General features: G+C 45.5%; 1 protein-coding gene and 1 pseudogene across 2 annotated transcripts; one reads left to right on the top strand and one right to left on the bottom strand.

Moving 5' to 3' along the window:
• The first annotated feature begins 10,796 nt into the window (after positions 1-10,796).
• LOC311167841 (transmembrane 9 superfamily member 3-like) lies at positions 10,797-12,873 on the top strand (annotated as a pseudogene). The gene is made up of 2 exons: positions 10,797-10,915; positions 11,239-12,873. The product of its transcript is annotated as a transmembrane 9 superfamily member 3-like (transcript).
• A 45,854-nt stretch (positions 12,874-58,727) lies between these two features.
• LOC311167619 (class I histocompatibility antigen, Gogo-OKO alpha chain-like) lies at positions 58,728-60,645 on the bottom strand (the record flags this gene model as incomplete). Its single annotated transcript, XM_084228697.1, has 4 exons — positions 58,728-58,841; positions 59,047-59,300; positions 59,937-60,123; positions 60,481-60,645. 4 exons carry the CDS (start codon positions 60,643-60,645, stop codon positions 58,728-58,730), a joined length of 720 nt encoding a protein of 239 aa, XP_084084823.1.
• Positions 60,646-72,089: the final 11,444 nt, after the last annotated feature.

Raw genomic sequence — 72,089 nt, 5'->3', positions numbered from 1 at the left:
AAAATACCGGATGGTCTCACTCATAGCAGGAATCTAGAAAACTTAAATAAGGGACCAGGAAAATGAATAACTATAAGAAAGTGAAAATCAAAATCAACAAAAAACTATGAACCAGAGACACTTTATGGGGGGTGGGGGGCAGGGAGGGGAAGGATTGGGGTCAAAATAAGGGGATTGTAATTGTATGGGGAATATAAAAATAAAATTTATTAAAAAATAAATAAATAAATAAATAAAAATAATATGCCAAATGTGTATAACAAAAAAAAAAAAACTTTATTTCCCTATTTTCTCCCTGAGTTGTACATTTCCTCATTTTCCTTTCCCTTGTAAATAAACTTTTTATTAACCTTTAAAAAAAAAAAAACACGTGTTTTGTTGGGATTTGCCCTGCTTATGCACACAGAGATTGCAGACATTTCAAGGGCTATGATGTGAAGAAGTGTCCTTATTCTGTTTAAGCAGAGGTCAGAAATTGATCATTCTGTAGAAGTTTTGGGGCCCAGCCTCTGTCATCACCTCTCCTGTCTCCCCACACATCTCCCTCCATCACAAGAGCAACAGAAAGAGGAAGTTTTTTTAAATGGCTTCACAATTAAAGGGCTGCCTGGGCAGGTAGTGGGCGCCTGTCACTAAGAGAACCCAACCCTCACTCTGGATGTTTCTAGTGGATTGTGATGATGAGAAAATGAGAAAGAAACAATAATTTACCCCCTCTAACATTATAAATTCCTCCAGGAGCTGAGGCAGACCCTGCTCCATCTCTTCCTCCCTTCCTGGACTGTAGACAAAAGCTCAGCTCAGGAACTGGGGTGACCTGTGCTAATTCTGCCCCTGGGCCAGGCCAGCAGAGCACACACCTCTCCCTCCCACTGTGTGACTCCCTCCAGCTCTGGTCTAGAAAGTAGCTGCAACCCATAGCTGGGAAACAGAGGGGCTGCCAGGCTGGAGCTCCCTGATTCTGAGGACTGTAGGTTTTCTATAGTGACCCCAAAGGAGATTTGCTTGAAGTGAATGTTGGGACATGGGGGAAGGGAGCTGTCAGGGATGGGGGTGCCACCACATTCTAGCAGGGGGCCTGAAAGGGGGTCCTCCCCAGCTCCTTCCAGCTCAGCCCAACCAAGACATATTTCTAAACTTCCTCCTCTTCTTCATATCCATTGCTTTCTCAAGACCTGCTCAAAATAGCTTCTTGATGGAACTTTCGCCATCAAGGTGTTATCCAGACATTCTTTGCTCTTTGTGGGATTTGAATTCATTTGTGCTGGGCTGTAATTGTGTAATTGTCCTCCCACTGTCTATGCTGTGTGCCTTGTCTCTCCTGTCACACACACACACACACACACACACACACACACACACACACTCCCCTCTCCTTGGGAACCAGACCCTCACTCAGCACTGGGGTTACTCTGACCCTCTGTCTCTGGTACCTCCAGAGCTGCCCTCTCTGCAGTGTCTCTACTCAGCGGGGTCTGAGCAGCCCCAGGAGTCCCTGCACCTCCTGCCTCTGACCTTGTGGGAAACCAGCCCCTCAGCCTGCTTGACAATGAGGAGGCGAAGGCGAAGTCCTGAGGTCAGTGATGGATGGAGGAGACAATTTACTTTTTTTTTGCATTTTCTTTTTTCCCTCATTACTGTATTATTTCTATTGAGGCAACATCAGTTACACACTGCATGTGTCCAGAGGCACAGGTCACCCTCCTCAGATGTTTGTTACCACATCACACCCACCTAAGGGCACCACAGTCCTCCACCATAGTCCATAAGGCCCTCTTCCCTCTTTGTGTCCTGCTCTCACCCACCTTGTTTTCTTGTTTTGGAGTCATTTGTAGATCTTGGATATTAACCCCTTATTGGATATAGGATGCACAAATATTGTCTCCCACTCATTACTGCCTTTTGATTTTATTGATAGTTTCACTCACTATGTAGAAGCTTTTTAGTCTGATGTGATACAGTAGGTGATTTTTTTTTTTCTTTTGATTCCTTGGAGCACAGAAGACATTATGGGCAGTGAAAATACTCTGCATGATATTCTCATGATGGACACCAGTCATTATATGTTGGTCCAACACCCTGAGAACGGACACCACCGGAGTGAACCCAAAGGGAAACCATGGACTCTGAGAGGGGATGACGTGCAGGTCCCTCACTTGTAACACACAGGCCACTCTGGTGTTAACACATGGTTTGGACGTGATCTGTGAAGTGTTGTATAAGTTGAGGACTTTAGTGTCATTTACTTTTGAAAACATTATTTCTAGCGCATGCAAGAACATTTAAATAACACTCAAGGATTCACTCCCCAGCACCCCAATCAGCCAGTATCTGCTCAAAACTAGTTCACAATTTATCATTTTTCTTCTCAAAAAAATATATCCATGCTTCTGTCTAGACAATAGTGTTTGTTTTCCTTTCACTACCGGAGTTCCTGAACTCCCTCTGAACTACAAAAAATGGGAGAAAACATTGCAAATCATGAATTTGATAAAGGACTATATCTAGAATTTACAAAATAGCCCTTAAAATTCAATATCAGAAAGAAATAACCAAATTTTAAAAAGGGAAAAAACAGTGTAGTCAATCAGTAGTACTTCAGTAAAAATGTGGACAAAAGACCTTAACAGACATTTCACCCAGAAGAGACACAGACGACAAGGAAGAACATGAACAGATACCCAGCATCACAGGGCACTAGGGAAAGACAAATCAAAATCAACACACAACTATAAACAAGAGACATGCAGCAGGTGAGGAGGGAGGGGTGAAAGGAAAGATTAGGGTCAAAATAAGGGGGATGGGAATTGTATGGGGACTATAACCAAGATGAAAATTCATACATTGTGCAAAAATGAAAAATGATGTAAAAATATATAGAAAATTAAAAGTAAAAAATAAAAATAAAAAAACAAAAGCGAAAAAGAAAAAAGAACAACAGTGACACCGTCACGCTTAGTAGAGGTTGAAAAATGCAAATACTGCACAGGTGCTGCCCAGGATGTGGACAAGAGGAGCCTCATTGCTGCCCACAGGATGCAAAGTGGCCCATCACAATGGTAGATACTTGAAAGTTAATTTGAAAACCAAAAAACTCTGATTATATAGCCCAGTGATCACTGCCCCACTAGTTACCCAACTAATTTTAAACAATATTTGCAAAAAAAAACCTGTATTTATGTAAATGTTTATAGCAGAACACCCATAAGTGTGAGCTGCCCACAGTGACTAATTTCAAAAGACAACAGTAATTGAAGAAATGAAACAAGAAGAAGCTTTTCAGGAAGAAAGATACAAAACTCTACCTTAGCCTGGTGCTGAAGGTTAACACCCTCAGTGATCAGTCAGGGGGCGTGACTGAGTGGTGACTGACATGACTGATGTGTTGAGTGGACAATAGCCTGCACTTCTGTGGTCTCCTTTCCCGAGCCTCAGTCCCAGTCCCAGTCAAAGGAAAAAAAAAAAAAAAACAATAAATTGAGGGACCAATATTCCTGAGCAGTGCTCCTTGATAGAGGCTAAGAGTAGAAAATTGAGGACGGAGGGGTCACATGACCAGAAAGTGGAGGTGGGGGTAGAAGTGATTAACATAGTTATTAAACCCACTATGGAAATGAACAATGCTTAGGGCAGCTGCTCTAGGGAGCACCAACTGGAAAGGACCCCGAGGCACAGAGCAGAGGTGGGATGTGGGGACGGAGCCATTGCAGAGGATCACCAGTCCTTCCAAATGAACCTAGTCACTCCCTGGAAGTAATTAATTTAATGACAGATGACAATTCCACAGATGAATGAAACCCTCCCAACTAGAACACCACCTCAGTGCCCTTTCTGCCCTGGGAAGATGCAGCTCTGCTCCCAAGGCTCTGCCTGGGGCTTGCAGGCTTCTCCTAACACACCCACCCTCTCCAAGAGCACCTCTTCCTGCCAATTGTGTCTGCACAAGAAGCTCCTTCTTTCCCTTTAAAAAAAAAAAAAACATATTTAAAAAAAAAAAAAAACATATTTTAAAAAAAAAAAAAACATATTCTTTGAAGAAAGAATATGGACCTTCCCAGACAAACAGAAACTCCGGAATTTCATTGCAACTAAACCCCCACTCCAAAAAATACTACAAGGAGTCCTAAAGCCAGAACCTCAGAGCGACGAATAACAATGAAAGAAGGCCAAAAAAAAAAAAAAAGTTATTAAAAGAATAAATAAATAAAATCAAAGGAAAGACAAACACAATGGCAAATACAGATGTTAACATATCAATATTAACTCTAAATGTAAATGGACTAAACTCTTCAATAAAAAGACACAGAGTTGCAGCCTGGATTAAGAAACAAAACCCAACCTTTTGCTGTCTCCAGGAAACACATTTAGCTACAAAAGATAAAAATAGGCTCAAAGTTAAAGGATGGAAAACAATCCTACAAGCAAATGGACCAAAAAAGAAAGCAGGAACAGCTATACTTATATCAGATAAAACAGATTTCAAACTCAAAAAGATAAAAAGAGACCCCAATGGTCACTACATTATGATCAAGGGGACAATACTTCAAGAAGAAATAACACTCATTAACATATACTCACCAAACGAAGGAGCACCAAAATATATCAGACAACTGTTGTCCTCTCTGAAAACAGACATCAGAGAAAACACATACGTAGTGGGAGACTTCAACACACCACTATCAACAATGGATAGATCAACAAGACAAAAAATAAGTAAAGAAACCAAAGCTCTAAATAAAGACCTAGAGCAATTGGGCTTAACAGACATCTATAGAACACTAAACCCCAAAAAAATGGAGTACACATTTTTCTCAAGCGCACACGGATCATTCTCCAGGATCGATCACATACTGGGGCACAAGACAAACATCAACAGATACACCAAGATTGAAATCATATCAACCATCTTTTCTGACCATGAAGGCATCAAACTAGTAATAAACCATAAAAAGAAGGCAAGGAACTTTCCTACCTCATGGAGATTAAAAACCACACTACTGGAAGACCATTGGACTAATGAGGAGATCAAAGAAGAAATTAAAAAATTTTTTGAATTGAACGACAAGGAGGACACCAATATCCTAAATGTATGGGATGCAGCAAAAGCAGTAATAAGAGGAAAATATATAGCAATAGAAGCTCACATCAAGAAACAAGAAAGAACGCAAAGAAACAACCTAATCTCGAAGCTCAAAGATCTAGAAAAAGAACAACAAAAAAACCCCAAAACCAGTAGAAGAAAAGAAATAATAAAAACCAAAGCAGAAATAAATGAAATTGAAACTAAAAAAACAATCCAAAAGATCAATGAAACCAAGAGCTGGTTCTTTGAAAAAATCAATAAAATAGACAAACCCCTAGCCAGGCTCACAAAGGAAAAAAGGGAGAAAGCACAAATAAACAGGATCATCAATGAAAGAGGAGAAATCACAACGGACACAGCAGAAATCAAAAGAATAATCAGTAACTACTATGAACAGTTATATGGAAACAAGTTTAACAATCTAGAGGAGATGGACAAATTCCTACAACTCTACAATCACCCAAAGCTAGATAAAGAAGAAATAGAACACCTAAACAGACCAATTACAATTAGCGAAATTGAAATGGTAATCAAAAACCTCCCCAAAAACAAAAGCCCAGGACCTGATGGATTTACAAATGAATTCTACCAAACATTCAGAGACGAATTAGTGCCTATCTTTCACAAACTCTTCCAAAAAATTGAGAAGGAAGGGACAATACCAAACACGTTCTATGAAGCCAACATTACACTAATACCAAAACCGAACAAGGACAACACAAAAAAGGAAAACTACAGGCCAATCTCCCTAATGAACACTGATGCAAAAATCCTCAATAAAATTTTAGCTATCAGAATCCAACAATGTATCCATAAGATAATTCACCACGACCAAGTTGGATTCATTCCAGGGGCACAAGGATGGTTTAACATCCGAAAATCAATCAACGTTATCCAACACATCAACAAAAAGAAATATAAAAACCATATGATAATATCAATAGATGCTGAGAAAGCTTTCGACAAAGTGCAACACCCATTCATGATAAAAGCCCTTGAAATTCTTGGGATACAAGGAACATACCTCAACATCATAAAGGCCATCTATGACAAGCCAACAGCCAGTATCATTCTCAATGGTGAAAAGCTGAAAGCAATTCCATTAAGATCTGGAACAAGACAAGGATGTCCACTCTCACCATTGCTTTTCAATATAATACTGGAAGTCCTAGCCAGGGCAATAAGACAAGAGAAAGACATCCAAGGAATCCAAATAGGAAAAGAAGAAGTCAAACTATCACTATTTGCAGACGATATGATATTATACATAGAGAACCCCAAAAACTCCACAGAAAAGCTAATTCAACTCATCAATCAGTTCAGTAAAGTGGCAGGATACAAAATCAACACGCAAAAGTCAGTAGCCTTCCTATACACAAACAATAAATCTGAAGAAGAAGAAATCAAAAAGACCATCCCTTTTGTTATTGAAACAAAAAAAATCAAATATTTGGGAATAAATCTAACAAAAGAGGTAAAGGACCTATACAAAGAAAACTATAAAACACTGTTAAAAGAAATAGAAGAAGACACAAAGAAATGGAGAGACATCCCCTGCTCATGGATTGGAAGAATAAACATTATTAAAATGGCCATCCTTCCAAAAGCAATATACAGATTCAATGCTATTCCAATCAAAATTTCAATGTCATTCTTCAAAGAAATAGAACAATTATTGATGAAATTCATATGGAATCACAAAAAACCCCGAATAGCCAAAGCTCTCCTGAAAAAAAAAGAAGGGAATGGAGGCATCACACTCCCAGACTTCAAACTATACTACAAAGCCATAATCATCAAAACCGCATGGTATTGGAACAAGAACAGACATACAGACCAATGGAATCGAATAGAAAATCCAGAAATAAACCCACAGGTTTATGGTCAACTAATCTTTGACAAAGGAGCAAAGACTATGCATTGGAGCAAAGAAAGTTTGTTCAATAAATGGTGCTGGGAAAACTGGGTCGCTACATGCAAAAGAATGAAGATTGACCACCACCTCACACCATACACAAAAATCAACTCAAAATGGATTAAAGAACTAGACATAAGACCTGAAACCATAAAATATATAGAAGGAAATATAGGCGAAACACTACGTGATTTGCACATCAAAGACATCTTTACAGACACATCACCCAAAGCTGTGATAGTGAAGGCAAAGATAAACAGCTGGGACTATATCAAATTAAAGAGCTTTTGCACAGCAAAAGAGACAATAACAAAAACAAAGAGAAACCCCACCAACTGGGAGAACATTTTTGCACCCAACACTAATGATAAAGGACTGATCACAAAAATCTGCAAAGAGCTGATGAGTCTCAACAACAACAAAGAAAATAATCCAGTCAAAAAATGGGCAGAAGAGCTTAAAAGAAACTTCTCTGAAGAGGAAATGCAAATGGCCAACAGGCATATGAAAAAATGTTCAACATCACTTGTCATCAGGGAAATGCAAATCAAAACTACCATGAGATACCATCTTACACCAGTGAGAATGGCACATATTAAAAAAACTAGCAACAACAAATGTTGGCGAGGGTGTGGAGAAAAAGGAACTCTTCTGCACTGTTGGTGGGAGTGCAAACTGGTCCAACCACTGTGGAAAGCTGTGTGGAGATTTCTGGACCTACTAAACATAGAGCTTCCATATGACCCAGCAATTCCACTCCTAGGTATTTACCCAAAGGACACAGAAACATCAATTCCAAAGAACACCTGCACCCCTATGTTTATAGCAGCACTGTTTACAATAGCTAAGCTTTGGAAACAACCCAAATGCCCAAAAATAGATGACTGGATCAAGAAGATGTGGTACATATATACCATGGAATATTACTCAGCATTCAAAAAAGATAAACACATGCAATTTGCTGCAACATGGATGGCGCTGGAAGGGATCATGCTCAGCGAAATAAGCCAAAAAGAAAAAGAAAAATACCGGATGGTCTCACTCATAGCAGGAATCTAGAAAACTTAAATAAGGGACCAGGAAAATGAATAACTATAAGAAAGTGAAAATCAAAATCAACAAAAAACTATGAACCAGAGACACTTTTAGGGGGGCGGGGGCGGGAGGGGAGGGATTGGGGTCAGAATGGGGGGCTGCAATTGTATGGGGAATATAACAATAAAATTTATAAAAAAAAAAAAAAAAAAAAAAAATAAAAAAAAAAAACATATGTGTGTGTGTATATATATATATATATATATATATATATATATGTATACCTTCTCTTTGGCAGAGACTAAAAGTGTCTTGTGTGGAAACTCACTGTTCATGTGAAAGGAGGACTTTGGTGAAGCTTTTCTCAGAAGTGACCCAAGAACCTCCATCTGTGACCCCAACGACTCTCCAGAACATCACTCCTCACCAATGTCAATGTTATAAAAACAAGGAAAGTCAGAGAAACTTTCAGCCAGAGGCATATCAAGGAGACCGGGTTGGAATTGAATGAGGCAAACTAGATGCGATTATGGTATAAAATAAAATGGACATTAGGAAAACTAATGAAATTAATTATGGGCTTGGTTATTGTGTCAACATTACTTTATTAGCTGTAAAAAAAAATGACAACTTTAGTCATATAAGATGTTAACAAAGTGGAAATGGTGTGGGATAAACAAGAACTGTACTACCTTTGCAACTTTTCTATACATTTAACAGTATTCCTTAATTTTTTTTTTAAATGTCCTCAATACTAAATAGTTTGTAAAAGGAAAAAATGATCAACTTTCATGTTTTCCCAGGTTTTGTTACCCAGGGCCCGGAGTGGGAGGTCCAGGGGGGGGGAAGCTGGAAACCTCACACACAGGGCAGGCTCCGGAGTCTCCTCTCCTCTGAGCCCTGCTTCTCTGACTCCTCACAGAGCATCTCACCCCCAAGACGCCGCCCTCCAGGACCCCCAACTCTACCCACCTCAGCCCCCGCCCCGTCCTGGCGGCGCCACCAGAATCCGGAGCAGCGCGGCAGCGCCCACGTGTGGCCACAGGGCTGAGCACAGGAGCCCAGAGCTGCCCTTTCTCCTGCTCAGCCAGGCCCTCCCCAGGCTCCCTGGGCCCCCAGCGGCAGGACAGGGATCTGCTCACAAGGGGGCGCCCAAGCCCTGTGTCAGTTTAGGTGTCCTCATTTTTAGTCCCTGGTGGTCTCCAGGACATAACTGGTTCCTAGGTTCTGCCAAATCCCCAAATATATAGCTTGCCTCAGTGTGTTGGGATAAAAACTGGATTCCAGGGTCCCTGTAATTTGTTTCTGCTTCTGCTTCCAAGGATGAAAGCACCCCCTCCTGGGAATCAACTTTAAATTTTCCATCTTGGTGCGCAAGGGGTTAAGACACAACCTATGAAGCTATCCTCAGCGACTGCAGCGCAAGTTCGAACCTCCAGGTGGCCAGGGAGCTACCCATATGGTGCAGCAGACCTCTCCTGTCTCACCTGCTGATCCCCTTAGCAGTGTATTTCGTCAGTCTGCCTGTTCTGTTCCCCACTCTGTCTCTGGTTAATCCTCTCACCACCACCCCCCACACCTCTGGCCTGTACCCCAGTTCATGTATGCATAAATAAATGAATCTTTTTTTAAAAAAATAAAATCACGTTTATTTTGAAGGACACTTTCAGGGGACATGGAATTCTTGTCTGACAATTCATTGCTATAAGGACCTTGACTGTCATGTGAGTTACCTTGGTGCACCTGTTTCTTGTGAGAAAACAGCCATTGATCACTTTTATCACCTTAATTATCGAATGTTTTGTACTAAATCACTTCATACTTTGCACCTAAAACAAAGATCTGGCGTTTCTCACATTCTCTGAGGAGGAAGCATCAAGAGGGTCCTCACTAAGAGGCTCCAGCTCTGGATCCCACGAGGCTGCGATGGGGATGAGATGTTGGAGAATCTGAACGGCCGTGATCAGCGTGGAAGGACCCGCCTCAGAGCTCATGGATGTGGCTCCTGGAGAAAACCCTCAGGCCCTTGTCCTGTGGGCGTCCCCTTAGCTGAGTGTCACCATGTGCAGGGAATCACCCCAGAGAGTGACCAGGAGGGGAGCCCGGGCGGGAAGTCTCAGCCCCTGTGAGCCTGACTCTGTGACGTGGCGCGTCCCTTCTGCTTCATTCTCCTCACGAGGAAGAGCCAGGAGTCAGACACACTCGGGGGCAGGCGGGGGGACTGTCTCCCCTCCTGTGTATCACAGAATTGGTGGAAAATTGAAAACCAACACAGTAGACCTTCTGGACACTTATTATTTCCATTTGGCCCACAGATAAAATAAACTCTTTATTGAGGGGGCTCTGGTTACATCACTGTTGACACTGTAGAAGGGCAGGGTCCCTCCTCAGGTGCTGTCATTGTACCACACACACCCCTGAGCCCATGGGCCTCCAGCAGAGTCCACTGTGCCTCCTCCCCACTCTGGGGTCACCCTCCCCCTGTCCCTCTGCCAGCCCCTGCTCTACATGCAGACTCCAAGTGTCAGTGTGTGTGAGCGTGTGTTGTTAATAGTCATAACCGAGGCGCGGGGGGGGGGGGGGGGGCGGGGGAGGCTCGGGAGCGGGCGGTGACGGAGGCGGCGGCGCGGAGGAGCCAGCGGCTGGGCCCGGGCCCGGTGCGTCTGTCCGCGCTCCGTGGATGCGAATCGGCCGCGGCGGACGCGGCGGCGGCGGCGGAGGAGGAGCTGGTGGGCCGGCGCCGGGCCGGTGGGCGCGCGCAGGATGAGGCCGCTGCCGGGCGCTCCCGGCGTGGCGGCGGCCGCCCCGCTGTTGCTGCTGCTGCTGCTGCCCCAGCCCGGGCGGACGAGCACGAGCACACGTATCAAGATAAAGAAGAAGTTGTGGCCTCCCCGGTGGCGCAGCGGTTGAGCGCTGGGTTGCAAAGCTGCCCGCGGCCTCTGCGGCGCTGGTTCGATCCCCAGCTGCTCCCCGGCCACCGGAGGAGGGTCCCACATGGCGCGCAGACCTCTCCTGCCGCCCGCTGCTCCCCTCAGCAGTGTACTTCGGTCCTTCTGCCTGCTCTGCTCCCCGCTCTGGCTCTGGTGAATTCTCTCACCCTCCCGCGCTTCTGACTGTACCCAGTGCTTGTATAAACAAACAAACAAATAAATAAATAAAACATGCCTCTAAAAAAAAAAGTCTTAAAAAAAAAAAAGAAGAAGTTGTCTTATGGATGAATACTGTTGGGCCCTATCATAATCGCCAAGAGACATATAAATACTTTTCACTTCCATTCTGTGTGGGGTCAAAAAAAAGTATCAGTCATTACCATGAAACTCTGGGAGAAGCACTTCAAGGAGTTGAATTGGAGTTTAGTGGCCTAGATATTAAATTCAAAGATGCCAGCTACTTACTGTGAAGTTGACTTAGATAAAGAAAAGAGATGCATTTGTATATGCTATAAAAAATCATTACTGGTACCAGATTACATAGATGACTTACCAATATGGGGTATTGTTGGTGAAGCAGATGAAAATGGAGAAGATTACTATCTGTGGACCTACAAAAACTTGAAATAGGTTTTAATGGAAATCGAATTGTTGATGTTAATCTAACTAGTGAAGGGAAGGTGAAACTGGTTCCCAATACTAAAATCCAAATGTCATATTCAGTAAAATGGAAAAGGTCAGATGTAAAATTTGAAGATCGATTTGACAAATATCTTGATCCATCCTTTTTTCAACACAGGATTCATTGGTTTTCAATCTTCAACTCCTTCATGATGGTGATATTCTTGGTGGGCTTAGTTTCAATTATTTTAATGAGAACTTTAAGGAAGGATTATGCACGTTACAGTAAAGAAGAAGAAATGGATGACATGGATAGAGACCCAGGAGATGAGTATGGATGGAAGCAGGTGCATGGAGATGTATTCAGACCGTCAAGTCACCCACTGATATTTTCCTCTCTCATTGGTTCTGGATGTCAGATATTTGCTGTGTCTCTCATTGTTATTATTGTTGCAATGATAGAAGACTTATATACAGAGAGGGGATCAATGCTCAGTACAGCCATATTTGTCTATGCTGCTACATCTCCAGTGAATGGTTATTTTGGAGGAAGTCTGTATGCTAGACAAGGAGGAAGGAGATGGATAAAACAGATGTTTATTGGGGCATTTCTTATCCCAGCTATGGTGTGTGGTACAGCATTCTTCATCAACTTTATAGCCATCTATTACCATGCTTCTAGAGCCATTTCTTTTGGAACAATGGTGGCCGTTTGTTGCATCTGTTTTTTTGTTATTCTTCCTCTAAATCTTGTTGGTACAATACTTGGCCGAAATTTGTCAGGTCAGCCCAACTTTCCTTGTCGTGTCAATGCAGTGCCTCGTCCCATACCAGAGAAAAAATGGTTCATGGAGCCTGCAGTTATTGTTTGCCTGGGAGGAATTTTACCCTTCGGCTCAATCTTTATTGAAATGTATTTCATCTTCACGTCTTTCTGGGCATATAAGATCTACTATGTCTATGGCTTCATGATGCTGGTGCTGGTCATCCTGTGCATAGTGACCGTCTGTGTGACCATTGTGTGCACATACTTTCTACTAAATGCAGAGGATTATAGATGGCAATGGACAGGTTTTCTCTCTGCTGCATCAACTGCAATCTATGTTTACATGTATTCCTTTTACTGCTATTTTTTCAAAACAAAGATGTATGGCTTATTTCAAACATCATTTTACTTCGGATACATGGCAGTATTTAGCACAGCCTTGGGGATAATGTGTGGAGCAATTGGTTACATGGGAACAAGTGCCTTTGTCCGAAAAATCTATACTAATGTGAAAATTGACTAGAGACCCAAGAAAATCTGGAACTTCGGATCAAAATAGGGGTGGAACTTGCACAGCATAAAAAGAGCAAGAAGAGATTTGGGCTTTAACACTGGGTATTCTGTGGGTCTCTCTTTCGTGGATGACTTAAAGTAACATCTATTTCCATTGATCCTAGGTTCTTAGTGACTGCTTTCTCCAACTGTTCACAGCAAATGCTTGGATTTTATGCAGTAGGCATTACTACAGTACATGGCTAATCTTCCCAAAAACTAGCTCATTAAAAATGAAATAGACCAGCTCTCTTCAGTGAAAAAAAAAAATAGTCATAACCAACTTTTATTGGTTTCACATGAATAGCTAATATTTTGCAAACCATGTTTTTCCAATATATTTATGTTAACACATATGAACATATTTATTAGATTTTTTGGCAGAGGAGGTGGGAAAAATGAGGGGAAGATGACAATGTCAAAGCTAATCTTCAGTGACGGGCAAACACTTGGCCATCGTCTCCCTTCACAGACAGTTACAGATTTATAACCTTGAAATATATCAAAACTGCAGTGCCTCAGTTTACTTTAAAAAGCAATAGCGAAATACATTATTTAGGCATCACATTTCCCTTTCTACATGTATTTTTATGTACACATAATTTTATACTTGTTACATCATGGTTTTTAAAAATAAACATCAAAATGTTATACTAAATAATCCCACATCTGATAAATCATGCTAGTATCAATTTTTTAAATTCCAGTTTCTTTATTCATCAGTAAAATGTATCATTTGACAATGTCCCAAAGAATAGGAGGACATATGAAATATGAAAAGGTCATTTGCATAGTCACTACAGATTCTGTCAGACCTGCTGTCACATTGGGGCTTTCCCTTGAACAAAGTACTACCAGTGGTCATCCTGGGCCAGCAGGGAAGACGGAGCTCACTCCTGACACCAGGCACCACCTGTCACTGTATTCCTGTTCCTTGTCATGGCGCTGGGCCTTGGTGCCATTAGCACAATGAGTTTTTCTTAATGAATGTGGTGGATTAAGGCAAAAGGACATAACCTGGTCCCCTCAATCATTTACTTTCTCTCCACCTTTTCTTTTTTTTAAGACAATTGTTTTTTTGAAGATGTATTTATTTATTTATACAAGTACTGGGTACAGTCAGAAGCTCGGGAGGGTGAGAGAATTCACCAGAGCCAGAGTGGGGAGCAGAACAGGCAGAAGGACCTGCTGAGGGGAGCAGCGGGTGGCAGGAGAGGTCTGCGCGCCTGTGGGACCCTCGCCCAGTGGCTGGGGATCGAACTGGCGCTGCAGTGGCTGCAGGCAGCTTTGCAGCCCAGCGCTCAACCGCTGCGCCACCAGGGGAGGCCCTCTCTCCACCTTTTTAAAAATTATTGTTGACACAATATAAGTTACAGATTCACTGGCTGGAAAGACAGTCACCTCTTAGATTACCCCTGGTATTTAAGCATGAGGTTGGTTTCTCTTGGTCTCTCAGCAGGACCATCCCTCAGCAGGGCCCTCAATGCAGAGTGTCAAATGCTACCATTGCTATGTCTCCTGGCTGGATGTAGATTATTTTCCCTCATTAAAAACATTTAATAATTGGGCAATAATCTTTGTAACCTCTCCACTGAATAATTTCTTATTTTTTACAACTTCCTCCTGGCTGATGTGCTTTTTTCTGTCACCTTCTTCCCTTCAAAGGAGGGTTTTGAATGAGCCTCCAATTCTACCCCGCAATGTAAAAATATTGTCCACAGTTGTAATTAGAGAACAGGTGATGGTCTGTATGATGAGCTGAATCATCTCCTCCTGAGATTTGAGGAGACAGGACCTCCCCTGTGGTGCAGCAGGTTGAGTGCAGCACTTTGAAGCTGTCCACAGCCTCTGCAGCGGGGGTTCAATTTCCGGCCAGCCAGGGAGATACCCACATGGCATGACAGATCTCCCCTGTCTTGCCCACTGCTCCCCTCAGCAGTGTTTTCGGTCATTCTCCCTGTTCTGCAAACTGCTCTGTCTCTGGTGAATCCTCTCACCCTCCTGCGCCTCTGGCCTGTACCCCAGCTCTTGTATAAATAAAATAAATCATAAAACAAATATTAAAAAAAAAGACTTGAGGAGACAGAAATCATTGTCACGAATGGAAATTGGTCAGATATTGACCGAGATGTACAACCTAAATAAACCAGGTGGTGTAACGGAAAGTGAAAGGGTAGAGATGATAAGGTAGACTCTGAAGAAAGCCATCCACAGGGGGAAAACCATGACTAGCAGGTGAAGAAGGATCTTCCAGAGATGAGCTTCATGGATTTGCTTATCTATAAGTCTATGGTGAAGGCCTCTGTGAATCCAGTAGATCAGCATGTTGGTGAGAAAGAGGAAGGACCATACAGGAACAATGAGTTGAATCCAGCTGTTTGGAAACTCTCCTATGTTGTCATGTAATTTGCTGCATCCTCTAATCTCTACAGAAGCAGTGAAATGGTGGGAATACTTACTCCATGGCAATGATGTAACAGTAAACATGATTCTCAGTAGACTTGATTCTATAAATATTGTGGGTTGTTCATTCGGGAATGACTATAGATAAAACAACAGCTCATTGTCCCAAAGAGGAAATAAAGGATAAAAGCACCAAGATTTATAACCAGGAGAAAGACATTCTCTGGCCCTGTGGTTGGATATGGAAATGGTGTGAAACATAGTTATCTGCAACATCGAGTACAAGATCCATCTGAGCTCTAGCAAATAGGGGAGGCTAGAGGATCCAGGGGTGTTGTACATGCAACAAGACACAATGGAGGACTCAGTCAGCAGGAGTCAGGCTTTGTCATCAAATGAGTCTTATTCCAAACAAGAGATGGTCAGTCCACCACCCAGCGCTGCTGGACCAGGAAGCCTGGGCTGGTCTGCAGTCCTGGTCAGCAATAGGTGCAGCCTGGGGGATTCAAGGGTTAGTTTTTAAGTTTTCCTTAATATAGCCCTTTGTTAGACTTTCTATATCCATATATGGGAGACATATTTATCTTTCTCCTTTGGACTTATTTCCGTTAGCTCTGTCCGTGTTGCCCCAGATGGCATGAGTTTATGTTTTTCTGATAAGTAGTATTCTATTATCTATATACCACTTCTTGAATTCTCATCTGTTTTCAGGCATTTTGCTTGTTTCCATAGCTGGGATATTATAAATAGTGCTGCAGTGAACACAGATGTGCAAGGTGCCCTTCATAGCAGTGTATTTGTGTTCTGTGGGTACATTCATAGGAGTGGGGACGGCTGAGTCCTATGGCAGATTCAGTTTTAATTTACTAAGAAATCTCAATACTGTTATATGTATTTATGTGTATATATATATGTGTATGTATGTATGTGTGTGTGTATATCTATATACACACACATCCCCCTCCTTACCCCATCTCAGGACTTGGGGCTCTAAAAGTCCCTCATGCTGCAAGTGGCACGAGTATCTCTGCTCCTCTCCAGAAGGCACTACCATAGCCGCCCATTTATGGAAGGTTATGTCCCCCCCAACCTGGTCTCCACCAGCTCTGTGTCCTGGGTCAGGTCCTCCCCATCTTGCTGCCAGGTCAGGGTGATGTCTGCAGGGTAGAAGCCCAGGCCCCAGAACTTCAGGGTGACCTCATGGTCAGAGGTGAGGTAGAGGGTCATATGTGTTTTGGAGGGTCAAAAATTCACACTTTTTTTTTCCTTCCTGGACACTGAGGCAGCCTCACTGACCATCCTTAGAATGGACATGACAATTGGTTTGGAGGGAGGAAGCACAAAACCCAGAAACCAGACTAGTCTGGGGATTCTGGGATAATTGGGTGAGATCCCAGGGAAGGAGGATGCAGGTCTCTAAGGAGAACACAGACTTTTGCTCCTGACCTGGCTGGAGGGTGAATGACACAGAAAGGCAGGAGTCAGATCCAGAAATGTTCTCAGACCAAAAACAAGACCTTGAAAGAGAAACTCATGGTTCCCAGGATGGCTGCCGGGTCACAAGGATCCAGGGAGAGTTATTTCAGGATGGCCTCCCTCCCTCAGGAGAGACTGGATTCCTTAACCGTCCAGAAAAGTGGTGTCTTCTGGGCGAGTCTCTCTCTAGCACAGAACATGAAACCCAGGGGACTCTCCCTCTCTGCCCAGAAAGCAGCTGCTGTTCTGCCCATTATTCCATTTTCCCTGTGGGGGCCAGGAGAGGGGAGGTCCGAGGCCTCGTGGCCCCTCTTACCTGTGCGCTGCAGCACCTCCTTCCCCAACTCCAGGAGTCTGCGGAGCCGCGGGAAGCACCTGCTCTGCACACTGTGCCTGACGCGCTCAGCCCTCCCCGCCGCCTCCCACGTGCTCTGGGTGATCTGAGCCCCCGAGTTCGCGGGGGTCCAGGAGCGCAGGTCCTCGCTCAGGGAGATGGAATCTGCTCCGTCGTAGGCGAACTTTTCATACCCGCTGAGGAGACTCAGGTCTGGCCCCACTTCACAGCCACACATGCTCTGGAGCATATGAGACCCTGACACCCACACCTGGGTCACCCCGAGGTCACCCCGCGGTCACCCCCCCCTTCAACCTGAATAAACCTAAACTGAAAATGAAAGGGCCGGCAGGACAGTCCCTTCCCAGGGGAGGGGCCTGGCAGATCCACCAGCCTCGAGGGGCAAGAACACAATGGGTCTGAAGGGGATCAAGAGGTTGTGGGGCAGATGAGCCTTTCCTGGGGTCCTGCACCCGCAGGGGGCTCCTTGCTCCTCCCTCCTGGAGCAACAGTGTCCAGCTGGACACGCACTCACCCGCCCGGGTCTCCATCAGGGCCAGGGGCCCCCAGAGCAGCAGCAGGAGGGGGAGGGGCATCACACCCCATCCAGGGGCCTGGGGAGAAGGAGTCCAGGAGGGTCCTTGGAGACTTTGTCACTGGAGCAGGATGATGCTGATTGTCTTCCCTGGAAACCCCCAGGAAATGGGGAGAGAGAATGGGGGTGAGTGTGGGGTCCTCAAGGCTGCACCACCCCACAGAGCCTGTGAGAGGGAGACATGATGCTGTGACAGGGTGACATCCACAGAAAGGGGAGGCTCCAAATTCCCTTCCCCACCATCGGGAGGAGGGGATTTGGGCTGGGAGAAGCAGCAGCCTGGAGGAGTGAAGAAACTAATAGTGTTTTCAGATAATTGTGAATATTGATACTAAATTAAATCTGCACAGGAAGCAGTTTCTGGAAGGTTATTTGCTAAATGAAACCTGAAACAATATCATGGAATATTTCCTATTCTGTTACATTTCCACAGGAACTCTCTTGCGTATTGGTTGGAACTTGTGCTAATGTATGATTTTTTAAGGTGATACAGTGTTTCACTAAATAATATAGATCTTCAGTGTTAATTACTCTGGAATCAAATTATAAAAAATGTTTTATTCTTTAATCACAAATCCCAAAAGAAAAATTTGTACTGTAAATTGTCAAGTAGTGATGCACTCAACTTTTCATAAGTCTGATTTTTTTCTGAGAGCTTATATTTTATCAGGCAAAATTACTGTCATTTGCCAATTCTTGATTTTCTTCAAGAAACAGACATTCATTTTGAGGAAAGTATCTGCTAATTAACCAAATTTAATTCACCTTAGTTTTTGTCATTCATCCTTCAGGTAAGATTGGTGTTGCCCACAAATAAAAAGATTCTAATTCATCTCATCCAAATATTTTCCTCGGGACCCAGGGCTTGGGGATGTCACATAAATGCTCTGTGTGTCCTTCCAGGTCAGCACACCAGATATTTTATGTCACATAAATGCTCTGTGTGTCCTTCCAGGTCAGCACACCAGATATTTTAAAATGTGGATTTGAAGGTGACGCAATAATGAAGATAACTTTTAATGCTTTTTTCAGGACATTTTCAAATGAAACTGGCTTTGATTTTTGTTCCTGCAGGTAAGTGCTGGTGAAGAATCACCACTTCTGCAGTGGCGCTATAATCTCCACTCTTACTCATTTTTACCTCAGCAAATACCAAAATAGTGAAACGACAATGGTGTCTAAGTGATGTTTTGAAAATAGTTTTACCTCATGGACCCCATGAAAGGTTCTGGGTGACTTCAAGGGCTCCATAGACCACACTTTGAAAAATGCTTTTCTCAGGAAACCAGGGAGCATCTCCCAAGTGTTCTCTGCCTTTGCCTCCTCTTCACTTCCCAGAATCCCTCTCCCTGGCTGGCTCCTGCCTCCCCAAGCTGCCTCCCCTGCAGATACAATGGGGAGCAGAGAGAGGACCCTGGAGACGTGGAGCTTGCATTGTCAGGAGAGATGGACACTGAGTAAAGGTGACAAAGACACGTGTAAACCCCATCAGAACCCGGTGCTGGGAGGAAGAAGAGTGTTTATTGTGAAAGTGCAACAGGGTGGTCCCCAGGAAAGGGGGAGGTTCCCTGCCCCACCCAAGGGAGGGTGGAGCTGAGCAGGAAGAGGAGAAGCTGAAGAAGAGACTGAGGAAGGAAGCCGGATGGAGCCAGAAGGAGACCTGGAGGAGGCGCATGGAGCCTAGAGACACGTGAAGAAACTGAGCTTGTCTTTTGGTCATGGACGGGGTGACACAGATGTGGGTGAGACCCATGGGGAGGTGACAATGGCAGCTTTTATCTTGATGTTGATTTTGCTCTTTTCCTTCTGGGCTTGTCTGGTTATTTCTGACCCTTTGCTGTGGGTCCCCACTGGAAGATGCTTTAGACTTGTGGCAGGCTTTGGGGCTTTGCTCTGGGCCAATCCCATATGGATGGACTTTTACCCACGAGGGGACGGGTAACTTTGGGTGCTTCATTTAGAAACTAGACTCTTTGCCTTACCTGTATTGTTTCCTAGTTTTATTAAAGTTCCTTCCCATTAAAGTCTCCTATGTTTTGTGTTGATGCGGCGGATGGCAGAACCCATTTAGAATAGGCAGGTTTGCGGGGCTTGGGCTGACCCTCTCCCTGTCCTATAACAAAAGCAGAGAAGCAGGACCCCTAACAGGTCCTGACCACTACTATCAATAGTATCACTCTTTGATACTATCGATAGTATCAAAAAAATGTGAATATATATATATATTAAAAACAAATTAAGCATAAGGAAAACCTCTTCCCATAACTGTCACTTCTGCCGCTGACATCCGTGCTCTGGCCCCATAGAACCAGCCTGCGCCCTCTTCCTCAGCCCCCCTCCACGTCCTGCCCCAGGACCCAACCATACTGAGGAGGCCTGTAGCCTAATCTACCTCCTGGTCCCAGCCCCATCCTCACCCTCATCTGCTTCCCTCATTTATTATGTGCTGAAGGACAGGCCTCCCCAAGATGTTCAGAAAGGTGTCCCCAAGACAGACCACTTTGGCATGTGAATTATTTCCATCTGAGGGTCATCAGGGGTTCATCTTAAGAAACGTCTACCACTTCTATAACTACCTGGTATGAAAATTGGTGGTCTTACCCAAAATTAGGGTTATTACCAGAAACGAGTTTTGTACTCGAGAAACCTACCTATATGTCAGGGCAAACATAATTATAGAACATCTGATCTTTGTCATGAGTCACCATGCCCTTGCCCCTCCTCTCTCCTGGGGTGCCAGGCCCCGATCTCACTCCTTAGCTCAGGAGTACACCCCTGTTTCCCGCATGGATTTCAGACACTCATTTAGATGTAGATTCCCTATGCATATATAGGGAAAGTTGGTTACTTTCTAGTACTAAAAAAAAAAAAAAGGAAAAAGAAAAAAAAATACGTTATAAAATATCAGGTGCTCAGAATAAGAGTTCTTGAAAATTAGAGATTTTCATAGAAATGAATAAATGAGTAGATGAACTAGAATATTAAAGTCTCACTCCCACTAAATAATGTAAATGGGAAGAAATGACAAGTAGAGAGAAGACGTACAAGAAACTGAGTCTATCAACCAGGAGATTCCAACTAGTTAATAATACAAGTGTCAGAGTGGAAATGATGAACAAATTCAAGAAAATTCCTGAGCACTCACAGATAAAATGTGTATACTGAGTGTCCTACCAGGTTCCTCCTACACAGGTTGAGCAGCCCCACACCATGACCCGCTGCCAGGAACTTTCAGAAAGAGGCTGGAGAAGGACAGACCTTCGGGACCTCAAGAGACAACTCAGGCCTGGAGGCCAGAAGACCCTGGAGCCAGGCCTGCCCAGCTCTCAGGGGACTCCAGCCCAAGTACACGTCAGGCCCAGGTGAGGGAAGACGCTGGGGGCACAGACATTCACTTCAGCTGTGGGTGGTATCAGGGGTTACTGTCCACGTCCCTCCTCTAGTGGGCAAAGGATATTAGTGGACAAAAAAGGAAACAAAGATGATGAACAGAGAGAACAGGACACAGGAAAATCAACCACAGGGGAGCGGGGACAGGAGAGAGGCCAAGGATGAGGTGAGGGATCGTGGCCTTCAGCTTTGCCCAGGTAAGCAGGACCCAGGCCTGGGAGGCAGGACTGAGGCTGTGGGTCAGGGGTCTGCCCAGGATGAAGCAGGCAGAATAGCTGGTGTGTGTGATATGTCCATTGCCGGGGACCAGCCTCCGGCAAAATGTCGTGTCAGGGGTTCCTGAAAGGATGAGACGGCGTCGGTGAAAACGAAAGGACTGAGGGGAAGGGGATGAGGTAGAATGAGGATACACTGACACTTGGTGAGGTGCTAGTATCTTCTGCCGAGAGGCTCAGCAGGTTCTTTATTTATACATTTTTAGTAAGCAGAAAAAAATATATTGTCATGTGTAAAGCAGAAACAATTAGTGTATTTTATTCCCATGGACTACTGGCTCCTATGGGTCCCAGATAGACAGTAGCCTTCAAGGTTAATAGATAAAAAACCAAACCTAACACGAAAACTTATTTCAGCTAGACAATTACCTAAGACAGTGGATAGCCGCCAGTGCATCCCTATCAGCTAAAGTCTAAGCATCAAAAGGCTCTTCTATTCACATGGCCTTCAGCCGGAGACCAGCTGCTGCTCAGCTATCAGAACTTTTTCTACCTATAAACTTCTTAACACAGTTAACTTCATTTAAAAACTTTCCTAAGAAACTTCTAAATAAAAAGGAAACTTCTAAAAAACAAAAGAAGGACTTACTATAATCGTTATGCTGGATTGCTTGTCAGATATATACAATAAATTGTCTCCCATTGTTAACTGGGCCGAATTGTGTAGTAAATAATTTCTAAACAGGTAATTTTCCATGCCAATTGCTTGCAGTCTGCTGATACATATAATTTATAGCCTAATGTACTTTTTGGGAAATTTTGTCTCTCTTTATGACCAAGAACAAAAAATAAAGAGATGTTAGATCTTCAGCCCCACGGTGTGAGGCACAAGGAATCTTCAGCCCCACGGTGTGAGGCTCTTTATCTTCGGCCCCACAGTGTGAGGCTGTAGGGTAAAGAAAATGTCAGGCTTTTCTGCCCTTCCGCCATCAGGATAGATGATGGATCCTTGTCCTGAATGCATGCCTGATGGCGGGCACCTGGAATAGGGTGTGGGCATAGGTAGATGGGATTCAGCTGAGCTAAGACTGTGCTTTTAAGGGCGGCGTCACGGGGACGCCAGCAGCAGCAGTAGAGGCCAAGAAGCCAAGAAAGAAGCCGAAGCAGAAGCCGAAAGAGAAGCCGAGAAGCAGCAGAACGAACGCCAGAGAGCCCAGATAGAGTGAAGACTTGCTGGGGGCTGGGAGGTCTGCCAGCCTCCCAGCCCCCCAGCCAGCACCCCTGCCTGCCATATGCCTGGTGAACCCCAAATAAAAAACCTGCAAAACTACTGAGGACTCTGACTCCTCCTTTACCCGGTCTGCATGGGATCAGAAAACCTGCACTGTGCCCAGTCCTGCCCCCTACAGAGGCCCTTTACCTTAGGCCCCATGGTGTGATGCCCTTTAGCTTAGCTGCTTGCCAGGGTCATATCTGGCTGGAGCATCAAGGCCCCCTGCAGAATCTCCCCCTTTTTTGTTTATGGCCATCATTTGCATAATTTGCAACTCAACACGTGTCTGATTGATAGCATGGAAAAGCAATTTGGTAAACAATGGGAAGAGGATCAAAATAATCATGGTGACAAGCAAAATAATACCTAAGGTAATAAATGATGGGAACCACACAGCCTTAGTGGTATAACATTGCAAGGAAGCCAGGAAGGAAGCAGCAACTTCTGTAGGGGTGGAGGAGGGGACATGAGCTAAACTAATTGCCTTAATATTTTTCTGTAGAGCAGTAAGGTCCAGGGAAACATTTGTGTTATCCCAAACACCCAGTAAATGATTTTTGACATCATTCCAAGAAACAGGAGTTATAAACATGTGGAGTGACACAAATCCATTTGTAATTAGAATGACATTTGGTAGTCAAGTGAGTTTTGATGTGTTGAATTTGATTACCAATATGTAAAAGTGATTCCTCCAGAACATTTAAGTGAGCTTCAAACTTGTTATCAATACGGTCTTGGATAATCAAAGCATGTGTGATGTTACGAGACAAATCATTAACATGGGAGGCAGTGTGAACTTGTTGCACGAGAGCAGTACTAGAAAGAGCAACAGAACTAATAATAGCAATAAGTGCCGTAATACCCAGTATAAGCACCGCTACAAATCTTTTGGAGCGACGCAGACCCTGTTCCACAATCTGAAGAGCATACAGTCCAATGTCATCATACCACGGCTGTTGTAAGTTTATAGGGAGCATGAAATAAGGAGGTTGATGTAAGATAACAAAAGTCACTTTAGACAATGAGCTAACAGAGGTAATACAGTTGGTGAGGACGCAGCCAGTACAATTAACATGAAAAGTATGGTGATGATAAGTAATGGTTAAATGTCCGGGGCCCTCAATGAGGAGGGCATGAGGGGGGCCCACACAAGCCCGTATGGTAGAAGCATTAACAGAATGTCCAGGTTGGCGAAAAATCACAGGTGAAGTGGCGGCAAGGAGGAGAAACAAGTCTGGGTGTGCACGGGAACCATTTGAAGTGTTGATGATGTAGGCGGGAGTAATCCATCCAGCTGAATACCACCGGGTGACAGGTTACAGAGGTGGAATGTGGCCATTCGACTGGTTGTAGATGAGAGCATCCTGAAGGAGAAACCTATAATCCTTGGAGATATTAATGGCGGATGTACCTGCTCCAAGCACTGAAAAATCATAAACAGAAAGATTAGTTTAGTAAGGCTGGTAGCAAAGTCCTGCAGAGGGAAACGTACAAGTATGCCAAGTGGGAAATCCATGATCTCTGTCAATAGTATTCCGGGAGTCATCTGAGTTGTAAATCGAACAGGCTGGGAGAGTGGAGGACACTGAAACTCGAACTATGTTTTCACTAGTGCTGCGAGGACCAAGGAAAGATAAAAGCAGTACCCATAAATCACGGTTAGGTCCAGAGGAGGAAGGCTTTGGAGATCCTGTCAAGAAATATTTGTCGTTAATAGGTAGGCAGCCAGGCAGTTGAGACTTCATACAGTGAGGATTAGATGTAAAACACATAGGAGGTGAATCCACACGTCCCTGAAAAGAAAAGTGATTAGTGCTTTTAAACAAAACGAAAGAGTCTGAATCGCCACCTAGTAAATCAGAATAATTAGTGAACACACGGGGTGAGGGAAATCCCCAAGGAGTGGGGTGGAGAAAAGGCGGATCTCGGATGTAAGCCCAATAGGAAACAGAAGGCATGAGAGAAGCAGGAGAAGCAGGTAATACTCAGCAAGATAAGATTGCTAGCATGGCAAGGAACATAGTCTCCAGAGTGATGCGTGCATTTTGCTGTACAAATAGCTGTCGAACATTGGAGGCCAGGTTTCTGAGCAGATTTCAATTGTCATGATGAGACGTCTCACGAACGCGAAGGTGGTGCAGGGAAGATGATGATCTTCCAGCAGGGGATCTGGAGTGATGGCATCTTGGAGGAGGTGGGTGGTGTCCCAGAGGGCTGCACCTATGCATCTTGGGGCGTCAGTTGGTTGACGGGGGGCGTGTTGGTGAAGGTTTTTGAGACATGATGTAGGATCAGTCTATCAGGAATCCAAATCGGGCCGTCTGAATTCTGTGGAAAGATACAAGCATAGCCTCTCCCATTTGCTAATAACACATCAGGGCCTTTCCATGTTCCGGAGAGGAGATCTTTCCACATAACTTGAGGTTTAGGGTCCCGTTGGTCAGGATCCCAATGTCTATTAATTGGTGACATTCCTTGAGAATCACAATTTAAATAATTGATGACAAACATAGCATGAGTTAAAATATGATGAGCCGAACTTTGTTTAAAATCAGATTGTTGTAGTTTATTTATCTGAGACTTTAAAGTCTGGTGGGCTCTTTCAACAATAGCTTGCCCTTGTGGATTATAAGGAATTCTTGTAGAATGAGCAATTTGAAATGAGGCACAAATTTTTTAAAGGCAGAGGATGTATATGCAGGAGCATTGTCAGTTTTAATAGCACGAGGTTTGCCAGCATAAGCAAAACAAAACATTAAGTGTTGAGAAGTGTCTTTAAAAGCCTCTCCAGTTTGGGCAGTAGCCATAATAACATGAGAAAATGTGTCTATGGAGACATGGACAAAACTGAGCTTCCCAAAGCTAGTAACATGAGTGACATCCATTTGCCAGAGGTCAGTTGGTCTAAGGCCTCGTGGGTTCACCCCCATCGGAAGCGAAGGGCGAGCGGTGGGGCAAACCGAGTGAACAATTTGCGAACAATTTCTCAGGCTGTTTCTTGAGTCAGATGGAATTGCTTCCACAGTGAAGCGGCATTTTGGTGATGAAGGGCATGATCATTAATTGCCTCCTGTACTGTGAATGCCGCTGCTGGAGTCAACAAATCAGCCAGCTCATTCCCATGAGCTAGAGGACCTGGTAATTTAGAATGACCACAAATATGGCCAACATATACCCTGTATATCCTAGATCTTATCAAAGTCTGCAGCTCCAATAGCTGTGGAGCAATGGTAGTTTTAGCATCAGTAATTACAGCAGTCTCAATATCAGGAAATAATCTGGTTACATATTGGGAATCAGTAAAAAGTTTAAATGGCTGATTTTGCAAAATTTTAAATACTGTGAGAACTGCAAATAATTCAGTTTTTTGGGCTGAGGTTTCAGTTGTTTGGATGGACTCTGGTTTGTCATTAATAATGAAAGCAGCTCTACCATTAGAGGAGCCATCCGTAAACACAAGTGCAGCAGGTTCTGGCAAAGGCACAGCACTAACAATGGTTGGAAAAATAAAGGCCTGTTTCTTAATGAAATGAAGCACAGGGTCAGGAGGCAAATGAAACTTTATTTTATCCGAAAAAGATTGTAGGGCTATTGCCAATCATCACTTAAACTAAGCAAGTCATTAAGTTGTTCTTTTTTGTAAGGTAAAACAAGAACAGAAAATTCTTGGCCAAAGAGCTCAACGCTCCTATGCCTTCCTTTAACAATTAATACAGCCACTTGGCAAGCATAGGGACAAACAACCTTCTTTGCAGTAACTGGTAAATGTAACCATTCCAGTGGCCCCTTTTGCCACAAAACACCAGTTGGCGTGTGGGGGGTGGCCAAAATTATGAACTCCCAAGGCTTAGTATAATCTAGCCCCAACAGTTGTTGATTGTTGAGTGCATCATTGACCTTTTGTAAGGCTAGTGTAGCCTCAGGTGTTAATTGCCTAGGGGAGTTAGGATTAGAATCACCTTTTAACACATCAAACAGTGGGCGTAAATCAGCAGTGGTTAGCTGCAGATGAGCTCTTATCCAATTTATGTCTCCAAGTAGTTTTTGAAAATCATGTAATGTCTGTAAAGAGTCTGTTCGTAGTTGCAGTTTTTGTGGTGACACAGTTAAAGAACAAACAATTCTTCCCAATAATTAATTGGAGGAGAAGTTTGAATTTTTTCTAGTGCCACCACAAGTCCATAACTTTGTAGCAAAGCTAGACGGGCCAAGGCCTGATTCAACAAGTCCACTTGAGCATTACTTATTAAAATGTCATCCATATAATGAACATAGTAAATGGAAGGGTACTCATCCCTAAAGGATGACAAAACCATATCTACAAATTTTTGACATAAAGTCGGACAGTTTTTCATGCCCTGAGGGAGAACTTTCCATTCATACCATTGAAATGGCCTTTTCAAATTTACCGATGGGACATTAAATGCAAATCTTTTGCAGTCTTGGGGATTGTAGGGACAGGAATGGCCACTGAGCAGGTTTTCTGATCCCATGCACACCGGGTAAAGGAGGAGTCAGAGTCCTCAGTGGTTTTTTGCAGGTCTTGTTATAGAGCAGCCCCGATATTAAACGGGTTCCTGGCTGTGGGTCCTCACCCGCGCGCTTTAAAGGGACTTATGAATACTCTACTACAGACACACACAAAAGGGTTAATAAAAGGTTTATTTACAAGAGGAAAGGAAATAAGGAAAATGTACAACTCAGGGAGAAAATAGGGAAATAAAGTCTTTAATGCGTCCTACCCGATCCGACGACCTGGAAACCCCAAAGTCACTCTCAGAGCTGACCGGACGCTGCTGCTGGCCAAGAGCCCAAAATGGAGAGAGCCCCCCAAAGCCCACGTGTCTGCCTTTTGTATCCACCTGGCTGCTTAACCCCACCCTCAGGTCCCAGCCACCTTCCCTTTGGTGGTGATGGGATTTGTAGTTCCCAGTGTCTTTGGCTTTGACCTGGGGTGGGGGTGGAGTCCACAAAGCCTATATGGAATTTGCTTTGGGACATCCTTTTCCCCCTAACAGTCTTTTATTGGGGTTCACCAGGTATATGGCAGGCAGGGGTGCTGGGGGGCCGGGAGGCTGGCAGGCCTCCCAGCCCCCAGCAAATCCTCACTCTATCTGGGCTCTCTGGCGTTCTCTGCTTCTGCTGCTTCTTCTGCTGCTGCTTCTCGGCTTCTCTCTCGGCTTCTCTTTCGGCTTCTGCTGCTGCTGGCGTCCCTGTTACGCCGCCCTTAAAAAGCACAGTCTTAGCCCAGGTGTACCCACTCCAGGTGCCCACCATCAGGCATGCATTCAGGATCACAGGGCTCCCTCATCTATCCTGATGGTGGGAGGGCAGAAAAGCTTGATATCCTTCCTTACCCTACAGGGATGTAAAGGGATGGTAAAAAAGCAATCTTGTAAATCAGTAACAATAACATGTTCATCTTTAGGGATGGCCACAGGTGATGGCAAACCTGGTTGCAAGCATCCCATATCTTGCATAGTAACATTTATTGCCCTTAAATTCTATAACAGTCTTCATTTTTTAGATTTTTTCGTAACAACAAAAATTGGGGTATTTCATGATCCTGAAATTAATTGATTTGTATTAATTGATACTGTATTGAGTCAGAAGGAATTGATCCTGTATTAGGTTTGTTACAGCCTGTATTTTTTTCTTCTGTAAGAGGCCACTGCTCAACCCACACTGGTTTATTATCTTTCCAGGTGATTGGGTCGGCTGCAACTCGAGCAATGGCCCCTAGGTTAAATTTTGACCGTACCCCAAGCCAGCCTTAGAGCTTCTGGGAACTGGCTCAATTGGAGCTGTTCTCCCATGAAGATTTTTTTCTAACCCTTGGTCAGGGTGAAAGCCCATTTGCAACATTTGTGATGTAACTATATCATTAGGGCTGAAAATTAATGTTTCTATTTGCGATAACACAGCTCTTCCCCATAATGTCATAGAAAGGGAAGGAATAACATAAGGTTGCGAAGTCCTGGACACATGTCCATTATTTTAATTTAAAATTTGAAAACTTTTTGCCACATTTTGTGCTGATCCTGTAACAGGGTGGTCCCCGGGAAAGGAGGAGGTCCCCTACCCCACCCAAGAGAGGGAGGAGCTGAGCAGGAAGAGGAGAAGCTGAAGAAGAGACTGAGGAAGGAAGCAGGATGGAGCCAGGAGACCTGGAGGAGGCGCATGGAGCCTAGAGACACATGAAGAAATTGCGCTTGTCTTTTGGTCGTGGACTGGGTGACACAGATGTGGGTGAGACCCGTGGGGAGGTGACCATGGCAGCTTTTATCTTGATGTTGATTTTGCTCTTTTCCTTCCGGGCTTGTCCGGTTGTTTGTGACCCTTTTCTGTGGGTCCCCACTGGAAGATGCTTTAGATTTGTGGCAGGCTTTGGGGCCTTGTTCTGTGCCATTCCCATTTGGATGGAGTTTTACCCACGAGGGGATGGGTAACTTTGGGTGCTTCATTTAGAAACTAGACTCTTTGCCTTACTTGTATTGTTTCCTAGTTTTATTAAAGTTCCTTCCCATTAAAGTCTCATATGTTTTGTGTTAATGCGGCGGATGGCAGAACCCATTTAGAATAGGCAGGTTTGCGGGGTTTGGGCTGCCCCTCTCCCTGTCCTATAACAATCCCAGTCTGACCAAAGTAAAGGGCATGGCTTTTGTGGGGCAGGTGTTAGGCTAATTATGCCCTGCTATGCAAGTAACATCAGCACCTGTCTCTAACAATCTCTCAATTGCTTTTTTTTCCTATAGACATCACTAAAACTTTTAACAAATCATGATAGTGGTTTCTTTTCAGTAATCCAGAACACAAGGAATGGCTTTGTGTGTTCGCCACCCCAAAATGCTACTTTAAACATTGCAGTTTTTTTTAAATTGACTTAAAAACAGGATAGCTTAGTTTCACTTGGTAAAGTTAATATGACAAAAAATTTGCATATGTAAGTATATATATACACACACACACACTTTTTTAGTCAAGAAAAAACACTTCAAAGATACATTTAAACAGTAAATTATTAATATTTAACATAACTTTAATGCATATATGCTTTGAATTATATTATAAAATTTGAACTAGTTTTTGTATATCAAAAATTTTGGATCATGATCTCAAAATTTGTTTTTATGAGAACTTATATAGGCAGCTTTTATGATTAGTCCTCCGGAGGTAAAAAACAAAACAAAACAAAAACACAAAATCAGACACAAACAGACACAGAGATCTCTTGATATACATATAAAATTTTGGCCATGTATGTACATTTTAAGAGAGAGTTATTTTACCAATATGTGTGAATATACTGAGGTTTTGAATTCAGCTCAAAAATGTCTGCATTAGCACTTTATATTTTACCAGGTTAATTAGTTTTAACAAGAAACTTAACCTTTTACAGGTCCAATAAGTAAATTCAAAAGCTTTTATTTAAGCAATAAGTATTCTGTATAGCTTGTTAGCAAGTCAAAAGTAACTCAACAGTTTTTGCTTAAGAAAATTTAGACTTTAAAATCAGAGAAACAGGAGGCAGAGCAACATGGCGGCGAGGAGACACTGCGAGTAAGATCTCCCATTAAAAAAAAAGTTAATAGGGAGGAAAAGCGGCAGGTCCCAGTAAGAACTGGGACACGGAAGATAAACGGACAACTCCAGCAAACTACCCGAAGAAGAAAGTTGCCATAAAAGAGGACTAGAAGGGAGGAAAGCGCAGAACCCTGCTACCCTCCCCCACCGACAGAGTCGGCACTCTCCGACCAACAGAGAGGAGGAAAACAACAAACTAAAACGACCAACAAGAACAAACTACGCATCAAGCCACCACACCCCATGAACGGGAGCTGTGGAGAACTCTGCAGGATTCGCAGCAGCGGTGAGTGAACATCTCCGGGCGCCATTAGAGAACAACAGAGACCCCCGGAGGAGACCTGCACACAGCCCCGGGCCTGCCAGTAAGCTTGCGTGGAAAAGCGGCGCGCTTGAAAAGCAAACGCGGATCTGGATCGCGGCTGCCCAGGTCCCGGCGCCTGTGACCTAGGCTTGCGGGGAGACACGCGGGGACCCTCACTGAGGTGAAAGCCCCTCACTGAGTAATCAGGAACCAGGCACCCAGGCACGGGAGCTGGGTGCAAAAGACTCCATTTTTGCGGACACTGAACTGGGCTACAGCCCGCGTCCTGGACCTGAGGGCTTTGGAACTGAGACCCGGGGCACGAAATTTGGGGTGTGGGTTCTCCACGACGGTGGGGCACAAGGCAGACGCAGCACCCCAAAGCCGTTGAGGTTTACCCTTCCATTCCTGCTCTGTTCCCTGTCCCACGGGGTGGAAAAATCAGCTCCCCAAGGGCTCTAGAAGAAATCTCTGGCGCCACCTAGCGACTTGAAACCAGCAGAAGGCTTCTGGAGGAGCCAGTGGCCAGCTGGGAAGTTAGCCCACGCCAGACCCTTCCGACCAGTAGTCTGAGCCCACAGGGGGAGCGGGCACCCACGGCCAGAACAGACCGGGCATGCAGAAGAGTGTGCCTGAGACCGGACGCACAGGGAATACGCCCCGCATTGCCATTTTAGAACAGGGACATTTCTTCAGTAAAGACTGCCTACAGAAGGCTCCCTCAGGAGCCAGAGGTGAGCAAGGAAGCTCGCCCACACCAGGCCCCTTCTGGCCTGCAGTCCAAACCCAGAGGGGGAGCGGGAACCCACCGCCGGGGCAGAAGAAGCGCACAGGGGAGTGTGTCCCCACATCGGCATTTTAGAACAGGGACCTTTCTTCAGTAAAGACTGCTTGAAACAGACAAATGGCCCCTGGAGGAGCAGAGGGGAGCAGAGAAGCTCATCCAAGATGCCAGCCAGTCCCAGCAACACAGTGTCCCAATGCATATGACAAATTAGAAAACAGACAGTAGGGAGTAGAAGAACCACACGCAACCTAACAACTCCTCAGGAAAAAAGCACACCACAAAAAGAAAACCATCCCCAAGATTGCAACGACAGTAACTTGGAAGAACTTCTGAGCCTTCCAGAAAGAGAATTTAAAATTGCCATGATTAAAAAAATGACAGAACTCATAAAGGAAAACAATGATCAGAAGAAGGAAATTGAGTCCCTAAAGAGGGAAAACAATGGTCAGAAGAATGAAATTGAGTGCCTAAAGAGGGAAGCAAAAGAAACACAGGAGGTCAAAAAATTAATGGAGGAACTAAAGAACTCTGGGAAAATCAATGAAAGCAGAATAGATGAAATGGAAGAATGAATAAATACTCTTGAAGACACAGAAATAAAAAGAACCAAAACGGAAAAGGAAAGAGAAGTACGAAGGAAAAAGAACGAAGAAAGACTTCGGGAATTATCTGACTATATGAGGAAAGGAAATATAAGAGTTATAGGAATACCAGAAGGAGAGGAGAGAGACCTATGAGCAGAGAAAACATTCAAAGAGATAATTGAAGAGAACTTCCCAAATGTGAAGAAGGAGCTGAAAATTGATATACAAGAAGCAAGAAGAACACCAAACCCCACGACGAAAGGAAAAATACAGCAAGACACATAATAGTAAAGCTCCCAAGAATCCAGGACAAGGAAAAAATAATGAAGCTGACAAGAGGGAAGAAACAGATAACATTCAAAGGAAAAGTAATCAGACTGACATCAGACTTCTCTGAAGAAACACTACGGGCAAGGAGAGAGTGGAGGGACATAGTCAACAGACTCCAAGAAAACAGATGCCAACCAAGAATACTCTATCCCACAAAGCACTCCTTCCTCTATGAAGAAAGAATAAGGACCTTCCCAGACAAACAGAAACTCTGGAATTTCATTACGACTAAACCCCCACTCCAAAAAATACTACAAGGAATCCTAAAGCCAGAACCTCAGAGGGAAGAATAACAACGAAAGAAGGGCAAAAAAAAAAAAAGTTATTAAAAGAATAAATAAAATCAAAGGAAAGACAAACACAATGGCAAATACAGATGCTAACATTATCAATATTAACTCTAAATGTAAATGGACTAAACTCTTCAATAAAAAGACACAGAGTTGCAGCCTGGATTAAGAAACAAAACCCAACCTTTTGCTGTCTCCAGGAAACACATTTAGCTACAAAAGATAAAAATAGACTCAAAGTTAAAGGTTGGAAAACAATCCTACAAGCAAATGGACCAAAAAAGAAAGCAGGAACAGCTATATTTATATCAGATAAAACAGATTTCAAACTCAAAAAAATAAAAAGAGACCCCAACGGTCACTACATTATGATCAAGGGGACAATAATTCAAGAAGGAATAATACTCATTAACATATACTCACCAAACGAAGGAGCACCAAAATATATCAGACAACTGTTGTCATCTCTGAAAACAGACATCAGAGAAAACACATACGTAGTGGGAGACTTCAACACACCACTATCAACAATGGATAGATCAACAAGACTAAAAATAAGCAAAGAAACTAAAGCTCTAAATAAGGACCTAGAGCATTTGGGCTTAACAGACATCTATAGAACACTAAACCCCCAAAAAAAGGAGTACACATTTTTCTCAAGCGCACACAGATCATTCTCCAGGATCGATCACATACTGCGGCACAAGACAAACATCAACAGATACACCAAGATTGAAATCATACCAACCATCTTTTCTGACCATGAAGGCATCAAACTAGAAATAAACCATAAAAAGAAGACAAGGAACTTTCGTAGCTCATGGAGATTAAAAACCACACTACTGGAAGACCACTGGACTAATGAGGAGATGAAAGAAGAAATTAAAAAATTCCTTGAATTGAATGACAAGGAGGACACCAATATCCTAAATGTATGGGATGCAGCAAAAGCAGTAATAAGAGGAAAATATATAGCAATAGAAGCTCACATCAAGAAACAAGAAAGAACTCAAAGAAACAACTTAATCTCAAAGCTCAAAGATCTAGAAAAAGAACAACAAAAAAACCCCAAAACCAGTAGAAGAAAAGAAATAATAAAAACCAAAGCAGAAATAAATGAAATCGAAACTAAAAAAAAATCCAAAAGATCAATGAAACCAAGAGCTGGTTCTTCGAAAAAATAAATAAAATAAACAAACTCTTAGCCAAGCTCATGAAGGAAAAAAGGGAGAAAGCACACCAACAAACAAGATCATACATGAAAGAGGAGAAATGACAACGGACACAGCAGAAATCAAAAGAATAATCAGAAACTACTATAAACAGTTATATGGAAACAAGTACAACAATCCAGAGGAGATAGACAAATTCCTACAACTCTACAATCACCCAAAGCTAGATAAAGAAGAAATAGAACACCTAAACAGACCAATTACAAGCAGCAAAATTGAAATGGTAATCAAAAACCTCCCCAAAAACAAAAGCCCAGGACCTGATGGATTTACAAATGAATTCTACCAAACATTCAGAGATGAATTAGTGCCTATCCTTCACAAACTCTTCCAAAAAATTGAGAAGGAAGGGACAATACCAAACACGTTCTATGAAGCCAACATTACACTAATACCAAAACCGAACAAGGACAACACAAAAAAGGAAAACTACAGGCCAATCTCCCTAATGAACGCTGATGCAAAAATCCTCAATAAAATTTTAGCTATCAGAATCCAACAATGTATCCATAAGATAATTCACCACGACCAAGTAGGATTCATTCCAGGGACACAAGGATGGTTTAACAACCGAAAATCAATCAACGTTATCCAGCACATCAACAAAAAGAAATATAAAAACCATATGATAATATCAATAGATGCTGAGAAAGCTTTCAACAAAGTGCAACACCCATTCATGATAAAAGCCCTTGAAATTCTTGGGATACAAGGAACATACCTCAACATCATAAAGGCCATGTATGACAAGCCAACAGCCAGTATCATTCTCAATGGTGAAAAGCTGAAAGCAATTTCATTAAGAACTGGAAAAAGACAAATATGTCCACTCTCACCATTGCTTTTCAATATAATACTGGAAGTCCTAGCCAGAGCAATAAGACAAGAGAAAGACATACAAGGAATCCAAATAGGAAAAGAAGAAGTCAAACTATCACTATTTGCAGATGATATGATAATATACATAGAGAACCCCAAAAACTCCACAGAAAAACTAATTCAACTCATCAATCAGTTCGGCAAAGTGTCAGGATACAAAATCAACACGCAAAAGTCAGTAGCCTTCCTATACACAAACAATAAATCTGAAGAAGAAGAAATAAAAAAAAACATCCATTTTATTATCGAAACAACAAAAATCAAATATTTGGGAATAAATCTAACAAAAGAGGTAAAGGACCTATACAAAGAAAACTATAAAACACTGTTAAAAGAAATGGAAGAAGACACAAAGAAATGGAAAGACATCCCCTGCTCATGGATTGGAAGAATAAACATTATTAAAATGGCCATCCTTCCAAAAGCAATATACAGATTCAATGCTATTCCAATCAAAATTTCAATGTCATTCTTCAAAGAAATAGAACAATTATTGATGAAATTCATATGGAATCACAAAAAAACTCGAATAGCCAAAGCTCTCCTGAAAAAAAAAGAAGGGAATGGAGGCATCACACTCCCAGACTTCAAACTGTACTACAAAGCCATAATCATCAAAACTGCATGGTATTGGAACAAGAACAGACACACAGACCAATGGAATCGAATAGAAAATCCAGAAATAAACCCACAGATTTATGGTCAACTAATCCTTGACAAAGGAGCAAAGACTATGCATTGGAGCAAAGAAAGTTTGTTCAATAAATGGTGCTGGGAAAACTGGGTCGCTACATGCAAAAGAATGAAGCTTGACCACTACCTCACACCATACACAAAAATCAACTCAAAATGGATTAAAGAACTAGACATAAGACCTGAAACCATAAAATACATAGAAGGAAATATAGGCGAAACACTATGTGATATTCACATCAAAGACATCTTTACAGACACATCACCCAAAGCAGTGATAGTGAAGGCAAAGATAAACAGCTGGGACTACATCAAATTAAAGAGCTTCTGCACAGCAAAAGAGACAATAACAAAAACAAAGAGAAACCCCACCAACTGGGAGAACATTTTTGCACACAACACTAATGATAAAGGACTGATCACAAAAATCTGCAAAGAGCTGATGAGACTCAACAACAACAAAGAAAATAATCCAGTCAAAAAATGGGCAGAAGAGCTAAAAAGAAACTTCTCTGAAGAGGAAATGCAAATGGCCAACAGGCATATGAAAAAATGTTCAACATCACTTGTAGTCAGGGAAATGCAAATCAAAACTACCATGAGATACCATCTCACACCAGTGAGAATGGCACATATTAAAAAAACTAGCAACAACAAATGTTGGCGAGGGTGTGGAGAAAAAGGAACTCTTCTGCAGTGCTGGTGGGAGTGCAAACTGGTCCAACCACTATGGAGAGCTGTGTGGAGATTTCTGGACCTACTAAACATAGAGCTTCCATATGATCCAGCAATTCCACTCCTAGGTATTTACCCAAAGGACACAGAAACATCAATTCCAAAGAGCACCTGCACCCCTATGTTTATAGCAGCACTGTTTACAATAGCTAAGCTTTGGAAACAACCCAAATGCCCAAAAATAGATGACTGGATCAAGAAGATGTGGTACATATACACCATGGAATGTTACTCAGCATTCAAAAAAGATAAACTCATGCAATTTGCAGCAACATGGATGGCGCTGGAAGGGATCATGCTCAGTGAAATAAGCCAGAAAGAAAAAGAAAAATACCAGATGGTCTCACTCATAGCAGGAATCTAGAAAACTTAAATAAGGGACCGGGAAAATGAATAACTATAAGAAAGTGAAAATCAAAATCAACAAAAAACTATGAACCAGAGACACTTTTTTGGGGGTTGGGGGCGGGAGGGGAGTGATTGGGGTCAAAATGGGGGGTTGCAATTGTATGGGGAATATAAAAATAAAATTTATTATTTAAAAAAAATAAAAAATAAAAAAATAAAATAATGACCCCCCCAAAAAAAATAAAATAAAATAAAATCAGAGAAACACAGGGAAATAGAACTTTTTTTGTAGAATGAACCAAAATAGTTTTTTTTTAAGGTGGACAATAGAAAAATTCAGTCCCCCACAGCAGGATGGCAGTAAAGACCTGCCAGTGATCCCAACACTGGAGAAAAAGTCCAGGCAGCTGCTTGTTGAGACCAAGGGCAGTCCCCACCCGCCCACTGCAGTGGGTTTATACTATTTTAATAAAAACCTTATAGTCATATTATAGTCATATGGTCTTATATAGTCATATTTAACCATTTTCTATTACTTTACCAATTGTGAATGAACTTTGAATACTGTTATTTAGAAATGCCTTATTTATTTTAAAAGAAACAAATGGCAAAACTCCACCAGGGGGAACCTAGCCTCCTCCCCAAATAATTAACAGGAAAAAATTGGAGCATTTTTTCTTTCATTTAGGATCATGACACATTATCTCTTACTTGTTTTTGAGTTTTTATTTTTATCTCTTAACAATTTTAGTCCAGTCTGGGCTGGATATTTGGGCTGGATTTTGTGATGGTCTCATAATTGGGAGCCGATGCCTCTGCAAAGAGGTCAGTATTGGCTCTAGAATCAACTTTTGGCTTGAAAAACAATTTCATTATCCCAAGAATCCTGATCACTTTCTCTAATACTGCAGGCTAGTTTTTCTTTTGCCTTTTGTTTTGCATCTTTTATTTTGCCTCCAGCCAGGCAAAAAACGACCTGTCTGTTCAGGCAATTGTTTTATTAATACGGGCCTGTCAGCTGAGTCCTCTTTGAAGTTCTTTAGGGAGACAGACAGCCATAATTTTTTGAGTTTTTTATTTATTTTCTCTAATTCAGACCCTTGATCTAGCATATCCTGTAGAAGACCCCACACTGAAAAGGCATCTATGGGGACCTTTTCGGGTCCATGGAGAATATAATAGGTTGTCATTTCCTCTCCTACTCTGGCCCAAGTTTTTACATCCAGAGTACTGTCCCTTGGAAACCAAGGACAACATATTTCAACAAAATTTAGGAAGCTAGCTAATTGTGCATGAGAGGTCTTAAGGCCTCTTTTTGCAAATGTATACTTAACTCTATCAATAAAGAGTCCTCTTCCCTAGACTCAATATGGCCTACAACTTCTCAATACTAATAAGACACCCACTCGCCTTATTAGGTTCTGAATTACTGCTCTTCTTAACCCTGCTTAGTCTCTCCAGGGGCATATGCGCATTACCCACGAGCAGATCCTAGCCGACCTGAAAAGGAAAGAAGGATTACCTTTCAAGTCCCTGCTCCAGGGCGCCACTTGCCAGGGACCAGCCTCTGGCAAAATGTCGTGTCAGGGGTTCCTGAAAGGTTGAGATGGCATCGGCTACCTGTAAGCTGCTGAAACTTAAGGGCTAAGGGGAAGGGGATGAGGTAGTGAGGAGACACTAACACTGGATGAGGTGCAAGTATCTTCTGCCAAGAGACTCAGCAGGTCTTTATTTATTATTAGTAATCAAAAGAAAATACATTATCATGTGTAAAGCAGAAACAATTAGTATATTCTATTCCCATGGACTACTGGCTCCTACAGGTCTCAGCTAGACGGTAGCCTTCAAGGTTAATAGATAAAAAACCAAACCTAACACTAACTTATTATTTCAGCTAGACAATTACCTAAGACAGTGGATTGCCGCCAGTGCATCCCTATCAGCTAAAGCCTCAGCATCAAAAGACTTCTTTTCATATGGCCTTCAGCCGGAGAACAGCTGCTACTCAGCTATCAGAAATTTTTCTACCTACAAACTTCTTAACACAGTTAACTTCATTTAAAAACTTTCCTAAGAAACTTCTAAATAAAAAGGAAACTTCTAAAAGAGCAAAAGGATGACTTATAGCCTAGCAGTATAGTTTTGCTGGTTTGCTTGTCAGATATGTACAATAAATTGTCTCCCATTGTCAAGTGGGCCAAATTGTGTAGTAACTAATTTCTAAACAGGTAATTTTCCATGCCAATTGCTTGCAGACTACTGATACATATAATTTATTGCCTAATGTACTTTTTTAATAAATTTTTCTTTTTATGACCAAGAACAAAAAATGAAGGAATGTTAGATCTTCAGCCCCACGTGTGAGTAACAAGGAATCTTCGGCCCCACGGTGTGAGGCCCTTTACCTTTGCTGCTTGCCAGTGTCTTATCTGGCTGGGGCATCAAGGCACTGGGGGAGGCACGTGGAGCAGAGAGACGTGAAGAAGCTGCACGTGCTTCTTGATCCTGGACTGGGTGACACAGATGTGGGTGAGAGACCACAGGGAGGTGACAATGGCGCTTTTATCATGATTTTTCTTTTTCCTTCCAGACTTGCCTGTCTCTGAACCTTTTCTATGGGTCCCACAGGAAGCTGCTTTAGACTGTGACAGGCCTCAGGCCCTGCTCTGGGCCAACCCCGTTTGGCTGAATATTTACCCACGAGGGGATGGTGACTTTGGGTGCTTGGTTTGGAATTTTATTTTTTCCCTTTTCTATGTTGCACACTAATTGTATTTAAGTTCCTTTCCATTAAAGGTCTTGATGCAGCAGGAAGGGGGGGGGCAGATGGTTAAGGTTAAGGGGAGTCCCTCTCCTGTTACTGAACATCCCCTCCTCAGTTCCCCAATGCTGGGTGTCAGGGAGATTCAGGGAGCTAAGAGGAGGTCATAGCAAGGCCAGGGCCACCCTGGAGAACCAGCCCTGGGGGCTAATTTTGGGGCTCCAGGGCCCCACTCCCTGCAGGCGGGTCAGAGCCAGCCCTGCTCACAGCTCCAGGCTGCGGACAGCCCCTCTGTGCCGTGATCCTGCAGACACTGCTGTGGAGATCATGTGAAGAAAAAGAAATGAACAGCAAAATTAAATGGAATTCTAAAAACAATAAAAATAATTTTTTTAATTAACTTTATTTTGAAGGACACTTCCATGAGACATAAAATTCTTGTTGACACCTATTTCTATCAGGACCTTGACTGTGTCACTCCAGCTGCTCTGGCCTCCACTGTTTCTTGTGAGAAAACAGCCACTGATCACTTTATTGCCTGAATTTTCCAGTGATTTTGAAGCAGGGGCGGTGAGGGCCATGAAAGAGGCCACAGGGCAGGAGGCCGGATGGAAGGAACGGCCACCCCCTGGCCAGCTCTGAGACCAGGGTGCTGCCAAAAGGCCCCCAAAGGCCAAAAGGTCAAAAACCAAAACCAAGAGCTACAGACCAACAAAGGACAGTGCCCAGTAAGAGGACAGGTCACTGTCTGCAGGTTCTCACCCATGCGCACGATTGCAAGAGATCTCAGGCTCCAGGATCAACCACTGTGGGGTTTATTTACAAACAGGGGAAACAAAGAGCTCACTGTGCCCACAAGTGGCAGCTGCTTACCCAGGGAGCATCAGTGATGGTCGCCACCGGTCACCAGGGGTGCTGGACAGCACCGGCCAGTAGTGATGGCCACAACGGGTCCCGCAGAGGCGATGTCAGAGACCCCCAGTGTTAAAGGCTCTTTGTGAGTGGTTGAGTTACACCAGCAACACACAGCTCTTTGAGACACCAAGCCCAGGGCCTTTGGTGCTCGTGTCAGGCCATGTGAGGGACAGGACTGAGGCCCAGTCTGTGACAGAGACCATCAGCTTCTCTCCCCTCTTCAGAGGGCGGCTGCTGGATGCTTCTTTTCTTCTTTCTTTAGAGACTGGAACAGTGTTTTCTCTGGGGGGTTGGCGTTATCTCTCCATCTTTGGGGGCTCCCTTGTCCTTATCTGTCAGGGCTTGGGTCATGGTCTCCTTTCTTTCGGAGGGGTCCTCAGCTCCCCCCAACCCTTGTTTTTATCCTCTTTCGCCCACAAGTCTGATTTGCCCATTATAAAAGGCAGTTACCGAGCTCTGAGCAGCAACTGCCGCAACTGCCAAAACTGCCTGTGGTGGAGCAGCAGGTGAGATAGCTGCATTCCAGTAACAGTTTGTAACAAATCACTCCAAATGTGGCAGCTAAACCACAAAGATCTGGCCATCTGGCACAGTCTCTGGGGGGCAGGCAGCAGGAGGGGCCTCACTCAGAGGCTCCAGCTCTGGGTCCCAGGAGGTTGAGATAGGGACGAGATGTTGGTGGATCTGAACGGCTGTGATCAGCATGGAAGGACCTGCCTCAGAGCTCATTCTTTTGGAGAAAACCCTCAGTTCCTTGTCCTGTGGGCGTCCCTTAGCAGAGGGCCCACCGTGTGCAGGGAGTGACCCTGGAGAATGACCAGGAGGGGAACCTGGGCAGGAAGTCTCAGCCCCTGTGAGCCTGACTGTGATGTGGCGCGTCCCTTCTGCTTCATTCTCCTCACGAGGAAGAGCCAGCAAGTCAGACACACTCACAGGGGGGGACTGTCTCCCCTCCTGTGTATCATGGAATTGGCAAAAAATTGAAAACCAACACCAAAGAAAGTGTGGACACTAATTATTCCCCTTCTGCTCCCACCCAAGGCCCCTAAAAGTCTCTTCCATCACAGAAGCAGCAGGACGTCAGCATCTCATCATGTGACTCAGGACCACACAGAGGAGGCTCCTTGAGAGCATCTGTGCAGTGAAGCCGTCTGTGCTCAGCTTCTCGTGGGCTGAGGAAGTTTCCTGCCCCACAAGCCCTGGATGTGGATACAGTGGAGGACAGACACAGGGCAACTTGTAGACCCATTTTTTAATATGGTTCTAAAGCCACTTAATTGAGATATAACTTATGACCATTAAGTCACTTGTTGAAGGCTCACCTCTCATGTCCTTTCAGTAAGCACAGAGCAGGGCAACCATCCCATAATCTGACTTGAGAACATCTCCATCACCACAACAACCTTGTTTCCTGCTGGAGCCTCAGCTGTGTGTTTCAGTCCATCTGCCTGTTCTGCTCCCCGCTCTGTCTCTGGTAAATCCTCTCACCCCCCACACCTCTGGATTGTACCCCAATTCCTGTATGCATAAATAAATAAATAAATCTTAAAAAAAAAAAAAAGGATCACACATCATGACTGAGTGGGATTTATCTCAGCTACACAAGGATGGTTCAACATTTGAAAATCAATGAGCGAGATTTCAGCTCACACCAATTAGAGTGTCTATTATCAAAAAGTCAATAAATAATAAATTTTTGTGAGGAATAGGGAATAAACAACCCTTGTGCAATGTATTGAATAACTGGTGTGGCCATTTTGGAAAACAATATGGCGGGTTTGCAAAAAATATCAAATAGAATTACAAAATAATCCAGTATTTCCATTTCTGGATATTTACCTGAAGAATATGAAAACACTTATTCAAAACAAGACATGGCCCCTATTTTCACTGCAGGGCTATTTACAATAGCCAACGATTGAAACAACCCAACCCTGGAACAGATGACTGGATTAACAAAACGTGAGATATATATATATATATATATATGACAAAATGTGAGATAGATATATATATCTATATGAATGACACACTGTGGAATACTATTCAGATATTTATAAAGATTAAATTCTGCCATTTTCAACACTATGGATAGAATTTGAGGGAATTATGCTAAGTCAAACTGAGAAAGACAAATACCAAAGAATTGTACTCATTTGTGAAATATGAGGGGGAAAAAAGAAATCAAAAAGGAACAAAATGGCAGTCACCAGAGGGGAAATGGGTGGAGAGAACAGCTTGGTGGAGGATTATGATTGGACTTCTAGTAGCGGGTGTGTGAGAAATTTACAGTTATCAGGGGAGAAGCTGTACACCCAACATCCATGCAGTGAGTAAATTGTTACTTCAATTTAAAAAGAAAAAAGAATAAAAAGTTTCCCCTAGTCTGCTCCTCAGTCAGTGCCCTTGACCTGATGAGGCCTGGGAAGGACAGGACAGGACTGTGCTGTCCTCAGGAGCCCCCTGCACCTTTAAAGAGCCACTTCTCACCTGTGCTGCCCCAGCTTCACCTGAGCCCCTCCTCTCACCTGGACACACACAGACTAGTCTCTCCTGCCACCCCCAGTCTGGGCCCCTTTCACCTGGGAGCTGAACCAGGTCCTGCTCTGCTCACAGCCTGGCAGGGGCTCCCCAGCCCCACAGTCACTGCAGCCCCACAGAGTGACCCCTTCCCAGGCCTCTGACACCCACTCCCGTGTCCCTCCCTCTCCCTCTGCTCCAGCTGATCCTCACCCCCTCTGTCCTTGCACATCAGCACCAGCCAGCGCCCCACAGGCTGTTCCCCCCATGGGACCCTCACCCCCAACACCCCCTCCCCAGGGCTTTGCTCCCATCCCACCATCTACACTGACCCCTTGATGGACGCAGCTGCCCCCACACACCCCTCCCTCCCCTGCTGCCTAACCTGCTCATGCCTGTCCCTCCTCTCAGCCCCTCTGCAGGTGGGAGTGGGGTGGGTTTCTTGTCTTTTTTAGTCACTGTCTCCTGCATGAAAGCAGCTCTCTGAGGATGAGGAATCTCTCTTTTTTGTACACAGCACATAGCACATAATATAAAAACATTAGTGGAGTGAAATGAATTAATAACTGACAAGTGTTTCTGATACAAATAAATCAAAAGCCAACAATGAGGAGAAAGGTATTTTCACATTTTAGACAGCTGACTTTTTAAAATCCATAAACCCCTGACTGAACAATTGTCATCCCTCCCCCTCAGTGACTGCTCTTAACTGTGCAATCGCATGAGTGGTTGGGGAGCACCCCTATCGTTCTAGAGCCAGGGCCCCCCACACAGCCATCCTTCCTGAAGGAAGAGATCCCAGAACCCCTGGGCCCTACCCACCCAAGGGAGACACAGGAACAGAGACGGACACACTCACTTTGGGACCCCCAGGGGGGCAGCTGGAGGAGCAGCAGCAGGGAGGGGAGGAGGCAAAGCACAGAGCTGGGGCAGGAGCAGGCGCCATCTCCTCAGCGCTGGGGAGAGACAAGGCAGGAGGCAGCCAGGCCCACACATGGGAGCAGGGCAGTGGGGAGAGCAGTGGGCTCAGGGCCCCCACCAGCAGGAGCAGGACCCTTCCTGGTGACCCATTAGGCCCTGAGACCAGGGAGGACAGACCTGGCTCCTCTCAGGGCTGCTCAGCCTCTGTGCTACTGGAGACCATGAGGTTGATTGAAGGAAAACATTCTCCCTTCCCTTCCCAACCCATGGAACCACACACCAGACCTTTTCTGCTCAGAGAACTTGGGCCCAGTACAAATTGCCCTCCCCTCCCCATCATCACCCAGTGACTACCCAGAACAGAGGCCCAGACCCAGGTACCCCATGAAGGCCAGACCAGTGCCTGCTTGGGTTCTACCCCCCTCAGGTATCCCTGAGAAGTCTCAGGACACACAACACTGTCCCCAAGGAGTCAGGGTCCCACCACAGGCCCCTGTTTTGCTCTGTCCGCTTTTTCAGCTCACCCAAAGGACAGTCCCTCCCTAGCGCTGACCTGCCAGGGCCAAGGATAAGGTCCTGACCCAAAAACAGCAGGAGCCGGGTCAGATCCCCACTGAGGGCTTTGTCCTCCTCCTCTCTGAACTGCCTCGGGGTGAGGGCCCCTGTGGGACAGAGCAGCAGAGAAGTGAAATGAGTCCTGATCAGAGAAAACACCCCCAGTCTGTTAACAGGCAGAATGAGGGGAACCCCAGCACCCCCAAAATCTGAATACTCTAAATGGTTTCTGCCCATCTGCCGCATAGAGGCAGAGCACACTCTGAGTGGGAACTAACACAGGAGAGCCGCGCACAGAGAGGAAGGGAAGGGAGGATAAGAGTTTCCCAACAAAACACCCAGTTACCGTCCCTTCGTGGGTAAACGCCCAACCACACAGGGTTGCCCAAAGTGGGGCCACTGCAGCCTGAAATTGGCCACAAGTCTCAGGCACCTTCTAGTGGGGATCCACAGAAGCCGATGGAAGGGGCCAGGCCAGTCTGGGGCAAAAGGAGCAAAATGAAAGCACAAACCATGGTCAAGGCCAGTGTCCCCACGGGCCTCCCCCAAGTGTCTCCTTCCACGTCCTCCTGTCCCTGGGGCGAGCCCAGTGCTGAGAAGCAAGGGGGGCTTCTCCACACGCCCCTCTCCTGTGTCGTCCCCGCGTCTCTCTCCAGGTGCTCTCTCCCCCACACGCCTGTGTCTCACGGCAGATGTGCCTAAAGGGCCCTGACACAGGGGGTCTCTGTCCAGAGAGGTCGTGTGACCCCACGTCTTACTCAGAGAAAAGGCAAAACCCTTCCAACATCCTCAACGTCTGCATGATGTGGGTGCACAGCCCCCGTCTCAGTGACCCCTGCTCCAGCCGCAGCCTCTGACACACAGACATCCCCGTCCTGGGGCGTCTGGGCTGGAGGTCGCCCTGCCTGGACAGAGCTTCCGCAGACACCCTGTGGGCATGGAGTGTCCGTCAGGTCTTCTCTCAAAGGCGCTGTCCTAGTGAGGCCCACCTGCCCATGCTAGGAGAGTAGCCCTGTTCCTGTCCCCACACACCTTCTCTGGGTCACCTTCCCCCAATTCTTACCCACACCAGGATGCGTCTGAAAATTCATGTCTAACACCAGACTCCTGTGGGCAGGGGCAGCCCTGGGCTTTGTGGGGACAGTGTTGGATGCCTAAGCCTGATCACTGAAAAAGAACAAGTGTGCTCCAAAAAACCCCAAAGAAGTAAAATATAAAAACACGGATGCCTGAGGACCCAGCCCTGTCTGAGCGTAGCCTGATCTTGCCACACGCAGCCTCCACCCACATCCTGGAGACAGGACAGGCCCAGGTGGGTTCTGAGTCCCTGCTGGGACATGTGCTCCTGAAGGACAAGGACAAAGGAGCAGAGAGATGACCCCTGAGGAGTGACCACATCAAAGCCCACGATGCACTGAGCACCGACTGGACATGGGCTTGTCCCCCTTGGCTCCTACAGCCTCTCCTGGCCCCACCTGCACAGATTCAGCACAGCAAACCTGCAGTTCTGGCTGGGCCTCAGGGCTCCTACTTAAATCCTGTCAAATTTTAAGAATCTTTTCAATGAACCCATCAAAAAAACCAATGCAGAACAAAAACAGTTTCACGTCTGGGTGTCTATTTTCAGTAGGGAAGTGGACATTATTCCTCAGGAAAACACAAAGTCCAGGCAGGGGTGAAGCCAGCCCCACCTCTGCTGGAGCAGGAAAGTCATCAGGGAGAGACACAGGTCAGTGTGGGGAGGGTCCTGGTGGGCAGGGCTGGGCCAGTCTCCCCACGTCCTCATGTTATGCTAATGTGATCCCAGACACATGAGGATGCCCTTTGCAGCAAGAAAAACAAGAGGATCTTTATTGAGGATCTTTATTGGTCACATCACTGTTTACACTGTAGAAGGACAGGGTGTCCCTCAGATGCTGTGACTGTAGCACACCCACCCCTGAGCCCATGGGCCTCCAGCAGAGTCCACTGTGCCTCCTCTCTCTGTGGTCACCCTTCCCACTGCCCCTCAGGTAGCCGCTGCTCTACATGCAGACTTTAAGGGTCAGTGTGCGTGAGCACATGTTTTTAATAGTCATAATCACCTTTTATTGGTTTCACATAAATAGCTAATAGTTTGCAAAGCATGTTTTTCCAACATATTGATGTTAAAACATATGAATCTATGTATTAGATTTTTGGCAGAGGATGTGGGAAAAGTGAGGGGAAGATGACAATGTCAAAACTAATCTTCAGTGACAGAGCTGAATACTTGGCCATCGTTTCTCTTCATAGAGAGTTATGGATTTATAACCTTGAAACATATCAAAACTGCAGTGCCTCAGTTTACTTTAAAAAACAACAGTGAGGACTGTCCCTGGTAGTGCAAGGAGTTAAGATGCAGCACTATGAAGCTAACTGCTGCCACTGCAGCATGAGTTCAATCCCCAGCCAGGGAGGTGACCCACATGGTACCGCAGACCTCTCCTGTCTCGCATGTTGCTCCCCTCAGTAGCGTATTTCAGTCAGTCTGCCTGTTCTGTTTCCCACTCTGTCTCTGGTGAATCCTCTCAACCCCACCACACCCCAGCTCTTCTATGCTTAAATCTTTTAGATTTATTTACTTATGCATACAGGAGCTGGGGTACAGGCCAGAGATGTGAGGGATGGGGGGTGAGAGGATTCACCAGAGACAGAGTAGGGAACAGAATAGGTGGATTGACTGAAATACACTGCTGAGGGGAGCAGTGGGTGAGACAGGAGAGGTCTGCTTCACCATGTGGGTTGCTCCCTGGCTGGCCAGGGATTGAAATTGTACTGCCGAGGCTGCAGATTGCTTCCTAGTACGGTGCTTAATCCCTTGCACCAAATAAATCTTAAAAAAAAAATAGTGAAATATATTACTTGGGCATCACATTTCCCTTTCTAAATGTATTTACATTCACATAATTTTGCACTTATTACATAATGTTTTTTTTAAATAAACATCAAAATGTTAAACTAAATAATCCCACATCTGATAAATCATGGTAGTATCAATATTTTTTATTCCAGTTTATTTATTTATTCATCAGTAAAATGTAACATTTGACAATGTCCCCAGAGAATAGGGGGACATATGAAATATGAAAAGGTCATTTGCATAGTCACTACAGATTCTGTCAGACCTGCTGTCACATTGGGGCTCCCCCTTGAACAAAGTACTACAGGTGGTCATTGCCGGGCCATCAGGGAAGACGGAGCTCACTCCTGACACCAGGCACCACCTGTCACTGTATTCCTGCTCCTTGTCATGGCGCTGGGCCTTGGTGCGATTAGCACAATGAGGTTGTTTTGTTTTGTTTTAATTTATGTATTTATTCATACAAACACTGGGTACAGTCAGAAGCGCGGGAGGGTGAGAGAATCCACCAGAGCCAGAGCGGGGAGCAGAGCAGGCAGAAGGACCGAAGTACACTGCTGAGGGGAGCAGCGGGCGGCAGGAGAGGTCTGTGCGCCATGCGGGACCCTCCTGCGGTGGCCGGGGAGCAGCCGGGGATCGAACCGGCGCCGCAGAGGCAGCGGGCAGCTTCGCAACCCAGCGCTCAACCGCTGCGCCACCAGGGGAGCTCTCCACTTTTTAAAAATTATTGTTGAGACTATGTAAGTGTAGCGCAAACAACCCACACTGGGTAGGTCCATTACCGGTTCTAGCAGATGTGTTGGTGTCTTGATGCTCTCCGCTGTTCGCGGCCGCACTCCGTCGCACTCTGCCGCTCTCCGCCGCTCACCTCTGGCCCCAGCTCCGTATCACACTGCGCTGCGCCACGCCACGCACGCCACAAGGCGCCACGCTGGTTGGCCAAGTGCGCATGCGCAGTGGGAGTGCAGAAAAGCCTGACGCTCCCCTCCCCCCCCTTACCCAACAATAATTTACAGGTTCACTGACTGGAAAGACACAGTCACCTCTTAGGTCACCGCTGGTGTTTACACAGGAGGTTGGTTTCTCTTGGTCTCTCAGCATGACCATTCCTCAGCAGGGCCCTCGATGCGGAGTTTCAAATACTACCATTGCTATGTCTCCTGGCTGGATGTAGATTATTTTCCCTCATTAAAAATATTTAATAATTGGGCAATAATCTTTGTAACCTCTGCACTCAATTTCTTATTTCTTACAACTTCCTCCTGGCTGCTGTGCTTTTTTTCTGTCACCTTCTTCCCTTCAAAGGAGGAAGGGTTTTGAATGGGCCTCCAATTCTACCCCACAATGTAAAATATTGTCCACAGTTGTAGTTAGAGAAGAGGTGATTGTCTGTATGATGAGCTGAGTCATTAATAAATAGCCTTAAGATTTGAGGAGACAGGACCTCCCCAGTGGCGCAGTGGGTTGAGCGCAGCGCTATGAAGCTGTCTGCAGCCTCTGCAGCATGAGTTCGAGTCCTGGCCAGGCAGGGAGATACCCACATGGCGCAGCGGACCTCTCCTGTCTCGCCCGCTGCTCCCCTCAGCAGTGTTTTCAGTCAATCTGCCTGTTCTGCTCCCCACTCTCTCTCTGGTGAATCCTCTCACCCTCCCGCACCTGTGGCCTGTACCCCAGCTCTTTTATAAATAAAATAACTCTTTAAAAAAATATATTAAAAAAAAAAGATTTGAGGAGACAGAAATCATTGTCACAAATGGAAATTGTGCAGACATTGACAGAGATGTACAACCTAAATAAACCAGCTGATTAATGGAAAGATTAAAGGTAGAGATGATAAGGTAGACTCTGAAGAAAGCCATCCACAGGGGGAAAGCCATCCACATGACTTGCAGGTGAAGAAGGGATCTTCCAGAGATGAGGTTCATGGATTCGCTTATCTATAAGTCTATGGTGAACGTCTCTGTGAAGCCAGTAGATCAGCATGTTGATGAGAACAGGTAAAATGAGTTGAATCCAGTTGTTTGGAAACTCTCCTATGTTGTCATGTAATTTGCTGTATCCTCTCAGCTCCACAGAAACAGTGAGATGGTGGGAATATTTACTCCATGGTAATGACCTAACAGTTAACATGATTCTCAGTAGACTTGATTCTATAAATATTGTGGGTGGTTCATTAGGGAATGACTATAGACAAAGTAATAGCACATTGTCGCAAAGGGGAAATAAAGGATAAAAGCACCAAGATTTATAACCAGGAGAATGACAGTTTGTTGGGAGATGTCATACTCTGGCCCAGTGGTTGGATATGGAAATGGTATAAAAAAAATAATTATCTACAGCATCTAGTACAAGATCCATCTTAGCTCTAGCAAATAGGGGAGACTGGAGGATCCAGGGATAGTGTAGGTGCAACACGACACAATGGGGGACTCAGTCAGCAGGAGTCAGGCTTTTTCATCAAATGAGTCTGATGCCAAACTAGAGTCAGTCCACCATGCAGTGCTGCCGGGCAAGGAAACCTGGGCTGGTCTGCAGCCCTGGTCAGCAATAGGCACAGCCTGGGGGGTTCAAGGGTTAGTTTTTAAGTTTTCCTTAATATAGCCCTTTGTTAGACTTTCTATATCCATATATGGGTGACATATTTGTCTTTCTCCTTTGGACTTATTTCCGTTAGCTCCATCCATGTTGCCCCAGATGGCATGAGTTTATGTTTTTCTGATAAGTAGTATTCTATTATGTATATACCACTTCTTGAATTATGATCTGTTTTTAGGCATTTTCGTTGTTTCCATAGCTTGGATATTGTAAATAGTGCTGCAGTGATCATAGATGTGCAAGTTGCCCTTCATAGCAGTGTATTTGTGTTCTATGAGTAGATACCTAGGAGTGGGACTACTGGGCCCTATGGCAGATACACTTTGAATTTTCTAAGAAATCTCAATAATGTCATATATATATTACATTATATATATATAATGTCATTTGTTTGGTACAATGTCATTATATATATATATATATAATGTCATTTTTTTTGGTACAATGTATGTATGCTTGTATGCTTTCTCCTTTCAGGTGTATTCCTCATAAAATTCCCAGCACCAATTCACCCATGAACCATCACCATAGACCCTTGTGCTCTTTTCTCCTGTTTTGTTCCTTCTACCTCCCAGTCCCTTGCAAAATGTCTCTGATTTTTTTTTTTTTTTAATGCAAACACTGGGTACAGACAGAAATGCGGGAGGGTGAGAAAATTCACCAAAGCCAGAGCAGGGAGCAGAGCAGGCAGGAGGACCGAAGTACACTGCTGAGGGGAGCAGCAGGCGGCAGGAGAGGTCTGCACACCATGTGGGACCCTCCTCCGGTGGCCGGGGAGCAGCCGGGGATCAAACCGATGCTGCAGAGGCTGCAAAGGCTGCGGGCAGCTTCGCAACCCAGCACTCAACCGCTGCGCCACCGGGAGGCCCAAAATGTCTCTGATTTATTGTTGCTTGCTAATTTTGGTTTTTTATTTATTATTACTGTTATTTATTTTCATGATCACTTATTTTATTCCCCTATATTCCTCCTGTAAGTGAAACCAATAGATATTTTTCTTCATCTCTCTGGTTTATTTCACTGAACATGATCCCTTCTAGCTCCATGCATGTTGAGAATGGCATGCGCTGATATTTTTTGAACGCTGAATAGTATTTTATTGTGTATATACCACATCTCTGGATACAGTCGTCTATTTTTGAGCATTTGGGTTGTTTATACATCTTGCCTATCGTAAATAGTGCTGCAATAAACATAGGGGGCAGGTATCCTTTTTAATTAATGCTTTGGTATCCTTTGGGTAGAGTCTGAGGAGTGAAATTGCTGAATCATATGGAAGCTCCATCTTTATCAGGTTGAGGAATCTCCACACAGCTCTCCATAGTGGTTGGACCAGTTTGCATTCCCACCAGCAGGTTAGGAGAGTTCCTTTTTCTCCACATGCTTGCCAAAATTTGTTGTTGCCTATTTTTTTAACATGTGCCATTCTCACTGGTAAAAGGTTGTATCTTATTGTGGTTTTGATTTGCATTTCCCTGATTTAAGCGATGTTGAACATTTTTTCATATACCTGTTGGCCATTTGCCTTTCCTCTTTGGAGAAGTCTTTTTAGCTCTTCCTCCCATTTTTTGACTGGATTGTTTATTTTTGTTGAGTCCTGTGAGATCTTTGTACAATCTTTGTAATCAGTCCCTTACCAGTTGCATTATGTGCAAAAATTTTCTCCCAATCAGAAGAGTGTCTCTTGTTTTGGTTAATGTCTCTTTTGCTGTACAAAAGCTTTATAGTTTGATGTAGTCCCAGCTGTTTATCTTTTCCTTCACTTTCTTTGCTTTTGGGGTTGTGTCTTTAAAGATGTTATGGATGTTTATATCATGTAGTGTTTTGCTTATATTTTCTTCTATGTATTTTATGGTTTCAGGTCTTACGTTGAATTCTTATATCCATTTTCAGTTGGTTTTTGTGCATGGTGTGAGGTAGTAGTCTAGTTTCATTTTTTGTTTGTAGCAGTTCAGTTTTCCCAGCACCATTTATTGAACAAACTGTCCGTGTTCCATTGCATATACTTTGCTCCTTGATCAAGGACTAGTTGTCCATAAATATGTGGGTTTATTACTGGGTTTTCTATTCAATACCATTGGTCTGTGTGTTTTCGTTCTAGTATCATACTGTTTTAATTATTAAGGTTTTTGTGGTATAGTTTGAAGTCTGGGAGTGTGATGCCTCCATTCTTCTTTTTAGTCAAGAGAGCTTTGGCTATTTGCGGAAACCTTGATACTGTTTCCATCAAAACCCAACCAGTCTACATTACCAAAACAATGTAGAACTGTTTCCTGTTCCACAGGTCCCCACCAGTACTTGTTAATGTCTGGGCTTTCTGATATAGGCCATTCTCACAGACATGAAGTGGTTTTGTTACAGCAATTTCCCAGAGAAATCAGATGGCACTCAGAGAGGTGGAGAGAGAGAGATTTAATTGTCACACCAGCGGGCTCAGTGGGAATGCTTACCAAAGAGCTGAGCACCCAAAACAAGAATGGCAAAGTTTTATACAGTTTGTATGAGGAAACTTGCTATCCCACCCATCATAGTATAAGCATTCTTTATTGTTAGGGAAGGGGTTCAAGGTAGTCATGGCTACCACCACAGACAAGCAGTGCAGTACAACAGCAACGTCTTCACTTAAGCAAGCAGCAGAATCAAAGCGGTAGACTCCCCCAAGCAGCAGACTTGGGTAACTTTGTTTCATTTGCCCCCTTTTGATGCCCCTACCGATGTGCTAGGAAGTTTCAAGGTCTGGACTCAGAGCAAGCAGCAGGAAAGGAGCCTAAGGGCTCATATTGTCTAACTAACATGTGGAGTTTAGTAGCCTCCAAACACAACTGGATAAACTGTGTGGCCAGATTAAAAGACAGCCCAAGGGTAAGCATCACAAGAATGGAAACCAGTGGACCCAGGACAGGCATGAGCAAGGCACAGTGTGATGTCCCACAAAAGAGAAACAAGAGAAGCAGCCACCACTGAGGTCCAACCCAGCAGCCCATAAGCATTCCCCATGATGCTCCTCGAGCTTCCGCCATGTGCAGGCCAACCAGCTTCAGGGCTGTGGTTGGAGCAGGGCTGCAGCAGGTCACGGTGTTTGGTCTGAGTCTCTCCGCAGGGTCAGTCTGAGCTGGTTTGCAGGATCCGGACAGGCCATCTGCCGTTTCGATGTCTCGTGCGAGCTTACGGATCTGGGGAGTCATGTTCCCTCAGAGTAACACCTGCAACTTTGACAGCAGTAGGGTGGTAAGGATGACAGTACAGGGCCCCACCCAGACAGGTTTGAGTGGCTCTTTTTCCAGTCCTTTATCCAGACTCAGTCCCCAGGTTTGTGGGGATGAACTTGGTATCCCAGAGGAACAGGGCCCTCTGGATGACAGTTTCATTAATCTTGTGTAGGACTTTACTATGGAGCTGCAGCTGCCGATTTAGTCCCTGTTCGCCAGTGTGTCTGAGGTATCCCCTCACCACACACACACAGGGGAGTCCGGCCAAACAAAATCTGAAAGGGGGTGTAGCCACTGGCCTGGGGAGTGCACCGAATTCTGAGAAGCACTAAGGGGAGAAGGTCCACCCAGGGCTAACCTGTTTCCTGCCAAAACTTTCCCAGAGTCGTTTTAATGGCTCAGGTGACACGCTCTACTGTCCCTGAATTCTGTGGCCAATAGATGGGTAGATTCCATGTAATGTGAAGTAAGCAAGTCAGGTGATTGGTGATTTCAGCAGCAAAGGCTGGGCCAGTATCACTGCCAATAGTCACGGGGACCCCATATCTAGGAATTATTTCTCTTACAAGAGCTTTGGTGACTTCTTGGGCCTTCTCCGTTCTGGAGGGGACGCCTCTACCCACCCAGAGGAGATGCAGATCAGAACAAGCAAATATCTATAGCCTCTGCAAGGCTTGATTTTTGTGAAGTCCAACTACAGGTCCTTAAAAGGGGGGAAGTCCATGGGCTGTATACAAATCTGGCACCTGAAGAAGCAAACTGAAGGGACAAAAGTTTATCCATCTGGTAGGAGCCATCGCTCCTCTGGTATTTTCACCTTTTTTTTTTAATTTGTTATTTTATTTATTTATATTTTTTATTATTTTTAAATTATTTATTTTTACATCATTGTTCATTTTTAAACAATATTTGCTTCCCCGCTCCCCCCAGGTGTAGTCCCCATAGAATTTCCTTCCCCAATGCACCAGTGCACCATCACCACAGTCTCCTGTGCTCCCACCTCCCTCCCTCTGATCCCTCTCCCTCCTCCTCCCCCGCAGGATGTCTCTGATTTATAATTGTCTGTTTTTGTTTTGTTGTGTTTTGTATTGCTATTTCTTTTACACTGATGTCTTATTTGGTTCCCCTTAATTCCTGTTATAAGTGAAACCATCCAGTATTTTTCTTTTTCCTTCTGACTTATTTTACTGAGCATAATTCCTTCTAGCTCCATCCATGTTGCTGCAAATGGCATGAGTTTATCTTTTTGATGGTTGAATAACATTAAGAATGGCACATATAAAAAAAATTAGCAACAACAAATGTTGGTGAGGATGTGGTGAAAAAGGAACTCTCCTATATTGCTGGTGGGAGTGCAAACTGGTCCAACCACTATGGAAAGCTGTCTGGAGATTCCTCAGTCTACTAAAAATGTAGCTACCATATGACCCAGCAATTCCACTCCTAGGGATCTACCCAAAGGACACAGAAACATTGATTCAAAAGAACACCTGTAACCCTATGTTTATTGCAGCACTATTTGCAATAGGTAAAACCTGGAAACAACCCAAATGCCCAAAAATAGATGACTGGATCAAGAAGATGTGGCATATATACACAATGGAATATTCTTTATTTTTGACGGAAGCCCTCTTCATCTCAACTCGGGTGTAGCTGCCACTGCAGGCCCAGAGCCTGAGCACTGGGGGCTCCAGGCCACAGTGGCAGCAGGTGATGTCTCAGCTGAGCCACCATGGGTGCCCAAGGCGGGCACTGTGGAGGAGCTGACGGACAAGGGGATGGCAGTACTGGGCAAGGAGGAGCGGGTATAGTGCCTGCAGCAGGAGGAGGCGCCGCGCCTGGCCACTCTGGAGCAGCAAGGCCACCTCGTCTAGGTGAGTCGGCAGTTGCAGGGCCACCCAGGTGAGATCTGCAACTCACGCAATTTAACTGGCACCTGCAGGCTGAGAACCCCAGGCTGCGTGACCTCTGCTGCCTTTTTGTGTAGGCATCATACTGTGTGCTGGGGGCCGCTCTCAGGGACCCCAGCATTCCAGGCAGTGAGGATCTGGGCAGTTGCTGGCAGAAGCTGGCTGAGCAGGAGGGCTGCCAGGAAGAGGAGCTCTGCCTGGCATTGGGTGAAGAGTCGGGGGCCCACAGCAGTCCCTGTGGCGTGGGGTTGTGGGGGTGGCGACATCTAGCACCAGGCTGGCATCTGAGTTTGTCTTGCCCCTGTGCGGGCTCCAAGACCTGGACTAAGGACATAGTTTTCTTTGTACTGACACTGCCTGAATTGTTCCCCAAACACCAGGATTGTGGTAGGCCTGTGATGTGGAAGCCGCCCCAGTCCAGGGGCTGCTGGCTTTGGAGAGTCCTGTCCTGCTGGTCAGCTGCCAGCCTGGCTTTCAAGTCAGCCAGCCAGCTAATGAATAACCACCACTTTAACCAGACTCCAGACTCTCTAGCAGTTGACGGATTTCCTTTTTGATGTCCCTGGCAGTGAATGACCACTACTTTGGCTGGACACCAGGCTGCTTCTAGCAACTGGAGGATTATCCAGTTTCAGCTCTTTCGCCCACTGCATCTAAAATGCCCCATGCATGTGGATGGTGGCAAACACATAGTGAGAATCTGTCACTGATAGATCTTTTGCCAGTTGAAAGGTGCAGGTGAAGGCCTAGAGTTTTGCAGTAAGGGCTAACTGAACAGAGAGTTGTTTTTTTTTTTTTTTTTTAAACCCGAGGAAGCCTTGTCAAGCTTAACTGAGTCTTTAGATGTGTCCGGGGCTCTCCCTTTGGAGGCAAAAAGAGGCTGACTCATGACTGTGATGCAGAGACAAAAGACATGGGGGAGGCAGGAGGACATGGGGGGCAGGTGGAGAGTACAGCATGGTATCTGGCCTGTCCTTGCTTTAGGACTAGCAGGAGTGGAGTGTTCCAGGAAGACTGACACTCCATCAGGATGCCTGCATCCTTAAGCCTGTTGATATGCTCCTGAATGCCAGTCCAGCCTTTGAGGGATCGGATACTGTTGCAGGCAAAGAGGGACTGTGCCAGGTTTGAGTGACTGAGCCCATTCTGTCCTATTCTGAGTCCAAGACCGCCAATCCAATGAGGGAGTTTTTATCCTTGAAAGGTTCCTATTGATATGCCTCCACGCCCCCCCACCCACCCCCCCACTTTTGGCGGTGCCACACGGCTCTCCTGAGCCTCTATTTCAGAACATTTATGTTTCCAGTGGCTCATCTGTTTGCAATTGGCACACTCGTCTGGCTTCAGGGGAACATGCTGTTGGCCCTGCTAGGAAGGGCCCTTCTTACGAGTCAGATCGGGCTTGTTCAGACAGCAACTGAGAGAGAGACCATTCTTTCAAGGTGGTGATCCGCATCATGGCAGGTCTCACGGTCACAGCTGACAAAGACTTTATTGGCAACCTCCAGTAACTGAGGTTGCTGAATGACAGAAGCAGTCTTAGACATGTTGGTCGGCTGAAAGCTGCGGTGGCCATGTACAACGAGGACCTGACACTCTGCCTGGCCTAAACTACAAGTATGGACCCCAGTGGGTCAGAGCTGAGTGACTGTCAACCATGAATCAATGTAAGGAAACTGGCAAGGGAGGCCTGTGGAGCCTCTCACAACTTTCCACACTGCCGGGACTGTGGGGATGTCAAGAGTTCCTTCTGGAGGCCATTTCACCTGGAAACGAGGCCATTCTACCTGACACAGGATCAAAAATTTCTTAGGGGTCAAGATAATCCCACCATAATCTTCATGGAACCCCTTCTTAAAATTTTTGATCATGCAGTCAAGGAAAGTGGGTTTCCTATGAGTCGCCCCGCCCACTGTGTTCAATGTCGCAACAAAAGGAGAGGGGAACACGCACGTTGTTGCCTGGCCACACTTCTCTTGAAGTTTTAAGACACATCTTGGCTTCCGGTGAGCCCAAATAACCCCTGGGCCGGAGCCTTGAAAAGGTCACCTATAGGCCTTATGACGTCGTCACGGAACCACAGGACAAGACCACTCAGATCCCGGAACCGAAGTCGTGGGGCTGTTACATACACTTACATATGCACACAGAGGCTATGCAAGCCACCCACCAGACAACTCTACCTGGCCCACAAGGGGGCGAGAGGTGCTCAGGCGCTCCTTCCGACCCATGGGACAGGCTGAGCTAGAACCAGGGCCCAGGGGCCTTACCTTATCCAGAAGTCCTGATGGGTCTGTCTGTCTACTTCTCTCTGTGAGTCCAGGTAAGGTATGAAGGTGGTGTCCCAGCTCTGCTCAAATCGGGGAGGAGAACCCGACAAAAAGTGGGTGACACCACCTCTTTTCACAAGGGAGAATCACTGAGCACAGCCCCAACACCAGACCAGTGGCCAAAGCGGCCAGCACAGCTGGTTTCCTGGTCAGGGAACAAAAACCTCACAGCAATTTCCTGAGAGAAATCAGAGGGCACTCAAAGAAGTCAGAGATTTAATTGTCACACTGGCAGGCTCAGTGGGATCACTCCCCAAAGGACTCAGCACCCAGGAACTAGAATGGCAAGGTTTTATTCAGTTTGTATGAGGAAACTTGCTCTCCCATCCATCATCACATAAACATTCTTCATTGTTCAGGAATTGGTTCAAAGGAGTCATGGCTACCACCTAAGACAAGCAGTGCAGTACAGCCAGCAACGTCTTCGCTTCAGCAAGCAGCAGAATCAAAGCGATAGACTCCCCCAAGCAGCAGGCTTGGGAAAGCAACAGAAACTAAGTATCAGACTCCCCCAAGCAGAGGGCTTAGGTAATGTCCTGCTTCAGGTTATAATTGTGTTTTAAATCAGGGGATCGTGAATGGATCAAGTTGTGGTCCATATATACAGTGGAATAATACTCAGTGATCAAAAACATAAACTCATGCCATTTGGGAAATATGGATGGGGCAGGAAGGGATACTGAGCTTGATAAGTCAGAAGGAAAAAATAAATATCAGACGGTTTCCTTTATATGTGGGATATACAGAAATCAAACAAAGGGTCAGAATAAAGACAAACTTGCAGCCCGATCCTAGATCTGAGGCCTACAGCAGGGGGAAGGGAGAGAGATGGTTCCAAACGGGAGGGAAGAGCACAAGGGACTGTAGTGATGGATCATGGGTGCTATGGTGGTAAGAGAACTACAAGGACTACACCTGAGAGAGAAATCAAATATTATATAAAAATTAACAATACTGTAAGAGAACAAATAAATATATTTAATAAAAATTTTTATATCACTCACTGACAGCTAGAAAACAAATAAAATTAAATAAAGCAGAAGTTACAAAATGGGGGGGAGAGAAATTCTATAACATTCAGTCCCACACAAGGCAGAGCGCTCATTTTATGAAGGAAAATAATATTGAAGAAATTCAGATGAATTACATTAAGTGATAACATTCTCAATAGTCCACTGCATCCTAAGACTGTCCCACTCACAGCTCCCCACAGCCTGGCCCCACCCTCTGGTGTGTCCCAGGGGGTGAGAGACATCCCAGAGTCCTGGGTGCTGTTGCTGCCTGAGGAAGCACAGAAGAGACCTGGTCAGAGCCCAGAGATGAGACCCTCAGAGGAACTGATGAGGGTGACTCTCCCTAGAGTTCCCTCTACACCATCCTCAGGGGCTCAGGACCCAACCTCTGATCCATACTTACCTGTATCCTGAGTGTAGCTGATTGCGGGTCCCTCTGTGGGAAGAAACATCATGTGAGACAAGGGAGGAGTCAGGTGACAAGTCCTAAAGGAATCCCCACTCTAGGTCAGAGGGAAGTTTCTAGAACTGTGACTGAAGACCCAGGTCAGGACTGAGATATATGAAGAATGGATATAAGAGGGAATTGGAGTCTTTCCTCAGCAAGGTCCTTCCCCTGTGACATTTACTGGGAAACAGATCCCCATCACCACAGTTATAAGGTGAACAGTTGGTGATTCATTTTAATAAGTGCTTTACAAAAGAGTGACTAGAGCAATCAGCTCCAGACTGGGCAACACATGTGTGTGGATCAGACTCCCTCCTAATCAGGAAGGGCAAGTTCTCCCTGGGACATGAAAGCCCCCAATGGACAAGACCATCCACTCCCTTCCTTACCTGAGTGCTTCTTCCTCCACATCACAGCTGCAGCCACCACAGCTCCAGTGAGCACAGCTCCAAGGAGAACCAGGCCAGCAATGATGCCCGCAGAGGACTGAGGAGGGGGCACTGAAAGTGAAGGGAAGGTGAGACCCTGAGCCTCATCCTGACTCTCTGAAGGTCTCCAAAAGGGCTCCTGATTCCTCTGAGCAGAAGCTCAGTGCCCAATCCCCCTCCTTACCCCAAGTCAGGACTGTAGGCACCAACAGCCCCTCATGCTGCACATGGCACGTGTATCTCTGCTCCTCTCCAGAAGGCACCACCACAGCTGCCCACTTCTGGAAGGTTCCATTCCCCCCAGGCCTGGTCTCCACCAGCTCTGTGTCCTGGGTCAGGTTCTCCCCATCTCGCTGCCAGGTCAGGGTGATGTCCTCAGGGTAGAAGCCCAGGGCCCAGCACTTCAGGGTGACCTTATGCTCAGAGGTGGGGTGGGGGGTCACTTGTGTTTTGGGGGGATCTGAAGAGAATGGTCAAAAATTCACACTTTGGGTTTCCTCTATGGACACTGAAGCAGCCTCAGTGACCATCCTCAGAATGGACATGACAATTGGTTTGGAGGGAGGAAGCACAAAACCCAAAAACCAGCCTAGTCTGGGGAATCTGGGATAATCGGGTGAGAGCCCAGGGTAGGAGGATGCAGGTCTCTAAGGAGAACACAGACTTTTGCTCCTGAGCTGGCTGGAGGGTGAATGACACAGAAAGGCAGGAGTCAGATCCAGAAATGTTCTCAGACCAAAAACAAGACCTTGAAAGAGAAACTCATGGTTCCCAGGATGGCTGCTGGGTCACAAGGATCCAGGGAGAGTTATTTCAGGATGGCCTCCCTCCCTCAGGAGAGACTGGATTCCTTAACCGTCTAGAAAAGTGGTGTCTTCTGGGCGAGTCTCTCTCTAGCACAGACCGTGAAACCCAGGGGACTCTCCCTCTCTGCCCAGAAAGCAGGTGCTGTTCTGCCCATTATTCCAGTTTCCCTGTGGGGCGCCAGGAGAGGGGAGGTCCGAGGCCTCGTGGCCCCTCTTACCTGTGCGCTGCAGCACCTCCTTCCCCAACTCCAGGAATCTGAGAAGCCACTGGAAGCACCTGCCCTGTATACTGTGCCTGATGCGCTCGGCCCTCCCCTGCGCCTCCCACTCGCGCTGGGTGATCTGAGCCACTGAGTCCGCGGGGGTCCAGGAGCGCAGGTCCTCGCTCAGGGAGATGAAATCCGCGCCGTCGTAGGCGTACTGATCAAACCCGCCGAGGAGGTTCAGGTCTGGGCCCACTTCACAGCCAAACATCCTCTGGAGGGTGTGAGACTCTGACACCCACGCCTGTGGTCAGCCCGGAGGTCACCCCGCGGTCACCCCCACCCACCCTGAATAAATCTAAACTGAAAATGAAAGGGCCGGCAGGAAAGTCCCTTCGCCGTGGAGGGGCCTGGCAGATCCACCAGCCTGGAGGGGTCAGTGGAACCTGAGACTGGGGACACCCCGGCCTTAGGGTGGGAATGGGGGGTGACCTGACCCTGGCCCCGCTCCGCGAAGCTCACCGTCCTCGCTCTGGCTGTAGCGGCCGCGCAGGTCCTTCAGGAGCGCTTGGAACCACTGAGCGCTGTTGCGTTGGATCCGCGTCTCCTCATCCCGCTCCTTCTGCCCCACCTGCCCCGCCCAGGGCGCCCGCGGCTCCACACTCTGGCCCGGAGAGCTGATGTTGAACCGCCCGAACTGCGTGTCGTCCACGTAACCCACGGTGATGTAGCAGGGCTCCCCGTTGCCATTGCCGTGGCCGTTGTCATTGCAGTTGCCATTGCCGGGCCAGGACATCGCGGTGTAGAAAAGCGTCAGGGAGTGGGAGCCTGGGGGCGGGAGGGGAGACCCGGGCTGACCCTCCTCTCAGCGCGGGCCCAGGGCCCAGGGAGATGGGCCTGGAGGGGAGAAAGGGGCGGGGCCGGGAGAGTGAAAAGGGGTGAGGGGCCAAGAAGGGCCCAGACTCTGGGGCCCAGAGCACTCAGGGGAGGCGGGAGGGACAGAAGGGGCCAGAACACAAAGGGCCTGAAGGGGAACAAGAGGTTGGGGGGAGATGAGCCTTTCCTGGGGTCCTGCACCTGCAGGGGCTCCTTGCTCCTCCCTCCTGGAGCAACAGTGTCCAGCTGGACACGCACTCACCTGCCCGGGTCTCCATCAGGGCCAGGGGCCCCCAGAGCAGCAGCAGGAGGGGGAGGGGCATCACACCCCATCCAGGGGTCTGGGGAGAATGAGTCCAGGAGGGTCCTTGGAGACTGTGTAACTGGAGCAGGATGATGCTGATTGTCTTCCCTGGAAGCCCCCAGAAATGGGGAGAGAGAATGGGGGTGAGTGTGGGGTCATCAAGGCTGCACCACCCCACAGAGCCTATGAGAGGGAGACATGATGCTGTGACAGGGTGACATCCACAGAAAGGGGAGGCTCCAAATTCCCTTCCCCACATTAGGGAGGAGTGGATTTGGGAGAAGCAGCAGCCTGGAGGAATGAAGAAACTAGTAGTATTTTCAGATAATTGTGAATATTGATAGTAAATTAAAACTGTACAGGTGGTAGTTTCTCCAAGGTTATTTGCTAAGTGGGTGAAACCTGAAATAATATCAAGGAATAATTGATTCTGTTACATTTCCATAGGCTTCTCTTGCATATTGGTTGGAACTTGTGCTAATGTATGATTTTTTTAAGGTGATACATTGTTTCACTAAATTACATAGATCTTTAGTGTTAATTACACTGGAATCAAATGATTAAAAAAAGTTTTATTTTTTAATCACAAATACCAAAAGAAAAATTTGTACCATAAATTGTCAAGTAGTGATGCAGTCATTTTTTTCATAATTCTGGTTTATCTGATAGCTTATATTTTATCAGGCAAAATTACTGTCAGTTGCCAATTGTTGATTTTCTACAAGAAACAGACATCAGCCTCTCCGGTGGCACAGCAGGTTGAGCACAGCGCTGTGAAGCTGTCCCCAGCCTCTGCAGTACTGGTTACTGGGCCAGGGAGATTCCCACATGGCGCTGCAGACCTCTCCTGTCCCACTACCTGCTCCCCTCAGCAGTGCTTTCAGTCTGTCTGCCTGTTCTGCTCCCCACTCTGTCTCTGTGAAGCCTCTCACCCTCCTGTGCCTCTGGCCTGTACCCCAGCTATTGTATAAATGATTTTTTAAAATCTTTAAAAAAAAAAAAAAGAAACAATCATTTTGAGGAAAGTATCTGCTAATTAACCAAATTCAAAAGACCTTAGTTTTTGTCATTCATCCCTCAGGTAAGATTGGTGCTGCCAACAAATAAAGAGTCTAATTCATCTCATACAAATATTTTCCTCTGGACTCAGGGCTTGGGGATGCCGCAGAAGTGCTCCGTGTGTCCTTCCAGGTCAGCACACCAGATATTTTAAAATGTGGATTTGAGGATGACCCAATAATGAAGATAACTTTTAATGCTTTTCCCAGGACATTTTCAAGTGAAACTGGCTTTAAGGTTTGTTCCTGTCGGTAAGTGCTGGTGAAGAATCACTACTTCTGCAGTGGTGCTATAAGCTCCACTCTTACTAAATTTTACCAGCAAATGCCAAAAAGTGAAAAGAAAAATGGTGTCTAATTGATGTTTTGAAAATAGTTTTACTTGATGGATCCCATGAAAGGCTCTGGGTGACTTCAAGGGCTCCACAGACTACACTTTAACAAATGCTTTTCCCAGTGAACCAGGGAGCATCTCCCAAGTGTTCTCTGCCTTTGCCTCCTCTTCACTTCCCAGCATCCCTCTCCCTGGCTGGCTCCTGCCTCCCAAGCTGCCTCCCCTGCAGATACAATGGGGAGCAGAGAGAGGCCCCTGCAGACATGGAGCTTGCGCTATCAGGAGAGATGGACACTGAGTAAAGGTGACAAAGACACGTGTAAACCTGACCTGAGACCCGTGCTGGGAGGAAGGAGCGGGTTTGTTGTGAAAGCAGAGAAGCAGGAGCCCTAACTCTATTATCAATAGTATCAAGAGCTGAAAAAAATATATTAAAAACAAATTAGGCATAATTTGATTTTTTATCTTCCTGCCCCTGACACACGTGCGCTGGCCCCATAGACCAGCCTGTCCCCTCTTCCCTCAGCCCCCCTCCATGTCCTGCCCTAGGACACAATCATATTGAAAAGGCCTGTAGCCTGGCCCCGTCCTCACCCTCATTTTCTCTTCCCTCATTTATTACGTGCTGAAGGACAGGCCTCCCCAAATTTTCAGAAAGGTGTCCCCAAGACAGGCCACTTTGGCCTTTGAATTATTTCCATCTGAGGGTCATCAGGGGTTCATCTTAAGAAACGTTTATACTTCTATAACTACCTGGTATGAAAATGGGTGGTCTTACCCAAAATTAGGGTTATTACCAGAAACGAACTTTGTATCCTAGAAACCTACATATATGTCAGGGCAAACATAATCATAGAACATCCGGTCTTCGTCATATGAGCCACCCTTTCCTTGCCATGTGACCCCCTCCTCTCTCCTGGGGCCCCATGTCCCATCATACTCCTTAGCTCAGGAGACACATCCCCATTTCCTGCACAGATTTCAAACACTCATTGAGAGGTAGATTCCCAATGCATATATAGGGAAAGTTGGTTATATTCTAGCACTAAAAAAAAGGAAAAAGAAAACAAAGATGTTATAAAATTTCATGTGCTCAGAATAAGAGATCTTGAAAATTAGAGATTTAATCACAGAAATGAATAAATCAGTAGATGAACTGGAATATTAAAGTCTCACTCCCATTAAATAATGTGAATGGAAAAGAAATGACAAGCAGAGAGAAGACCTATAAGAAACTGAGTCTATCAACCAGGAGATTTCAACAAGTTAATAAGACAAGTGTCTAAAAGAATGGAGAGTGAAAATGATGGAAAAAATTCAAGAAAATCCCTGAGCACTCACAGATAAAATGTGCATGCTGAGTGTCCTACCGGGTTCCTCCTACACAGGATGAGCAGCCCCACACCATGACCCGCCCCAGGGACTTTCAGAAAGAGGCTGAAGAAGGACAGACCTTGGGACCCTCAAGAGACAACTCAGTCCTGGAGGCCAGAAGGTCCTAAGCCAGGCCTGCCCAGTCCTCAGGGGAATCCAGCCCAGACTCATGTCAGGCCCAGGTGAGGGAGGCGCTCGGGGCACAGACATTCGATCAGCTGTTCATGGTCTCAGGGGTGACTTTCCACGTCCCTCCTCTAGTGAGCAAAGGACACTAGTGGGCAAAGGGGAGACAAAGATGAAGGACACAGAGAACAGGACATGGGAAAATCAACCACAGGGGAGCGGGAACAGGAGAGAGGCCATGGGTGAGGTGAGAGATTCGGGCCTTCAGCCTTGCCCAGGTGAGAAGGACCCAGGCCCCGTGAGCAGGACTGAGGCTGTGGGACAGGGGTCTGCCCAGGAGGAAGCGGGCAGAATAGCTGGTGTCTGTGATATGTCCATGGAGATTCTGACCCTAGGGTGGTCTAGGGGGTGATTAGGAATGAGCACAACAGGAACTAAGCTAGTAAGGGAACAAGATAATTATAACTCCAGGGCCAGTAAAAAAAAAATCAATCCAAGAAAGAAAAGCATCCTGGTCTACTCACTGCTAAGCTGTTACTGGCTCTCACGAGGTCATAACAATGCAAACTCTGGATCCTGGGGTGTATCTCAACAACCTGCCAGAGGGGCCGCCAGCAACAAATGCCTGAGCTGTGGATCTCAAGGATCACCTTGAGGCCTCCTTGCCACTTAGAGCCAGCTCTCACAGCATGGGCAAGAGGCCTGAGTTGTGTGGGCAGGGACTTCCCAAGATGCTTGCTGAAAACTTCAATGTGAAGGAGCAGAGAGCAGGGCAACATCAGGGGCCCTAGAAAGGCTGCCAGGAAGGCAGTGACAAGCCTCCCTGGGGAGGAGGCTGCAGCTATTCACCCAAGAGCTAAAGCACAAAGAAGGAAGCAAGTCACCAGGACCTTCAGAACATGCCCCCATGCTCTATGGTGCCCAGGCCCTGACACAGGAGACAACTTTTCTGAAAGAAGACGTGATTCTGTTCAAGGAGCACATTAAAAAATTCTAACAGGACACATCTCAATCGATGCAGGTGTCGGTAGAGATGGACCAGGCCAAGTCCAGAGAGCAGCTGCTGCAGAACCTCCTAGAAGCAGACACGTGAGCATGTTGGGAGCTGACATTGAGAAGACACTGAAAACTCAGACAGAGGTGAGATTTCTGCCGGGCTGACAGCCTCGCGGAACAGATTAGTGATGGTCTCCATCCTCCAGGCTACTAAGAAAAATGGGTGCCTCAAAGGCTTTGAAGGACAGCCTGGAGGCCTTGCCCTGCCCCCAGAGTGTGGGCACATTCACCCCTCAGTCTGTGGTATTTTATGAACATTTTCAAGCACACAGAATAATTGAAATAATAGTGCAAAGCACACCACCTAGATCCCAGCATTTGCTTTATCACTCATCTAAAGTTTATCTACGATCCATCTCTCTATTCATCCATCTTATTTTTCTGATGCATTTCAAAGTTAGTTGCAAATGTCAGTACCCATCTTTCTTTTATTTTTTTAAAGATTTGTTTTATTTATTTATGTATACAAGAGCTGGGGTGCAGGCCAGAGGTGTGTGGGTGAGAGGATTCAGCAGAGACAGAGTAGGGAGCAGAACAAGTGGATCTACCAAAATACACTGCTAAGGGGAGCAGTGGGCGAAACAGGAGAGGTCTGCTGTGCCATGTGGTCAGCCTGGCCTAGGTTGCATCTCTTACCACAATGGCTGTCAATAGCTTCACAGTGCTGAGACTTAACCCCTTATGTTACTAGGGACTCCCCACATTTTATTTTCAACACTTGGGATAAGAATATTTTTTTGAGGGCTTCCCCGGTGGCACAATGGTTTGAGCACCGAGCTGTGAAGCTGTCTGCAGCCTCTGCAGCACAATTTCAATTCCCAGCCAGCCAGGGAGAAACCTATATGGTATGGCGGACCTCTCCTACCTTGCCCACTGCTCCCCTCAGCAGTGTCTTAGGTCCATTTGCCTGTTCTGCTCCCTGCTCAGTCTCTGGTGAATTCTCTCACCTCCCAGGCCTCTGACCTGTACCCCAATTCTTGTATAAATAAATAAAATCTTTAAAAAAAAAAAAAGAATATTTTTGAGATAAAACTCTATCTGGAGAAATGCACAAATCTAAAGTACACACTGGAGGAGCTGTGACCCTTGTCAAGAACATTATGTATATTGTTCTTTTCTTCTCTTGGAAACAATAAACATTTATATAATTTAATGATGTGTCTCACTTAACAATAGAATTTACCCGCCCTCCCTCCTTTTGAGTAACTACCACAGTCCAATCTGAAGCCTCCCTGGCCCCTCCATTCTCAGCATGTTCCTGTGACCACACTCTCCTTGGGACAGAGCCCAGGCCTGAGTCATCTTCATAGTTATTTATTTTATTATATTTATTCTGATCAATTTGATCTTTTCAACCATATTGGGGGGGGTTATAGGTGCAAAACTCCAAAATATATGTTATTCCCCCATGTAAATGTGATCATCAATATGTAATAGGTTATTCATCTTTGACCTTTCAACAAATAAGTTTATCTAACTCTCCCTTTTCCTTTCATCCACAAGACTATTAGTCAACCATAAGCAGCAGCTTAGCTGTTTTCATACCTTCACAGCCATATATCACCATTTATATCTATGGTAAATATTCTAATTATCAGTTTTATTAGACCAACTTGTATTTACAGGCAATGTCTGAAGCATCATTTCATTAGAGCAATAGATGATCATTTCCTCTAGAAAAACAAATGTCTGAAGTTAGATGAAAGACAAGGAAATAGGGCACACCTTGTAGTTCAGGGTTTCAGTTGCAGCACTATCACCGGCCACAATGGCATGAATTTGATCCCCAAACAGGGAGCTGGTCCACAAGGCACAGCAGACCTCTCCTGTCTCGCCTGCTGCTAGCCTCAGCAGTGCATTTCAGTAGATCTGCCTGTTCTGCTCCTCCACTCTGTATCCAGTGATTCTTGTCACCCCCACACTTCTGGCCTATACCCCAGTTCTTGTATGCATAAATAAATAAAAATAAATCTTTAATAAAAAAAGACAAGGAAATAAATAATGATTTCACTTTATAATTATCCTGTATGCAGTCACCCAAATCACATTAATTCCTTTATATGAGTACTATCTTATTATATAACAAGTTATTAACAGAAAATACACAGGCCAGACCAACAGGCATATGAAAAAATGTTCAACATCACTGGTAATCAGGGAAATGCAAATCAAAACTACCATGAGATACCATCTTACACCAGTGAGAATGGCACATATTAAAAAAAACTAGCAACAACAAATGTTGGCAAGGTTGTGGAGAAAAAGGAACTCTCCTGCACTGCTGGTATGAGTGCAAACTGGTCCAATCACTATGGAGAGCTGTGTGGAGATTTCTTGACCTACTAAACATAGAGCTTCCATATGATCCAGCAATTCCACTCCTAGGTATTTACCCAAAGGACACAGAAACATCAATTCCAAAGAGCACCTGCACCGCTATGTTTATAGCAGCACTGTTTACAATAGCTAAGCTTTGGAAACAACCCAAATGCCCAAAAATAGATGACTGGATCAAGAAGATGTGGTACATATACACCATGGAATATTACTCAGCAATCAAAAAAGATAAACACATGCAGTTTGCAGCAACATGGATGGAGCTGGAAGGGATCATGCTCAGCGAAATAAGTCAGAAAGAAAAAGAAAAATACCTGATGGTCTCACTCATAGCAGGAATTTAGAAAACCTAAATAAATAAGAGACCAGGAAAAAGACTAATCAATACAAAGTAATAATCAAAATCAACAAGCAACTATAAACCAGACACACACTACGGGGGTAAGGGGGGGAAGGAAGGACTAGAGTCAAAATAAGGGGTGGGAGGTGTGCAATTGTAAGGGGAATATAACCAAAATGAAAATGCATACATTGTACAAAGATGAAAAAAGATGTAAGAATTATATAAAATAAAATATTTTTAAAAAAAAGAAAAAGAAAATACACAGGCCAAAAACCTTATAGCCTTAAACATAACATCAACCATCAACTTTTCTTAATTTTTGAAGACATAAAAATCATTTCATATAACAGCATGAAAATTCCATATCTTTGTAAAGTGGTGGAACATTCAAATTATTTCCCAGGTTTTAGCTGAAATGACCATCAAAAGTGCTCAGATTGTATCCAGCTTGTTTTTGGGCAATTTGCCTCCTTGATCCTAAGCAGAGGACAATATTAAAATACATTAATGATCCCCACTGACACTGTGGTGTAAGTAGGTATCTGGTTTTTTGTGACTCAAATAGAGATGAAGAATCTTCCCGTGGGGGGAGCGGGGAGAATCTCCCCATGAACACTGAGGAAATGAACTTAATAGAAAATTTCAGTTGTGTATTGTTATTGTTACCACAGCTTTGCACAAAATGTCGGTCTGTGGTCACATTTCCCCACACAACTGAGAACATGATTGAAACTGCTGTGTTATACCAGTGCACCTCAGAGTCTGTCCTCACAGCTTTCCTGACCCCCTGGACTGGCCCCTGGATCCCCTCCTTGGTTTCCCTGCTCCCCCATTCAGTCACCACAAATATTGTCCTGGAAGCTGGGAAAGGCTCCTCCTCCATGCCCTGGCGTCTCACCTGCCCCTGAGACCCGCCCTCCAGGCAGGTGCCCGACTGCGTGTTCAGACTCCTGGAAAAGAGTAGGGGCAGGATGAGGGTGGGTAAGGGTGACTAATCCACGGGATCTCTCCCCTCCAACATGTGGGTGCAGGTCACCTTCCCCCCACAATTTCAAGACCCAAAAGGGGTGCTTTTTGGCTACAGGTCAGATGCCAAAAAAGGGGCTGCTTTTTCTGTCATTCTCTTGCAGGTGGGTAATGAGCCCTCCACTGCCTGCTCATCCCTGGACTGTGTCCTCAGATCTTCTGAGCTCCTGCCTGGCCAGCTCATAAACTAGAGAACAAAGAAATCCTGGGGGAAGTTGGGAGTATAAATTTCAATTCTTACACCACAACTGAGGCAGGAGGGAAAATGCTGGAGACTAAAGTGAGAGACTCACAGCACCTTATGTGGAAGCTGCCTTTGTTCTCATGAGACCAAGTGAAACACAAGGACTTTGGGAAACTAATGTAAATCTTCTGTCTCTCTAAAAGGGCCTGAAGCAACCAGGACATTTCAGCCACAAGTGTCCAAAAAGACCGCCCAGGGCCATGCCCTCTGTGCCATCACACAGGGCGCTGGAAGAGGGACTGTTCCACTCTCTATAGAGGGAGGTGCAGCCCAAACCACAGCCCAGACTGCAGGACAAACAGACCATAAGCTGCCTCTGACTGGGAAGACCCCAGTGCAGGAGGAAAAGACCTTCTCTAAAGGAGACCAGAGGTGAGACAGGCTCCCCCATGTACTATCTCTAAGAACAAGCCTCGGTGACCCCATATATAACAGAGAGACACCTTCCTGGGGAATATAGGGGCCACTTGCTCAGCCTTGCTCTGATTTCCCACCCCAACCTACTGGTCAGCTGTCCTCTCACTGGCATCAATGCCAACCCAAGGCAGGCTGCTTCATAGTGCCCTGCCCTGCTCACTGCAAGGCCAATGTGATACACTGAGAGCTGGTCTTGCCTTCCTGTCCCACTCACTGGGGCAAGATCACATAACCACATTCCAAGACAGCCTCCAATCAGTCGTCCCCACAGTCAGCGTCCACATCAGGCAGACACAGCCTCTGCAGCCACAGTGAGAATGGACAATAAATAAGGGCAGAGATGCCTAGAGACCCCTCTCCCACGTGGACGCTGCAGACACAGGGATAAGGTCACCTCCAGGGCCCCATTAGGGCTGCTCTTTTACCCGAGGGGGCAAGTGACCCACAGACAATCCCCTCCTGACATCCACTGGGATGTCTTCCTGGGGAGGAGAAGTCACACTTTCCTCTTTGCCTCTAGAGTCGCCATGAGCAGTAAAGGTGTCTGTGTGCATTGTAAGATGGTGATTGTGGTGGCAGGATGGCCACAGTGCTGGTTCATCTATGATCCGAGCAGCCTGGGATAAAGGAGGAGTCCTGGAGCCCACGGTGGCTTTCTCAGGCTTTTATTGAGCTTTACTTGTAGTGCAGCAACCAGGCACATGGCAGGCAGTGGTGCCAGGAGACCAGGAGGCGGGCAGGCCTCCAAGCCCCCAGCAAGCCTCCACGCTGGGCTTCTCTGGCGATCTTTCTCGCCTTCTCTCTCCTGCCCCTCTCCTGCTTCAGCTTCTCCTGGGGAGCTACCTCAATACTGCAGTCAAGGCCCACAGAAGTAAACAAGACAACTATAACAATGTAACAAATGCAGGTGCCCCATCAGGCAGGGCAATCCTAATCCCAGGAGGGCAGAAAAGCCTGAAAACCATTTACCCTATAGTGATAAATTGTTTCAATAATACTTATGAATGATAATGGCATGGGCCTCCCTGGTGGGGCAGGAGTTCCCCTCTCAGTGCTATCAAGCTCTTGCCAGCCACTGCAACAGGATCAATGCCTGGCCAGGGAGCTGACCCACATGGCGCAGCTACCTCTCCTGTCTCATCCGCTGCTCCCCTCAGCAGTGTATTTCAACAGATCTGCCTGTTCTGCTCCCCACTCTGTCTCTGGTGAATCATCTCACCCTCTACACCTCTGGACTGTACCCAGTTCTTGTATGCATAAATAAATAAAAATAAATCTTTAAAAATAGTAAGAGTTGGGCCTCCCCTGGTGGCGCAGCTGTTGAGCGCTAGGTTGTAAACCTGCCCGCAGCTCTGCAGCACTTGTTCAATCCCTGGCTGCTGGTGGGGGTCCCATATGGCCTGCAGACCTCTCCTGCCACACCCACTGCTCCCCTCAGCAGTGTGTTTCATCACTCTGTCTGTTCTGTTTCCCACTCTGGCTCTGGTGAATTCTCTCACCTCCCACGCTTCTGACTGTACCCCGTGCTTATATAAATAAATAAGTAAATCTTTAAAAAAAAATTAAGACTCTAAAAAAAAAAATAGTAAGAGTTGGGGCCAACATGGCGAGAGCGAAACACCGTAAGTGCTCCCATTAAAAAAAAAAAGTTAATAGGGAGGAAAAGCGGCAGGTCCCCTGAGAACTGGGACACGGGAGATAAAGGGCGACTCTGCCAAACTGCCCGAAGAGGAAAGTTGCCATAAAAGAGGATGGAGAAGAGAGGAAAGCTCAGAACCCTGCTACTCTCCCACACCCACAGCTCTGGTCCACTCTGCCCAACAGAAAGAAAAAAAAAAACAACAATGAGAACAAACTACACATCAAGCGGGACTGTGAGTGGAAAGGAACTATTGCAGTCACCGCACCCCACGAATGGAAACTGGAGAACTGTGGGGGAATAGCCGCGAAGGTGAGCAAACGGCTCCTTATGCCATTAGAGGAAAACAAGGACTCCACCGAGACCTACAAATAGCCCAAGGCCAGCTGGTAAGCTTGTGCGGAAAAGTGGCATACTCGAAAAGCATAGGCGGATAGCCGCTGCCCAGGTCCCCGCGCCCGCAACCTAGGCTTGCAGGGAGGCACGCGGGAGCCCTCATTGAGGTGAATGTCCCTCACCGAGTAATCAGAAACCAGGCACCCAGACATGGGAGCGGGGTACAAAAGGCGCCATTTCTGCAGACACTGAACTGGGCTACCGCCCACATCCTGTATCTGAGGGCTTTGGAACTGAGACCCAGGGCACAAAATTCGGGGCATGGGATCCCCCCCAACAGCCGGGCACAGAGCATACACAGCACCCCATGCCACTGAGGCGCTCCACGCCACCCAGACTCTGTTCCCCAGACCCACGGGGAAAAAAACAGTTCTGCAAGGACACTAAGAAAGATCTCTGGTGCCACCTAGTGACCAGAACAAAATCACCAACATCCTGATAGTTGGAAACCAGGGATCCCAGAAATACCCTCAGGCTCTGAGGAGGGTGGGACATGCAAACTGGGGTAAGAAGGGAAATAAGGCGTGGAGCATGACACCATTCTGGAACTGAGAGCCAGGCGCAGGATCTGGGGTGCGGGACTCGCCATAGCAACAGGCACCACACAGGGTGACAGCCAACGTTTACTGCTGCAGGAGGCCTTGTTGCCCCAGCCAGATAGGATACTGACAAGCAGCTAAGAGAAAAGGCCTCACACTGTGGGGCTGAAG

Source organism: Talpa europaea (genome assembly GCF_964194135.1).
Source record: "Talpa europaea genome assembly, chromosome: 2".
Classification (NCBI taxonomy): Eukaryota; Metazoa; Chordata; class Mammalia; order Eulipotyphla; family Talpidae; genus Talpa; species Talpa europaea.
The sequence above is the reverse complement of the archived record's forward strand: the minus strand, read 5'-3'. Positions and strand labels throughout refer to the sequence as shown.